The 61,100-nt window shown below is 44.2% G+C and overlaps 1 protein-coding gene and 1 pseudogene across 1 annotated transcript; both read left to right on the plus strand.

Annotated features, from left to right (window-relative positions):
• The first annotated feature begins 11,712 nt into the window (after positions 1-11,712).
• LOC114546424 (uncharacterized) lies at positions 11,713-16,451 on the plus strand (annotated as a pseudogene).
• Positions 16,452-20,071: 3,620 nt separating this feature from the next.
• Positions 20,072-38,982, plus strand: gphb5 (glycoprotein hormone subunit beta 5). The gene is made up of 3 exons (XM_028565177.1): positions 20,072-20,100; positions 22,052-22,250; positions 38,577-38,982. The coding sequence occupies exons 1-3, from the start codon at positions 20,072-20,074 to the stop codon at positions 38,766-38,768; spliced, it is 420 nt and encodes a 139-aa protein (XP_028420978.1). The 3' UTR covers positions 38,769-38,982.
• Positions 38,983-61,100: the final 22,118 nt, after the last annotated feature.

A 61,100-nucleotide genomic window follows, 5' to 3' on the forward strand; every position in this document is an offset into this window, starting at 1 on the left:
TCATTAAATGGCTTGTTGATTCTCCGGTGAGAGGATTAGTGTCCAGGATTTATGCTAAACTGATGCAAGTATTTGTAGGAGAACTCCCAATACTAAAGAAATGGGAGCGAGAGCTGAGCCTAGAGGGGAACATAATTAATTGGGAGACAGTTTGGGACAACATTTCCCATTGTTCCAAGAACTCAAATCACCAGCAGATCCACTTCAACATATGCCATAGGACATATTGGACTACTCAGAAGACGTCTCTAAAGCCATTCCTACTCCCTATTGCACGTTTTGCCAATCTGAACAAACTGGAACTTTCTTGCACATGGTCTGGGAGTGTGAACAGGTGCATGAGTTTTGGAATAAAAGAAAATCAATATCTGATGTGATAGGATGTCAAATTCCTACTGACCCAATTGTTTTGTTACTTAATAACTCTAAATTACACCTACTTGGGAGAGAAGGAAATTTGGCTAGCTGGATCAACCGCAACCAAGAAAATAGCTCAGCGCTGGCCTGGCCTCAGTACCGGTTACTTGCGTTGTCTAACGTGCAAAGCAGACGACTGGAGACTCAGGTTTTGGCACAGGACTTTCTACCAGACTTCTTGGTAATACAAACTGGTGTCTCTTTTGTTTACTTAAGGGATCTTTGGTTACCTGGTAAAGCACTACATCCAGAACCTTCAACCTCTCCCACTGCTTTGATGAGCACCAAGGCCCGTGTCCAAACCGACCTTCTCTCTCCTTGAGGGCCTCCTCTTCCGGCTGAGAAATGGCATGATCTTTGAGATGCTAGGATCCAGCTCTTGGCTTTGTCGGAAAGGAAAAGGTAGGCAACAGGTCTTGTCCTGGTGGTACAAGGTGCTGAGCCGATTGGACTAGCTGAGCTGCTCTACACTCTGTGGCAGTATCCCATCGGTTATGAGCATCAAGGAGGGCCTCCACAACTCGGTTACATGAGAATGGGCAGACTGATCTCATGAATTGGCGTATGTATGACACGCCAATTTGTATTCCGTTTTTGCGTGTTATCAAGACGCATAATCACATTTTTGCATGTATATCAACGTTAATCGGCCGCCATTGACCTACATTGCGAGTCAATTTCCGCCATAGCGAGTAGTATAAAGGAACGGGGGATTGAGTAAGGAGGTAGGTTGGGTTTTTTTTTTTTTTTTTTAATAAGCCTTACCCAATGTTTCTTTCCTAAACTCAACCATTTATTGTTTTCCTAAGTGTGTTTTTGTCGTTATTTTCCGTGTTTTTGTCACTGTTTTGTTACTAAAGCCTTTCCCTGTGTTCTTTTCCTAAACCCAACCATTTTTTTTAACAGGCGTGTGAAGTTGTTCTCGCGATAGCACGCAACGTGGCGAGGCCACGTGGTGGGTATGTTTACATCAGCTGTATACAGCGTAGGCATACACGTGGATAGCTGAAAATGCATACAATAAGCCATTTGGCTTTATGAAAGTGGCGTGTATATTTACGCAATGTTGGAATGGGAGAGGATGAGACTTATTGGCAGGCTCTTGTGTTGATCTCCATGCCTGGAGACACTGTACTTTCAGACGAAAGAGATCTTGCACTCCATCTTGCTCAAGTTCCTCTGATACGGTGAGTAGATTGTCATAACACTCTGTGATAAGCCTCTGACCAACTGTCCGAGCGAACGGGTCCCGGCTGAGAGCGTCTGCCACTATGTTCTTGCAATGTGCTTTAGATTGAAGGTGTATGGAGCGAGCTTGGTGACCCAGCGCTGTTTGCAGGCATCAAGCTTGGGCTTGGTCATTATACAGTACAGGCCAAAAATTTGGACACGCCTTCTCATTCAATGAGTTTCCTTTATTTTCATGACTATTTACATTGTAGATTCTCACTGAAGGCATCAAAACTATGAATGAACACATGTGGAATTATGTACTTAACAAAAAGTGTGAAATAACTGAAAACATGTCTTATATTCTAGTTTCTTCAACACTCTTGGCATTCTCTTGATGAGCTTCAAGAGGTAGTCATCTGAAATGGACTTGAAGGAGTTCCCAGAGATGCTTAGCACTTGTTGGCCCTTTTGCCTTCACTCTGCAGTCCAGCTCACCCCAAACCATCTCGATTGGGTTCAGGTCCGGTGACTGTGGAGGCCAGGTCATCTGGTGCAGCACTCCATCACTCTCCTTCTTGGTCAAATAGCCCTTACACAGCCTGGAGGTGTGTTTGGGGTCATTGTCCTGTTGAAAAATAAATGATGGTCCAACTAAACGCAAACCGCATGGGATGGCATGTCGCTGCTGGATGCTGTGGTAGCCATGCTGGTTCAGTATGCCTTCAATTTTGAATAAATCCCCAACAGTGTCACCAGCAAAGCACCCCCACACCATCACACCTCCTCCTCTATGCTTCACGGTGGGAACCAGGCATGTAGAATCCATCCGTTAACCTTTTCTGCGTCGCACAAAGACACGCCGGTTGGAACCAAAGATCTCAAATTTGGACTCATCAGACCAAAGCACAGATTTCCACTGGTCTAATGTCCATTCCTTGTGTTTCTTGGCCCAAACAAATCTCTTCTGCTTGTTGCCTCTCCTTAGCAGTGGTTTCCTAGCAGCTCCTTGACCATGAAGGCCTGATTCGCGCAGTCTCCTCTTAACATTTGTTCTAGAGATGTGTCTGCTGCTAGAACTTTGTGTGGCATTCATCTGGTCTCTAATCTGAGCTGCTGTTAACTTGTGATTTCAGAGGCTGGTGACTCAGATGAACGTATCCTCAGCAGCAGAGGTGACTCTTGGTTTTCCTTTCCTGGGGCTGTCCTCATGTGAACCAGTTTTGTTGTAGCGCTTGATGGTTTTTGCGACTGCACTTGGGGTCACATTCAAAGTTTTCTTGTTTCTCTTTACTTAGCTGATTGGTTCTTGCCATAATATGAATTCTAACAGTTGTCCAATAGGGCTGTCGGCTGTGTATCAACCGGAATTCTGCACAACACAACTGATGGTCCCAACCCCATTAATAAGGGAAAAAATTCCACTAATTAAGCCTGACAAGGCACACCTGTGAACTGAAATCCATTTCAGGTGACTACCTCATGAAGCTCATTGAGAGAACACTAAGGGTTTACAGCGCTATCAAGGAAGCAAAGGGTGGCTACTTTGAGGAATCTTAAATATAAGACATGTTTTCAGTTATTTCACACTTTTTTGTTAAGTACATAATTCCATATGTGTTCATTCATAGTTTTGATGCCTTCAGTGAGAATCTACAATGTAAATAGTCATGAAAATAAATAAAACTCATTGAATGAGAAGGTGTGTCCAAACTTTTGGCCTGTACTGTATATGTGAGTGGATTGTTGTCTGTCCACACTGTGAACGAGTTGCCCTTCAGCCAATGACTGAACTTTTCACACACACTCCCCTTTAACGCCAAGAACTCAAGCCTGTGTGCTGGATACCTCTTTTGTGAACCGCTCAAGGTCTTACTTGCAAAAGCAATGGGTCGTACCTTACCCTCACCAATTGGTATCTGTGATAAGACTCCTCCAAGCCCATCCAAGGAAGCATCTATTGACAGGATCAGTGGACGTGAAAAATCAGGGTGGGCAAGAACCACACAGTTCAGTAGACTATCAGACTGACAAGGGCTTCGTCACATGCTGGACTCCAGTCATCAGATTTAAGTTTCCTGTATGTCCCTGCATTTTCCTTTACTTTCACTTTTCCTCTTCTTTTCTGTCCAGCAAAGAGTGGTTTAGCGATGGAAGAGCAGTTGGGGATAAAGTGCTGATAGTAGAAGATCATCCCCAAAAAGGATTTAATCCTCTGCAACGAGGGCGTACATGCATCATTTTCCATGAGATCAGTTTTGGACATTTTGGATATGACTTTGACCTTTGCAAGATCCACAGCCACCCCAATGCCATCAATGATATGGCCTAAAAACTTGACAGACGCTTGCATCAAATGGCATCTCCAGCCTCTGTAAGGCCTCCTCTTCAGTTGGTGCGAAAACGAGCAGGTCATCCAAGTAGCATAACAAGCTGCTGAAGTTAAAATATACTTTCTGTCAGGGTTTGTCGTAGTTTCTGATACTGAGCAGGTGGAACTCTCCCATAAGGAAGGCGGAATGGACGATCATCGGTAAGTTGGATGCGATGGACAAAGCCCTTTGTCTCGCCACAGTCCAATGCATGCTTTGAGAAAACATCATTATAGCGCTCAATAAACTGCTCTAACTTTTCTGTCCCCTTGTGGTCAGTGTGACAAGATCAAGGTCAAGGTCACTGAGGCCAACATCTCGCAGTCTCTGTTCAAGTTCTGAAAGGTTGGTGGGTGTGGCATGTTCCTCAGGAGTAGTTTTCTCAACCTCATAAGAGCCTTGGAAGATCTCAAAATCCTCTATAGCCAAGCAGGGGCATACATCAGCCAGTTTACAGTTCCTTTTCAGCGTAATGGGTTTATCAGACAGATTAGTGACCTTCATGGGGACCCACCTCTCACCCCACAGCGGTGTCACTACACGGCCAACCATTATGTTACATTGACTTAGATGAGGTAGGTTCAACAATGGCTGCACTTCCTGGTGACATGGGTGCATTTTTAGGAAGCTTACCCCATACAAGATGTTGTCTGGCCAGGAGAGTGACAGCCTGCCTGAGCTTGACTGTGCAGATTTTGGTTGGTAGCTCGCCACCCCTCCAACAGGATGTATTCGCCATAAGGTCCAAAAACCGCTCACACTCCGGAGAGGAAGAGAAACTGTCATTAGTGACGAGCCGCCAATAATCGGGCAGTGGTGGCTTAAAGGATAGAGAAGCGAGCTTGTGACCAGGAGGTTGTTGGTTCAATCCCCAGACCGACAGGATAAAATCTGGGTGGGTAAAGTGAAAGAGCAGCGCTTGTCCCTCCCTCATTACCACCACTTAACCTCCAACCGCTCCAGTGGAGCTGCTCAGTGGCCAGCAGATCAGACTGTGGTTGAACTGGGCAGCTTCCAGGTATGAATGTGGAACTGTGTGAATGTGATCAGGGTGTTCCTGCAAAAGAGAGGCTGCCTCTCAGTGAACCTTCCCTGAATAAATAAAGGTTAAAAAAAATCATCAATGCTTTTAAACTGGTGCATGAGAAACTTAATCACATTTGTGTGAATGCAGGTCTGTTAGTTTAAAGGCTGCTGCTCTCGGGGTGAGTTTGTAGCCAGATGCTCTTGTCTGAAATTGTTATTCGGAGAGTTTCTCTTGATGTGACCAGGCTTGAAGCAAGACAAGCGCTCATGTCTACAGTGAGCCAGGGTGGAGTGTTCAACAGACTTGCAAACCTTTTTTGCAAAATTTTCAAAATCTGATGACACCAGTGTGACACCATCCCAAACAAACCTAGTGTGTATCCAGAATTCTACACTGCCAACCTTTACTTACAAAAAAAAATATACCAAGGTATTTTTCAAACTACAACTCCCATTAGAGACAGAACATGTTACAATGCTAGTATACTTTATAAGAACTCTTTCAGGGTGGGTGAGTGGACTCGTTTGCCTCCTGGTTTTGTGTCTGTCGTGGATAGGCGTCATTCCATTTCAGATTGGCGCCCAACAATCTGAATCATATAGGCCTACAGTAGCCTACATAATACAAATACATGAAACTGTATTTTTATGATTATCCTTATTGTATAAACCCTCACACCCAATGTGTGACCAAAGCAAAAATATTACGTAGCATACATTGTTTTCTTTTGGAATTAGGACGATAGGCTGTTTCCCATGCCCAGGACATTGCCTCAACTTTCTACCAGATGGCAAAAGGATGGATGAGATGAGTCTATTACACACGCACAAAATGTGTGAGGAGGTTCTTTAAAATGATACCAGCAATTAACTTTCCACTGAAAGTAATGGACCAGGACCACTTCAAGATTTTAAATTTACACTATTTATAATAAACTACGAAAAAAAAAGAAAAACAGTTATCAGGATTTTAAAAAAGTAATAAGAAAGCCGACCGGTTTCAGTCCTAGCTCCAACCACGATTTCAAAGCCCATACGGCATCAGTCTGTTCGGTAAGCAGGTAGCGATGCGATACCAGCACTGGAGGCACTGAGGAGGAATAAGGCTTTCTCACACACCCGGAGTGGGACTGCACTTGCTTCGATCCGTCATGGTTAGCGATCCTCCAGCCGTCTGCTCGTCTCAGTGTCCTTTGCCCTCCGATGCGCCTGCTTCTCTGCTGTACTCCCCATCCGTGTCGCTTCACTCTGTGGCCGTGTTGCTGTCCGGTCTTTCGGTGCCCCCTCCGCTCTGCAGTGGCTAGGCGCGGGACTATCCCTCGCTGTCTGACCACCTTGCCCTTCTTCCTGGTTTCTGTTCCGCTGTCGACCACACGTCTCACTGCAGAACATCCTCCTGCACGCCAATAGAGCATCTCCGCAGGTCTCGCAGTTTTCGACCGTCCTCTCGTCCAGCCTCACCTCCGGTCCTATCCTCGGTCCTATCCGCCACCAGTCCCGTGCCACCTGAGGCCCCCATTTTACCACTCCTGCCCTCGCTCCTCGCTTCCTCCCTCTTTCGCTGCTCTCTCCTTTGTGTTTTCCCTCTGTGTTCTCGTTTGTCCATTTTTCACTGCTCCCAAGACACCCGTCTTTCATCAGTTCATTACTCTAGGCATGGTTTTGCGCACCTGTCTTTGATCAGCCTATCAGTCCAGGCCGTGTATGACTGAGCTTGCATAAAATCAACTAGTGTCTTCAGTGAATAAATGTAGTTTTTTTGCACTGTGAAGAGGACAAATTCATGCTATGGCCGGCTATTTTCATAAACGGACATTTCAACGTACGTTTATATGTACCCGTGTATATATGCCGTCAATGCAGTCAAGAGCATGCCAAACCTGTAGTTGGCAGTGTAACGAGAAGCTCAAGCCCACGTTAGCCAATCAGAATCCCGACAATAGCAACAACCGCAACCAATCACGTCCTCTTTCTCTCTCTCGGCTGTCTAAACCTCTGTTTGTCTCAGTTTACATGCAAACGTGCAAACGAAGATTTCCAAAATCTCCACTTTGGCCGGAGTTTTTAGAAATAATCGTTTTCTGTGATAAAAACGGGGTTTTCGTGTAAATGAGAGGCCAAACCGCAGGAAAATATCTGCGTCTTCCCTTCGTGTAAACAGGGCCTCAGATATTCACACACTTTGTGATCAATGACAGGTTGTTTCTTCATCCTAAATAGATTTGGCATTCACAACTCAATTATAGTATAGAGGACAAGGGTTTTATACACAAAAGGGAAGACAATACCAGGGTTAACAAACAATTAAGCTGCCTGCAACAGACTTGCACCTGTTGCACTTCAGTCAAGCCGTTTTTTGTAATTGTGTGTGGTTTAATGTTATGGAGTATAACCTAGGTATCTTGACTTGAATGTAGGTATCTTGAGGCCCTGGAGTATTATCTAAAAGGCCACACTAAGGAAGCACTCCTACCCAGTACATTTATTTTTGCTGCATTGGTATTTAAACTGAACTACTTCCTCATTGGAGATTTCTTCCTACAATGTAACGGAACATCGATGGGTTGTGCTTTTGAGCCGGAATATACAAATTTATGTTTTTATTTTTACAGTTATGTTTTTAACACTAATAGAAAGACGTTCCTTCTTAAATTCTTCAAATGGCTTACATATTATATAATTTGCATTTTCCAAGTGACTAGCAATCATATATACATACATATCAAGGGGCAAGTATGGCTTCTATTGGAATTCCTCACAGTACATTCAGTACTTAAAAACCTTAATTCCCCGGAAGTGGATGCGTTATTTGTGTTGTTACTGCCAGTGATTGGAATGTGATTGATTGGTTATTTCTGCCTGCCTATCCAATGTTGAGATGTATGCTCCAATGTGAGAATATCGCTTTTGTCTGTCGGAGCCTCTTAGAGAAGGTGCTCCGCTGTTGGACCAGGTGCAGGGTGGTAAGGATTATCCATGATAGCTAACAGTTTGTTCAGTGCCCTCCTCTCCACCACAGTTTCAAATGTTGCTTCACATTAAACTTTTATTTTATATTTAGCTACAATGTAAGTTAATGTAATAATTATAAAAACTTATAATAATTGTTCAATCCTCCCAAATTATAGTCCCAGTTCACTGGAGACAACACACATTGTGTGCTAAGAATGCCAAAAACAATGCACATGGAAGAGGAACATACATGGTCCTTTGTTAATGAATACTAAACAACAACAATCAACTAAAATAATTAAAGGTGTATTTGTCCCTGACCAGTCTGCCATTGTTAGAACCACTAACACATAACACTTTATATATTGTCCTTCATCACTGACTTCATTTAAAATCAGTCTTTTCTAATTATCTTGGTAATATATTCACCAAACTTCTAACAAGCAGTTTTCATACAGCAATATAACAATAATAATGACTGTCACATGTATAATTATAAAAATAATGGTCAACTTTAAATAATAACTAAACAGCAACATGCACCTGTTGTATTTCAAAGCAGGCTGATAACAATAAGGTAAAAACCACTGCTGAGTTAACAGAAAAGGCCCCAGGATTAATACATCCTGGTTGTTAGCCTGGTCAGGCTATCTGTACAGAATAAATCTCCATAGTAACTTAGGTGCCTCTACTTTTGTGCACAAGTCTCTCTACAAGTCAAGTCTAAATTCATCCAGGATAACTGAGATATCCCGGCTTAATCCCTTATCCTGGTTTTGTGCAGCCCTCTGGACCAATTTCAAAGATTGTTGTTCCCATCAGCCACTTACACACATAAAACATAGGAAAATAGGGTCCAGGTAAAAAAAAGCAGTAGTTACCCTTTTAATTAAGTCTATCTAACTATCTATGTATAGTCTATCTATACTTGCTACAAAACATTTATTTCTCATAGTATGTACACACTAGCCAATTGCAAATATATAAGAAAAGCTTGTACAGAAAAAAGATACAACAGCTAAATAACCATATACATAATATGTGCAAGAAAGAAGAAAAAATGCTACACTCAATTGTGCCTCCCTTGCAGTGCAACAGAAAAATCTTTCGGCAGGACGCAACCATCCCCCTACAACAATCTGCTGTGATATCCTCACAACCAGCATGCATTGCACCTAGTAGACGGTAATCAACTTTTACAACAATAACATATAATTATTATGTATAATATATGTGTGACAGCTTATTGTTGGTTTGTAAAGTTTGATGGATGGTATTAAAGCTAGAATGTCCCCAGTTAAAGGCAGCAGTGGCAAAAGGTGTTAATGTTATCTTGATGAAAATAATTACATTTTATTAAATTATTAAATATTAGTTGATTATATATGCAGTATATACTATTATTATATTATAATATACACAAAAAAAGAAGAAATGACAAAAAAGAAAATGGAAGAAATGCGAAGATCCTTTGCATGTTAAATAGTGGTAGGCGACTCCCCCAGGCTTACAGAAATAGTTTAACCCTACTGCTCAGCAGCCAATGGGAACTTAGGATACTCACCCATTGACATAAATGCAGATATAAATGTAATTAAAAAAAAAAATCGATTTTCAAATATTGCACCTATAAAACGAAATATTCTGTAGCCTATTTTGCCATCAATACTGCAGACGTTGTCTTTGCTGTAATCAAATCAGTATATATTTATGTTTAACCTGAAGTATACTACTGCTTGAGTGCAGTAAATCAATGGGAAACATTGTCTGTACATGTGTGCAGACAAGGCTAGCAGCAGCAGTGCAGCGTCAAACACGTTTCTGGTGTTACATAGAAAAATCTACGCAGTCGCCACGCAGCTGACATGCAACAGAAACGCCACGCTCACGCCATGCAGCCATTGTGTAGCCGGCCTAACTTTCTGTCATATTTGCTGAAACTGACCCTATGTTCCAGTAGAACTACATAAAGCAGTTCATTTAAAAAACAAATCCAGCTCCTCTGACACCACCTCCAGCCTGTAGTGCGATTTGCAAATAATTATTAAATTATTAAATAATAATTAGTTTGGCCTCTAGCAGAAAAGGGGGGAGGGACTGAGAAGTTGTTGATGTTCAAATTCTTTGGCTAAGTCCTGGATCTTCACAATCCTACCTACAGCACCTTTAAGCTTCACACACAGGGAGAGTTCAACAATTCCCGCTTATGTCCCTTACAGGACACCGTAGCTTTCCAATTTGGCCCGTGTAGGATTCTTTTTCTAACTTCGTTTGGTGTTTCACTATGGGAATCGCCTCGGCGTGACCAACTAAGGAAGCTCCAATGACACCACGTCTGTCCATGACAGACAGGTTGAACTGTGCTAGGGCCACGCCCCCTCATATAATCACAGTCGACCGGCTCCTTGCAAATCATTCTCGCTTTCTTCCCGTGAAGAAAACTATAAGCTCCCTCAGCGCTTCTGGGCTAGCTTGGTTGGTTATCTGCTAACAGTTCACAGACGGACCGTTAAGGACTACGTCGCCGAACGCAGTTCCTGACCCAGTCTGGATTTGCTGAGTAAGTACTTCGCAAGAAGTTTTACCTTGTGGTTACACACTTGAAGCAGTGTCTGCGTCAAGGCAAACTGCTTCTTCTTTGGCTAGTCGGTATTTGTTTATCGCTAGCTAGCTGTGTAACTCATTTACCTTCTGGCTAACGCGTTACGGCGAGCCTCCCTGGGTTCTTTTGTTAGCATTTGTTTGTTAGCCGAACCCGGTACCTGGAGTGAGCTAACGTGTTACGACGAGCTAACTCTTACGGTACGCTGATAACGTTAGCTCGGGCTAAACCCCTTGTGCTAATCTTGTGGACAGGCTAACGTGTTACGACGCGCCTGCTAAGGTTGTATATTTACGCCGATCTTCTTCCTTTCCAGTACCATGTCTTCCGCAGCGACCCCCAATGTATCCCGCCTGTGCCCCACATCATGCGGGGCATCCATCTCGGGCAGGGACCCTCACCCGATGTGCATATCCTGCATGAGCATTAAACACACTCAGGCAGCGCTGGCTGACCCCCAGTCGTGCGCCCACTGCGCGTCAATGACGGAGAAGATACTGGAAAGGCGGCTGAGAGTGGCCGTGGCCAACAGTCATGACCCATGTCTGTCGGGAACCTGCCCAAAAGCCACAAGCAGTACCCATCAGCCGCGAGCTACACCTAGCTGGGCGGACATGATGGACGAGGAGTCCTCTGCCATGCCTCCACTTTTCGAGGACCTCCTTGGAGTGGAACCGGGCGGCGAGGACGCAGAGGGCGATGCCATCTCTGATATCCTCGACATGAATGGGATGGAGGACGAGGAGGAGGACTCCACATTCCCCATTCCACAGTCAAGGCCTCCTAGTGCAACCAACACTGCTCCCCCAGTGGACAGCAGCTTGTACGAGGTCTGTAAGCGGGCTGCGGCCAAATTGGGAATACAATGGCCGGCAGCCCAGGACCCCGAGGGGGCGGAGAGAGACCTTTACGACGGCAAGAGGCTCCCACCTGCCCAGCCACCTGCGAAACAGCTTCTGCCGGTGGTGCCTGCCTGCATGAAGGAAATGAGCCGGTACTGGTCCAGCCCATTTAAGAGTAGGCTCCCGACTAAGGGCTGCTCTAAGCTGGAGATCCACGGGATGGAGGCACTGGGGCTGACCGAACCCCCAGTGGTGGAGCCTTCAGTGGCTCATCACCTCCACCCAAACTGCCGCTCTCTCAGCTTCCCACAGCATTCCTCTGCCTAACAAAATGGAGCGCCTCACCGCCTCCATGTTTCAGAGGATGTACAGGTATGCAGCGCAGTCTGTGTGTTCTCTAAATGCAATGACCCTGCTGGAGATGGGCCGTCATCTGGACTCAGGGGCTCCTAACCCGGTCCTCTGGGACGAAATCTGTGTGGTCAACGACCTGGTGCTGCGCTCCTCACGGGGTGCGGTGCAGGGCTGCGGCCGTGTAATGGGGCTCGCAGTCGCAGGTGAGAGGGCCTTGTGGTTGAACCTGTCGGGCCTGAGTGACACACAGAAAGCAGAGGTTATGGACGCAACATACGACCCCACCAAAGGTCTGTTTGGCCCAGCTTTGGAGAAGATGAGAGGACAGCACCCTCAGGAAACAGGAGGGTGAAGCCTTTGACCTCTTCCTACCCCGAAAACACACACCCCGGCCCCAGCAGGGTCAGAGGGGTGGCTTTGCCGCAGCGGCAGCGAGGGCAAAGCAAGGGGCTGCAAAGCCACATAGACAAGCCGCTGGTCAACAGACTAGCCAGCAGTCTCGGTCAGACAATCCCAAGCCGTGGGGGAAACACTCCTTCGCGCCCTGTCTGTCAGGGTTACAGGCTACAGTTTGCTATGAAACCACCCAGATTCAACGGTGTGTTAGTTTCAGTGACGAAAGGGGATGCAGCACAAGTTCTAGAGGACGAAATAACATCCCTATTGAACAAACGAGCCATCAGGGCTGTGCCGAGCGAGGAATCGCATCAGGGGTTTTACTCCCGCTATTTCCTCATTCCAAAAAAAGGGGGCGCATCACTTCGCCCGATTTTAGATCTCCGTGTGTTAAACCGACACCTACGAAAATACACGTTCAGGATGTTAACACACAAAATGCTCTGTCGTTCAATCCGCCCGGGGGATTGGTTTGTGACGATAGATCTTTCAGATGCATATTTCCACATCGCCATATATCCCGCACACAGAAAATTTCTGAGGTTTGCGTATCGGGGCAGAGCCTACGAATACCAAGCCATCCCATTCGGCCTGTCGTTGGCACAGAGGGTGTTCACCAGGTGTGTGGAGGCAGCGCTGTGACCGTTAAGGAACAGCGGTATCAGAATATTTTCTTACATAGACGACTATCTGATCTGCTCCCACTCCCGGGAGCAGGCAGTCAGAGATTCCACTACGATGATAACTCATCTCACGGATTTGGGGTTCAACATAAACTGGGCAAAGAGCCGAGTAGAACCCACGCAATGTACGGAGTATTTGGGTCTAAAAATAAACTCCCTCTCCTACCGCGTCACGCTATCGGAGGGGAGATTAGCGTCCCCGGGGCACTATGGAGGAAATATTTATTCATAATTCAAATTGAAAGTCCAAAGAGAAATTGAAAGTCCAAAGGGAAAACAAAGCGAGATCAAATTAAAAATATTATTATTATTTTTTAAATTTTCCATTTGGCTTTAGCTTTTGAATTTAATATTTGGCTTTTGAATTTCAATTTATCATTGGCTTTTAATTTTCATTTAATATTTGGCTTTTGAATTTCAATTAAACATTGGATTTTAATTTGGACTTGACACATGTCAATGTAAATGAGGAGGCGTGGCCCAAAGGCTGGTGGGAGGGTCTGAAACGAATTGAGTGCAGAGGCACCTTATGAACAGCAGGGGGAGCTTACTGCTGAGGAGCACACTGTTAAGCATCTGTCTGCAGATTCACCACTAGGCTGGGTCTTGTTTCACAGGATAGAAAATGATGATGTAAGCTAAACACAAACGACATTTCATGCAACAACAGTGTAGTTTTCATGTAGTTACTATAATTGGGCCCGTGTTAGTGAGGACTAGATTAGGACTAGATTTAAAGCTGATTCTGGTTCCCAATTTCGCCCCAGGTGTGTCTGTTTAAAACACGACTCAGACAACTTCTCTCTTTTGATGTTATATTTAATTAAGCAACAGTAGAAACATGGGTGTGGGTAGCTCTGCTTACGTGTGTTTGTGTGTGGTCAGATTTCGAGGACGCGCACACACACACACAATCTCAACCGGATAGTCATCGTCCGAACGGCGACCTCTCCTTTTTCATTCCCTCACTTTTTTCTCCGGGTGGTGCGCGCGGTGTGAGGTGCGTGTCCGCGCTATTATAAAAAAGCAATCGATTCTATGGGCTATCTAGATCGGGAGTTTGCCGTATTAGCAGCAGCAAACAACTGGAAACCTTTTACAATTTTCATCTGCTATTCCACCACTAAATTCACTATTGAGACTTTTTTATGCGATAAATTAACTGTGTAGAGTTTGAATATGGGCAGTTTTACAAACGTTGACGGCCAACTGCACATTTTCTCCGATGTTGTCAGAAGCTTCAGTCTGACGGGACAGCCAGCTGGTGGCGGCCGGGATCTCCTCCCTGCTGGCCGGCCAGTGATGCTCACAGACACCGCTATTAGCTGGAAGTCTGAAAAAGTACACAGGCTGTACAAAAGGCCGTCAATCAGGAGTGATTGTTGTGAGTAGGCTACATGTTGGAGAATAGCGCGGACACGCACCTCACACCGCGCGCACCACCCGGAGAAAAAAGTGAGAGAAAGAAAAAGGAGAGGTCACAATTTCGGACCATGACTATCTGGTTGAGATTGTCTGTGTGTGCGTCCTCGAAATCTGACCACACACAAACACACGTAAGCAGAGCTACCCACACCCATGTTTCTACTGTTGCTTAATTAAATATAACATCAAAAGAGAGAAGTTGCCTGAGTCGTGTTTTAAACAGACACACCTGGGGCGAAGTTGGGAACCAGAATCAGCTTTAAATCTAGTCCTAATCTAGTCCTCACTAACACGGGCCCAATTATAGTAACTACATGAAAACTTCACGGTTGTTGCATGAAATGTCGTTTGTGTTTAGCTTACATCATCATTTTCTATCCTGTGAAACAAGACCCAGCCTAGTGGTGAATCTGCAGACAGATGCTTAACAGTGTGCTCCTCAGCAGTCTGCTCCCCCAGCTGTTCATAAGGTACCTCTGCACTCCTTTCGTTTCAGACCCTCCCACCAGCCTTTGGGCCACGCCTCCTCATTTACATTGACATGTGTCAAGTCCAAATGAAAAGGCAATGTTAAATGGAAATTCAAAAGCCAAATTTTAAATGAAAATTAGTGTGTCTCTTTTCCGGCTGAGCAAAGCCGTGCCGTTCAGACTGTGCCTACGCCTGCTCGGCCTGATGGCGTCAGTAGTGTCTGTGGTACATTTAGGGCTGTTAATGATGAGGGATTTTCAGCGTTGGGTTGCAGCTTTACATCTGTGCCCATGCAGTCATCTCAACCGGAGGGTGAAAATAACTCCGGCGTGCGTAGCAGCCCTCCGCTCATGGAGAGACACGGCGACGTTCGCATCGGGCGTCCAATGTTCTTCTCTCTGGCAGACAAAAATGCACCGCTGGGTGTGGATGCTCTAGCCCACTTGTGGCCAAACGTGCTGCTCTATGCATTTCCTCCCCTCAGTCTGATCTCCCCCACCCTGGCGAGGGTGAGAGTTCAGGGCCTGTCGCTAATACTGATAGCGCCGCGGTGGTCATCCAAGCATTGGGTGGCAGAGATAATGCAGCTCCTGGCGGGAGAACCATGGCCTCTCCCCATTCGCAGAGACCTTCTCTCCCAAGCGGGAGGGAAGATCTACCACCCTCACCCAGACCGCGTGGCGCTCTGGGGCTTGGCCCGTGAGAGGTGGAACCTGAATGCATCAGGCCTGCCAGAACGGGTCATTGATACCATTCAAAGCGCAAGAGCCGCGTCCACCCACTCTCTTTACAGCGGAAAGTGGCGGGTTTTTGAGGAGTGGTGCGAACATAGGGGTGCCATCCCTTACCAGTGTTCTGTGGTGGACCTGCTATGTTTCCTGCAGTACCTGATGGATAAAGGGAAAGCTTTCTCCACAATTAAGGTGTAATTGGCTGCGGTTTCAGCTTGCCACATAGGTTTTGGGGATAAGCCGGCAGGGCAACATCCCTTGGTTTGTCGCTTCATGAAAGGGGCACGCCGCAAGCTCCCAGTTTCCAGGCCCCTGGTTCCTCTGTGGGATTTGTCGGTCGTGTTGGACGCCCTCTCTCATCACCCGTTCGAGCCTATGGAGGCAGTGGGGATGAAGTTTGTGTCTCTTCAAACAGTTTTGCTCTTGGCTTTAACCACTGCAAAGCGAGTAAGTGACTTGCAGGCTTGGTCGGTTCAGCCTACCTGTCTACAATTTGCCCCAGGGCTCTCCAAAGTCTGTTTGCGGCCCAACCCAGCATTTGTGCCTAAGGTGGTGGAGTCAGCCTACAGGTGGAGCTCTTGGCCTTCCACCCGCCTCCTTTCTCCTCAGGAGAGGAGCAAAGACTTCACATGCTATGCCCTGTCCGGGCTCTGCACATGTATGTGAGTCGGACGGCTGGGTTCAGAAAGGCGGATCAGCTGTTCGTGTTCTGGTTTCCTCCCCACAAGGGTAAGCCATTGTCCCGCCAGAGGCTGTCCCACTGGATTGTGGAGGCCATATTGTTGGCCTATGAGTGTAAAGGTTTACAGGCCCCACAGGGTCTGAGAGCTCATTCCACAAGGGGCATGGCCACTTCATGGGCCCTTTTTAGGGGTGTGTCAGTGAAGGAAATTTGTGCAGCAGCGAGTTGGGCTACACCTCACACTTTTGTGAGGTTTTACAGGCTCTATGTTTCCGGACCGTCCTTGGCACAGGCTGTGCTGGAGGTTACGGCGCCGGGGTTAGTGTGACTCTCGGTTCAATATTATTTGGCTTCGGGAGATCTCAGGCAATCCGGGAGTGGTCTATATCTCCCATAGTGAAACACTGAACGAAGTTAGAAAAAGAACTTTAGGTTACTTACGTAACCCCGGTTCTTTGATAACAGAGTGAGGTGTTTCACCAACACGTCCTTCCTTGCATAGACACGGAAAGAAACCTATCTGGAATGATTTGCAAGGAGCCGGTCGACTGATTATATGAGCACAGTTCGACCTGTCTGTCATGGACAGACGTGGTGTCATTGGAGCTTCCTTAGTTGGTCACGCCGAGGCGATTCCCATAGTGAAACACCTCACTCTGTTATCAAAGAACCGGGGTTACATTAAGTAACCTAAAGTTCTGTACATTTTCTACATCCATGCATGTAGGTAGGTCTAACTTATTTTGGACTAAGGTTACTCCATAAGGAGAAGCAGTTTAATTGACAGGCCACTAAACTCTAAACCATCTCTGATCATAGAGCCTATTCATTACTTTCAGTAATGTATAGGTCTACATAAAAAATATGTCTATAGTTATAGTTGTTTATTCACCAACAAATAAGCTATCCACATTAAGTGTTTTCCAGGTGTTCACACTATCTGTACAATAAAAACCTAAAACAAACATAACATTTGGTTGAAGACAAAGAAACGTTCCATTAAAATTACAAAAGCAGTAATAGCAAAGTATACAAAAATATAAAAGGCATGAAAGCAAAAAATTATTAAACTGCTATAACATGAAATGCCTCTCAGGTCTCAATACTACAAGTGAGCACCAGAGGTCAGCACAGCATCATGTTACTGCTGGGCTGGTGGTTTGACGTCTGGAAAGTTGACACAACAGTTATGATCTCTTGCTTGTCAACATTCGGTTTCATTATGAGCCGTTTAGTATACCCACCATCTTCCACTGCAGCCCAGTGAGAACCTCTACTGGGGCAGTTGGGGGTGAAGTGGCTTGTCCAAGTGGCAGTACCTCAGTGGCAGTGGTTTTTCATGTATTTTTCCTAGCAAACATGGATGAGAACTATACCATGGCCTTCGGGGGAGCCCACTTTTTTTTCCACGGGGTAGTGTGCTTGCGACTTACGAAGATACATAACAGCTACAAGTGTATGCACTATACAGGATTTACCCTATTATACTATACCAACAGGAAAAGATATGTCAAACAAAGTTAAAGTTAATCAGGCTACCGAAGAATACCATAATTTCTCCGTTCAATTAGACCTTAGCAACGCACCCCAAGCTTCCATCCTTAACAAACAGCCATGTATATGGGCTCTTCCAGTCTCTCCACTGCTGGCTGTTCCAATTTAACAGGAGAGATGAGCGAGAGGGGTTAGGATCATCTTCAGCCAGACAGGACATTATTTCTTCAGCTTCTTCTTGCGTTGTAACCCCGGTGGGAGATGTGCTAACAGGGCTTGCAGCAGGTGAATTGGTCGTGCTATTAACGTCATCACTACACAATTTCTTAGTAAAACCAAAATTAATTAAACTGCCTTGTTTTCTTTTTGCCATGGCTATATGATGCTAACGCTGAATGGATTTCAACGACTTTGCGTGCCGATTAATGGCCTCCAACGTTTATATTTTTCCTGCGAATCTTTGAGTTAACAAGTACTAAACATGAGTTGAACTTGCACCGCAGCGCCGCCACGCCTTGATGCTCATGACAATAGCATGTATAGTTATCTTTATTGAAGTGAATTAGGTTTAAATCGCCGTCATGCATGAATGAATATTTTTGCAATTTTAAACATAATAATCCACGATGATCAAATTACACAAAACTGAAATTGCACGTCAAAATGACACATTGTCAGTATTTTTAGAGACCCCCAAAATTTCACAAATCACGTTTTCAGGGGCGCCCATGTCTTATTAAGGGGAGCTGAGCTCCCCCTAGCTCCCCCGTAGTTCGCACCCTGAAGTGGACCTTGAGAGGAGAGAGAGGTTTTTTTGTCCACTGCTGCCTCCATGGTCAAGAATAAATTAAAGCACATTATTGAAGCTGTTATTGTGCTTCTGAAGGACCAACATCTTACTATGACACGTGTTGTTTTTTATCCTTTAAAATCAACAAGCTCCAGGGTTCACAGTTTGGCTTTGGTTACATGCACTCTGTGTTTATTTATTTGTTGCACATTTTTGGCCTTTATTTAGACAAGACATGAAAGGGGAGAGAGAGAGGGGGGAATGACATGCAGCAAAGGGCCGCAGGTCGGAGTTGAACCCAGGCCCGCTGCGTCTAGGAGTAAACCTCTACCTGCTCTACCAACTGAGCTATCCAGGCACCCAGCATGCTCTCTGTATTTTAACAGCATGTTCTCACACTAAAATAAATGCATGTTGGCTGAAGTATTAGGAATCCTGTCATTGCCCTTATGCACTGGCCCATGAACTGGAGCTGGTTCTTTTAAAATAGCCAGGATGGGTTAAATTAAGCAGAAGAATTTCCCCAATAAACGTTAATGAAGTCTGACAAAAAAAAAAAAAAAAAACTTAAAAAGAATCTTTCATTTGAAAGCTGTGAATAATTGCACAAGAGCAGGATTGTTGAAATCCAGGCTCACTGGATTACAATTTGGATTGTAATTATCCAACTACATGCATTCTGTTATTCCACATCCTGCACATTGTTCATTAATAGCCTCCAGATGGGTAATTCTTCCTGATAGTGGAGTGTCTGAGAAGAGTGCGAACCTGTCCACGGCTCATCCTCCTCAATATTTTCTCTAATGTAACTTTAATTGCTTGGCCTCAACTTTAAACTTTACTTTTAAAAGATTAATTTCCTGAACTACTTGAGAGCAGTTTTCTGCTCGGCTGGCTCCACACGCTGCCCGCAGGGCCACTGACGATGTAATAAGTGCTTACTCACCCAAATCAATTCTTCCCCTTTCTTCACGTCTCCTTTCTCCACCTCCATTGTCTCCTGCGAGGGTTGACGCATCCTCCGGCATGCATCCTTTCTGCCTTAAGTGAAGCTTTACTACCATAACAAAAAAGACATAATGAAAAGTGTGAGACAAAGTGGCAGAATAAAGCAGCAGTGATGGAGCTCAGCGGTGAAGTCATTACAGTCGGCATGTGAGAACAGGAGCAGGCTCTGTCTATGGAGCCAGCTAATTAAGCTTGGATGACTAAGAGTAGACACAGGTAGGCACTGTGTTTGAGTGTGTTGTTACACGTCTTCCGTGTGGATGACTATGAACAAAAGGGCAGACTCTTTTCCCTAATCAAGCTAATGGAGTGGGTGAGCTAGATGGGCAGCGACAGGAAGAAGGGCCTCCAGGGGATTTAGGGAGTCAAGGAAAGCGAGAGACTGAGGTGAGGATTTAAGCCTTTGATTGGCAGGACACAGGATGATAAAAAAGCCTGGCTTGTGGTGTCAGAGCCATTAGCTCAGGTCTGAGGAGCATACAGTGACAAGTACTGCGGTTCATGTTAGCCAGTCAAAGTTACTTTAGTCAGAGCTGATACTACAGGCCTGCGTGCTACAGCTGTGAGAACATCAGCAACAACCTGCTTAAACTTTAGTCTCTCATTGTATTTTAGCACATAACCAATAGTCAACACATTTGTGAGTCACGGCCAAGATGAACCCTCATCAGAAGAAATCAAATTGGTGAGTGAATTCAGCTTTACTGTTATATATGGAGTCCTGTTCTTCCTCTGTTGTTCCCCTGTTCTTCATCAGCAGAGGGAGTTTGCCTAGTTGAAGTGGGATTTTACTGTGATGTACACATTTCCATTATATTTCTGAGAAATGTGATGTGATCAAAAGATCAGAACAGCCACTAAATGAACCTTTTGGTGAGATTGTTTTCCCAACTGCTGTTAACAATGGACCTTACATCTTTTTTTTTTTTTTTTTTTTTTTTTTTTAAATGGAAAGTTGAACATTTATTGGGCAAACTCCATCTATGAATGAAGATCCATATGTTGACAGGACCAAAAGCGCCAGAATGGCCATTGTGATGAGATTTCAGTTTACATTTGAAAACATGTTGAAGAGTCTCATCTCAGACCTGTCTCGCTGATAGATAGTGGCAGCCAAGAACTGCTGACTTCTTTTGACTTCAGTGATTACGAGCAGATCTCATAAGCCTTCGCTGCCATTGTGCGATATGGGCCGGTGGTGGAGCCCACCCAAACACTTCTGTCGGTATGGAGGGCAATGTGACGACCACTACTCACGCAATTACTTCTGTCCAAAGTGGTGTCAATACTAGTAATTTGCAGAAGCCTGTCAATCTCTGTGTGGTCTTATAAAGACTGGGTTGTCGTGAAACATACTATGTCGTAAACATAGTATTATTAACATCCACTGACTTTTTAATATTCAGCAATGGTGGAATGTAACTAAATACATTTACTCAAGTACTGTACTAATTTGAGGTACCTGTACTTTACTTGAGTTTTTTCTTTTCATGCCACTTTCTACTTCTACTCAGCTCCATTTCAGAGATAAATATAGCTTTTTACTGCACTACATTTATCTGACAGTTTTAGTTATTATTTACTTTACAAATTAAGATGTTTGCACACAAAACACATTTTATAAACTAAACTAGCCAACAATATAACGGCCTACAAGTCCAGCTGAAATGATTAGACTATTAAACACATCCTTTCCAGTTTCTAAAATGTGAGGATTTTTCTGCATTGAGTACTTTTACTTTTAATACTTTAAGTACATTGATGCAAGTATCATCAGTAAGTATCTGAGGATACTTACATACTTTTACTTAAGTAACATTTTCAATGCATGACTTTTGCTTGTAACAGACTACTTTTACAGTGTGGTATTAGTACTTTTACATAAGTAAAGGATCTGAATATTTCTTCCACCACTAATGTACACTAATGCACAGCCGTTGAGGAAAGATAAGCCCAGAAGGGAATGAATTCAACCTGAATGAGTTCATTTAACTCAAACTAACACTGACATCAGTTTAGTGGAAATTCATTTCCCAAATGTTTTATTTAGTTTGATTTGGTTTTAAATACACAATCTGTCATGCCAAGAATTATTCTTTAAAAAGCAATACACCTTTATAATTATATTTCAATAAAAGTTAAACTGGATGATTGAAATTGAATTACATTTTTACCAATTACTTTTCCTGGCCTGGAAATTTAGATTTTGAAATTCCATGACTTTCCCAGGTTTTCCATGACTGTGGGAACCATGTGTAATATAAAGCATTTATAAGGATTTTGTTAGAAGTATATGATAATTGACAGCCACAAGAAAAACTAGTTTTGTAGGACTTTCTGTGCATCTTGACTCCTTCTGGACATAACAGATCTCAGAATGCATTAGAACATTTGAACTATGTGGTTATGAAAGCCATAAAATATGAAATATTACTGATTCTTGCAAGAAAAAAAAGCTACTCCTTTTCTTTTTAGTCCCATTCCTTAAGCCAGTTGGAATTCAGTCGCTGCCCTGCTTTAGTGTCCTTGAGCAAGTCATTGACACTTTTCCAGCCTCTTCTACATCGGTTCTTTTTACCTGAAGCATTTTATATGAAGACACAATGTTGTGTTGCATCTCTTCTTCTCCCCCTCAGTGGGCCTGGCCTGGCCCTGTGCTGCTTTCTGCTCTGGATCTCTCTGCAGCCAGACTCCCTCCACCGGGTGTCAGCCGTCAACCTGCGGCGCTTCATTGGTTGTGCCGTGCGGGAGTTCACCTTCCTGGCCAGGAAGCCCGGCTGCGGGGGCCTGCACATCACCACTGACGCCTGCTGGGGGCGCTGTGAGACCTGGGAGGTGAGCAGCTGCGATGCAGCTGTCCTGTACACACAGAGAGGAGACAAGTGTAAATGTGATTACATTGAGAGGTGACGTAAGCAACGCTGACAACTTTACACAAAGGACATTAGTTGTCTGTTTCCATCAGTAGCATAGAAAGAAAGAGAAAAGAAGAAGATGGATTAGATGCAGACTCAGCCAGTCACACAGACAAATACACAGAGACAGATGAGACAGCGAGACAAGTAGATACAGAGACAAAGAGATGAGTGATCCCCATGGAGAACATTTTTTTTTCGCTTTCCCCCTCCACAGGGAGGTTAGTGCAAGGTTGGCTGTGAGTGCCGGCAGGGAGTCAACTGCAAGACAGTAGATGGACAAATATTAGAACAGAGAGATATCTATCTATCTATCTATCTATCTATCTATCTATCTATCTATCTATCTATCTATCTATCTATCCACACACAGTATAGACAGTATTTCAGATGTCTGCGAAAAATATATTTCCAATCACTGACTAAGATCTTATTTTTGTCACATAGTAATGAGCAGTGGTGGAATGTAACTAAGTACATTTACAAGTACTGTACTCAAGTAATGTAATGTACTTGTACTTTACTTGAGTGTTTTTCTTTTAATGCTACTTTCTACTAGTTACTTTACATATTAACATGTTTGCACACAAAACACATGTAGTTTATAAAAAAAATCTGTTGTTTTTTGTTTGTTTTTTTTATAGCTTTTTTTAACAGACAAATGCACAAACAATACACAAACAGCAGCGCTGTCCTCAATTGTCCATCATATTATCTATCCATTCAAGTCTAGATTATAGTCCATTCCCAAAAGTTCCAGTGGCCTCTTCCACTTACAGAGAAAAATAGAGTCCTTTTCTTGATGTAGTGTCCAAGTTTTTCCAAAGTCACAACCTCTGAAATAAGAGATTTCCACATGGAAACAGTAGAGGGTCATCACTTTCACGTCAAAGAAAAAGTAATAGACCTGGTAATTTAATGAAATACGGAAGAGAGTGTAGGAGCTCAGTTTCTTGCAAGCATAGCGACCGCTGGTCACGTACTTCCAAGGTTATTATAGTTTTGCATTTTTCATTAGTTTTTATTTTTATTTCGTTTTGACTTTGTTTTCAAATTCAGTTTAGTTTTAATTAGTTTTTAAAGCGGTTTTGCTAGTTTAGTTAAGTTTTTATTTTTTGAAAATGCTTGGTTTTAGTTTAGTTTTTATTAGTTTTAGTCTTAGTTTTAGTCTTTTTTTTCCAATATGGGTTATTTATTGGGGGCAAGATTCACAAAGGTCAGAAAAAAGTATTGTGTAATAATAACTCAACAAAAACATCATACAATTTTAGAAATATGTATTCACAATGTATTCAACAATAACACCAGTACTAAGGGTGTGACGAGATCTCGTTTTACGAGATCTCGCGAGATTAAAACGTGACGAGATTTCTCGTCGAGGTGAAAAGTTGTCTCGTGAGGCGATGTTATGTCAGCGTGATGGAGCGTGAAATTACTAGTGAAGATCCCCCTGCCACTTTTAAATCATTTGTGTGGCAACATTTTGGTTTTCCTGCGGAAATAAACGGCGAAAGAGTGACAGACAAGACAAACGCAATATGTAAACATTGTAAGAAAAAAATGCAGATACCGCTAAACACGAGCACTATGCAAAAACACTTACAGCACCACCACAGCTCTCTACTAACTACTGCACCCGCGACGAAAACATTAAAAGGGCAAACAACTCTAAAAGCCTTTGCATCTCTGCCACCGGTAAGTGCAAGAGCCACGGCAATAACGAGGGACATAGGAGTTTTCATTGCAGCTGATATGAGGCCATTTTCTGTGGTGGAAAATGTTGGATTTCGGCGACTCCTCCACACACTGGAAACGAGGTACGTCATCCCATCACGCGCGCATTTAACTCGCACTGTAGTCCCAAACCTCTACAAAGAAGCCAAGGTCAGTTGAATAAAAAAACTATTTTCCATTCATATATTTCATCATTGAGGATTTCTTTAAATTTTTTTTAAAAATCTCGTCTCGTTCTCGTGAACCCAATCTCGTGATGTGTCTCGTCTCGTGGAGTAAGTGTCTCGTCACACCCCTAACCAGTACATAAAATGTACATATGATGATGAGCACAAATACAGTATCTCACAAAAGTGAGTACACCCCTCACATTTTAGTAAATATTTCATTATATCTTTTAATGGGACAAGACTGAAGAAATTACACTGTGTACAGCTTTTATAACAGTGTTAATGTGCTGTCCTCTCAAAATAACTCAACACACAGCCATTAATGTCTAAACCGCTGGCAACAAAAGTGAGTACACATGTTAAATTAAAATAGCCCCACATCATCACATGCCCTTCACCATAGATTGGCATGGTTTTATGTCAGTTAGCCTAATAGCTGGTTTGATTTGCAGTGAGAGATGATTTTATGGAAAGTACCCCATGCACCATACACCCTCTAGGTATGGTGAAGGTATGTGATGATGTGGGGTGCTATTTTAATTCCAAAGGTCAAGGGAACTTCATCAGGATGCATAGTATCCTGGATCCATGAAATCACTGGCCTTTAAAAATAACCATCTGCCTGCCTCTATGGGAATTTAACATAGGGGTGGACTGACTTTTGTTGCCAGCGGTTTAGACATTAATGGCTGTGTGTTGAGTTATTTTGAGGGGACAGTGCATTTACACTGTTATACAAGCTGTACACTTCATACTTTATTGTAGCAAAGTGTAATTTCTTCAGTGTTGTCCCATTAAAAGATATAATGAAATATTTACAAAAATGTAAAAAACACTTTTGTGAGATACTGTATGTAAACAGTCTACACAAGACGCAGCACTAAGTGCAAAATGTGCTAGTAACTGTGTCAGGAAAAAACCTAAATAGCCAACAAACTAAAGAAGACATAAACAGGTGTTTTGAACTTTGGTTCGAGTAAAGTGGCGAACTTTTTGAAGTCAGTCGACTCCCATAGTTGTGTAGCTAGACATCCCAGTATCAACACACACATTAACCCACGCTTCCTCACGCTTTTGGTGTTTATGCATATTTACTAACCAGCAGCTATCGGGTCACCGGTGAAAGCCCTCCTGTAGTGTTCTCTGTCCTGCGGTTGTCTCCGTCATGCTGCCTGGCCCTGGCCCCATACATCCACGCCCTGTACCGGGGTTATATTAGCTTCTGTTTCGGGGGAAGGGGGCTTTGCGTTCTCCTTGTCCTGTCACTGCTTGTTAAGGTAAGCTAGGTTAGCCTCCTTGAGCGCGCTTCTCAAATGTACTTTCAAATTCGTGGGAATTGTCCACTGATTTTACCACCTTCCACTGCGAGGCACTTGCTTTTATCTTACACAGTCATAATCAGATAGGACTCTGCCGCTTTCTTCAGACTTTTGGTACCGCTATGATGCCAGGCGAAGGGCACGGACATGTTGTGTTCAATTTGACGTGGAATGTCGGAATTTCTGGGTTCCCAGTCGAAACCTATATGTATACGGCATAGACTGAATAAAACAGGTCGAAAATGTCAACTCTGAAAGATATAACGTTATTTTCTCTGTGAAAGACATTGACAAAGACGAAAACTAAAGGACATTTACTCGATAATTTTATTTCATTTTAGTTAGTTTTGCAAACAGACATTACAGTTTTAGTTTAGTTATCGTTTTTTGTAATGCCTCGTTTTTATTTTTATTTCAGTTAACAACAATGTTTTTTCCAATCTAGTTTTCGTTATTTCGTTCGTTTTCGTTAACGATTATAACCTTGCGTACTTCTCCGAGACATATCTCTTCTGAGGTGTCCAATATGTCCTATGGCATATGTTGAAGTGGATCTGCTGGTGATTTGGGTTTTTGGGACAGTGGGAAATGTTGTCCCAAACTGTCAAAATTAATTACGTTCCCCTCCGAGTTCAACTCTCGCTCCCATTTCTTTAGTATTGGGAGTTCTCCTACGCATACTTGCATCAGTTTAGCATAAATCCCGGACACTAATCCTCTCACCGGAGAATCAACAAGCCACTTAATGATTGGGTGCATCTCAAGACTGTTCCCCCACGGTACTCATACACATAACATTTTAGGGCTGATCTTAAAGGAACACGCCGACTTATTGGGACTTTAGCTTATTCACCGTAACCCCCAGAGTTAGACAAGTCCATACATACCCCAGCGGCAGTAGCCCATCACAGAACATGCAGGTGAATGGTTCCAGCAATCCTACTGCTCCGAATTGTGACAAAATTGACAAAATAACGCCAACATGTTCCTATTTACATGTTGTGATTTGTAGAGTCACAGCGTGTACAAAAAACAACGTAACATGAGACACAGCAATCTTCTAACCGTAAACAAACCGAGAACTATATTCTCAGACAGGCAGCCTGTCTGAGAATATAGTTCTCGGTTTGCAAAGCAAATCACTCCGCCCAAGTAGCAGAATGAATATAGTTCCTGGTTTGTTTACGGTTAGAAGACAGCCGTGTCTCATGTTACGTTGTTTTTTGTACACGCTGTGACTCTACAAATGTAAATAGGAACATGTTGGCGTTATTTTGTCACTTATTTGGAGCAGTAGGATTACTGGAACCATTCACCTGCATGTTGTGTCCTGGCTTGCTGCCGCTGGAGCCATCAGACAGCCTTACAGCACGCACAGAGATGAGAAGGGTATGTATGGACTTGTCTAACTCTGGGGGTTACGGTGAATAAGCTAAATTCCCAATAAGTCGGCATGTTCCTTTAAGCGAAGATAAAGGAACAAGGATGTCCTAGGGAACTCAAAGTAGGGCTGCACAATTAATTGAATTTTAATCACGATCACGGCTTCCCACGATCAAATTTGCGTGATCGAGCGATATTTAAAATGAGTCATTCCGTTCATAGAACGCTCCTTATCAAAGTTTTTGCAAAGCCAATCTAGCGCTCCATAAATCACTGTCTGATCACGTGCCTCCATGAGCCAATCAGAGTTGTTCCCTGCACCGTGTAGCTTAGTTTTTAGATGTAGACAGTCACAGAGGATAGAGTAACGTGAGGAAAATTCCACAACAGGTAGCAGTCGGTCATCATAAGCCGGTCACGATGTTTACCAATGTTGCGTTTACCAGTAAACGCAACATTTTGTCCCGTCTGTTTAGTTTTTCATACAACAGCAGTGACCCACTGGTCACTAAAATGAGCTAAAAGACACAAACTAGCACTCTAGTTTGTGTCTTTTAGCTCATAGCTTTAGCAGCAGACTGTTTGACGTCCCGCTGTTGGAATCCTGTCACACTACACCGTTTAGCTGTCAGCATTTTAGCTGTGTTTAATCCAGTTACTACTGGATTAAACACGGCTAACGTTGAACGTTCTGTTCAGGACACCCCGTCTGTTGCTAGCACTGATAACGCAGTGATCAGTGTTGATTCTTTCCGACCAGTCTGTAGTCTGCAGGTTTTTACGTCACCTTTTAGTATCGCCTCAGCTCGCTTAGAACCTCGACTGAGGTGGTACTAAAAAAAGTACCCGTTAGCAGGTACCAGGTACTTTTTTTGTAATGGAAAACAAAAAAAGGCGAGTAGAGTCGAGGTGAGTCGAGCCGGTACCATGTAATGGAAAAGCACCATAAGTAGCAGTGTAATGAGCCACCGAAATCCGCGTTGCTATTTCGTCAGGTAGATACTTTACGGCAAATGTGCATGTATGGAAAGCGGTCGCACAACAGCTGAAATGGCATACTCCTTCACAGTATCCTTCAATAAAGGAGGAATGTAGCACAATATGGGTGTAAAAGCAGTTATAATTAGCCTATGTGACAATAACATTTGTTTTGGTTAAAATCAACAAATAATTGTGATAATTAATCATGATCTCAATATTGATCAAAATAATCGTGATTATCATTTTGGTCATAATCGTGCAGCCCTAGTCGACTTATAACGTTAGAGGAACTTAAATCTGCATTAAAAACAGTTAAAAAAGGGAAAACACCGGGGTTGGATGGAATTCCATCAGAGCTTCTTCTACAGTATTTTGACATTTCGACCATTTTACAAGCTTTAACTTCAGCCATAGAGAAGGGTACTTTCCACCAACAAACCAGCACTGTGCTGATCGCCGTTATCCCAAAGAAGGGCAAATATCCTACGGATTGTTCAAATTACAGGCCCATCAGCCTTATCGGGACTGATATTAAGTTTTATTCCAAAGTCCCGGCTCTCCGCTTAGAGCGCTTTATCGAGAAGCTAGTCCACCCCGACCAATCAGGTTTTATACCCAAGCGTCATGCTGCAGACAATTTCATGTAATAGAAGAAGCCAAAAACCTCCCAACAACGGCAGAAGTTTTATCACTGGACGCGGAAAAAGCTTTTGACCGCATAGAGTGGAACTACTTGTGGCAAGTAATGGAGAGGCTTGGTTTGGGGGCCAAATTCATCGACATGGTACGTACTTTATATGCGAATCCCACGGCCATAATCTCAATTATCCATTTCCCATCGAGCGGGGCTCGCGCTGGGATGCCCGCTCTCCCCCATGTTGTTTTGCAATCTCTCTTGAACCATTAGCCCAAGCCATAAGGCAAAATAAAATATGTAATGTCCAGATTAAATCCAATAGCAGCTCAATATTATTATTTGCGGACGATATTTTGTTGTACATTTCTGATATTGAGGACTCTATTCCGAAAATTTGGCTCAATCTCTGGCTATAAAATTAATTGGAATAAATCTTAATCTTCTTTTATTGAATAACAGGCATGTGGCTTCAGCCAGTAGTGTTAGAATACCAACCCAAAATTACATATTTGGGCATCACCATACACGCATCCCTACAGCGAGTTAAACTATGAAACCTCCCCAACCTTAAAGTGTACCACAGAGCCTTTCAGCTATGGGCCCTCAGAGTGTGGATAGACCCCTCATTTACAGTCCCATGGAGAGAAATATAGAAATACCTCACTGGAAGTCTAAGACTGCAAGACCTGAGAGCTAGCTTTGACCCAGTTCTTCTGCCTCCTCTGGGTCAAGAAGAGGCAGATTTTGCTCTTTTAGAAACTCATGGCACTGTGTCGGATCTGAGTTGCAGGAGGACTCATACAACTTTGAGTAAAAGGATTGAAAAGTGACGCTGATATCCTTAAGATTTGTTGAGATACCTCGGTCTGTGCGGATGCTGTTGGTAATAGCTGTGGATTCGCTTTGTTTTAATTTCAGAGCTAGCAAGTTGCTTGATTTACAGCTGTTAAAATAGTAATTTTGCTTCACTCTGTGCATTATGAATTCAGCTCTCCTTAGCAAATCATTTAGCTCTGCTCGATTTGTGACTAGAAGAGTATGTGTAGATTTAGAAAAACACGTCTTAAGAGATTGCTCTAAGGATTTACAGCGTTCTTCCAACTCCACAATCCTTGACTCTCTTTTCCTCTTCAAGTTGACCGCGAAGGAGGACGTGAAATCCCTAATAAACCCTTTAGTTGCTTGCCATGTATATGCGGGATCAGGAACTGAGTCGGTATTAATTGATATAAATTCAGCCAGTTTAGTTCTAAATTCTGTATCAAAAGCTGTGTTCTGGAGAAAGGAATTATGAAATTGCCATCTCCTAGATCTTTCTCCTAACATATCACATAGGATTGATCGGTCAGTTTAGCCCCCTGATGTTAACTGAAAGGATTGAGCCATATTCAAAATGTACACACATACATGTCTCGAGTACCCTACCATAATTTGCTGAAAGGGTGAACTGTTAGCTCTGAGCAAGGTGTGACAAAAACATAAACTCCTCCCCCATTTGTAAGATGCGTGACCACATCACGCGCAAAACTCCAGCTCAAAACTACACCTCCTGTCTTAAGTCACAGGTCAATTGAAACAGGTCTAGTGAATTCTTATGTTAAACATGAACAATATTATAAACACCTTCAAACAATTTCTGGACTAAGCTGTGTGAAAAACAGAACAATCTAGTTGGAACAATAAGCAGACTATGAACTGAACAGACCGTATCCCTCACGTTCTTCAGTCTAGCTTTAATGTTAACAAACAGACTGCAAATTGACCGTAGTACGTTGTTCATTTTAGGACAGACTCAGGTGTCAGACTCAAACGAAACGGCCTCAGCGTCAGAAAAACCTTTGTCAGCCTCAGAAAAAAACTTTTCAGAAAGAAAGGTGTCAGAGATAACGTTGCCCAGATGAGGGAGCTGTTGACTAGCTTTCTGAATTAGCTAAAGTAGCTAGCAGCTTTTACAGTGAATACACGGCAGTTCGTGTTTATTTTAAATCAAGCTTTATTGAAAGGAGTGGATATACAGCAGGAAACAGTCTTTGTTCATAAACGAGCCAGGGGGTTACTAGAGGAAAGAAATCAAAACAAAACAAAAAACTTCATATCAATATTTTGTAAAGGTTACTGAGGTCATATGATCCTACAACTTTTATTTGTACATTCAGATATGGAAAACATATTACAACATTGGAAACCAGCTCCAAAAAGCTTGGCTTCTTTTTCAAAAACGTTGACTTATGTAAATAAAATTTGGTTAAAATAATTATTAAATGTATCACACTCTGAATAAAATCATATTGAGTGAATACAAACAATAAATTTTCCCAAAATAATGTGAATTGAGGGTAAATATGAACAGCAATAAAATGTGACAATTTGCTCCAAAGTTTCTTGGTATATACCAAGAAACTATTGGCAAGACCAAAATAAATGTACCAGTGTTTAGTTCTCCAGTTCTCTTTCTGCAGGGAATGGTTAGTTGGGTAAAATCTGTGGAGCATTTTGAAAGAGATCTCTTTAACTTTCTTGGTTAAAAAAAAAAAAAAAAAAAAAAAAAAAACTTGTGTGGCAATAGCCAAACCTTTTCCCAACAAATCTCTTCAACATATGAAGACCAGTATGATAAAGCAGCTGGTGTACTCTTAACAACTTGTTGAGTTAGAGTTATTTTGGTCTTGCCAATATATATCAAGAAACTTTGGAGCAGATTGTCACATTTTATTGCTGTTCATATTTACTCAATTCACATTACTTTACATTACTATGTATTGTTTGGATTCACTCAATATGATAGAAAGTTTTATTATGTGATACTTTTAATAATTATTTTAACCAAATTTTATTTACAAAAAGAAGCCTTTTGGAGCTAGTTTCCAATATTAAACAATACATGTTTTCCATATCTCAATGTACAAACAAAAAAGTTGTTGGATCATATGACCTCAGTAAGCTTTACAAAATACTGATATGAAGTTTTGTTTTGATTTCTTTCCTCTAGTAACCCCCTGGCTCGTTTATGAACATAGACTGTTGTTTCCTGCTGTATATCCACTCCTTTCAATAAAGCTAGATTAAAAAAAAAAAAAAAAAAAAAACGAACAGCCGTGTATCACTGTAAAAGCTGCTAGCTACTTTAGCTAATTCAGAATTTCATAAAATATATAATTACGCTGTGCACTGTTACGTCCCAGTCTAGGGGTGCCTAGGACGCAACATGGAAAGGCCCCAGGTTTAATTCCTAGACGTCTGAGGAACATCTAGACAACGCGTTTGCTATCACATTCTCTGAACCATTTTTGTGGTGAATCTGCAAGTTAAAATCTTGCAGAAGGATAGACCAGCGCATAAGCCGCTGGTTAGAGTTACGCATATGTGCGAGGAATACTAAGGGGTTGTGGTCGGTGAACACTTGTATAGGCTGGGAGCTAGACCCAAGATAAACTTCAATGTATTGCAGGGCGAGTAGAAGGGCGAGAGCTTCCTTCTCAATAGTGCTATAATTAAGCTGATGCTTGTTAAACTTCCTTAAGAAGTAACAAACAGAATGGTCAATAGCTTGATCGTCCTCCTGCAAAAGCACAGCACCTGCGCCGCACGCGCTGGCGTCAACCTCTAATTTAAAAGGTTGTATAAAGCAAGGCGCGTTACACAGTAACGCCTTGGCAGACTCGAAGGCAACCTGACAAGCGGGGGACCAAACAAAAGGTTTTAAGGGACTTACAAGACTTGTGAGAGGAGCCACCACATCAGAAAAGTTTCGACAAAAAACACGATAATATCCACACATTCCGAGAAAACGGCGCAACGCTTTCTTGGACTGCGGGACAGGGAAAGCAATTATCGCTTGCACCTTTTCAGCCAAAGGACGCACCTGCCCTTGACCTACCCGTTTACCCAAATACGTAACGGTAGCTCTACCAAAGTCACATTTAGCGAGATTTAGAGTGAGGGAGGCCTCACGGAGACGGCTGAAAATAAGGGACAAGGTATGGAGATGATCAGACCAGGTGGAGGAGTAAGCAACTACATCATCCAAGTAAGCTTCGCAATGTTCAACGCCAGATAACACGTTACGCATCAACCGCTGGAAAGTAGCGGGTGCATTACGCAACCCAAATGGCATAACCGTATACTGGAGGAATGTCTCGGGTGTGACGAAAGCGGATATCTCGGAGGCCCGTGGTGTTAAAGGAACTTGCCAGTAACCTTTTAATAGGTCCAGCTTTGTCACATATTTGGCGGAGCCCACACGATCTATGCAATCCTCCATCCTGGGGAGCGGAAATGAATCAGGTTTGGTAACTGAATTTACTTTTTGGTAATTGTTACAAAAACGAGAGGCATTGTCTGGTTTCGGAACCAAAACACAGGGTGAGCTCCACGCACTAGTACTGGGAACAGCTAATCCATGCTCAACCAGATAACTCACCTCCTGCTGCATCATAGCCCTTTTGTCAGATTTACTCTATACGCATGTTGTTTAATAGGTTTATGGCCCTCCACGTCGATGTCGTGGTACAGGACAGATGTTTGACTAGGATGGTCAGAGAAAAAGCAACAAGTTATCCTCGATCAACTTGATAATATCCGCACGGGCCGAATCAGACAGATGGGACAGAAAACCCTCCAAGTTACTCAGTACCTCTGAATTTCTCAAACGAGCGGCCGGCATCAAACCACTTTTCTCTGTCAAGCCATCATCAGCAAGACTGTAACGAGGAAGAGTAGCGGACACGGACATCACGGGCGCAACAGGAGATGGCGGGGAATCACTCACCCTGAAAAAGAAACGTTTCAACATGTTAATATGACATACTCTAGATTTTTTGAGTTTGAATGACATAGTCTGTGTCACTAATTTTACTCTCCACCGTATATGGACCCGAAAACCGAGACTGCAAACTGGACTCAAGTAACGGAAGCAGAACCAAAACTTGTTCCACTGGTTGGAAAACACGGAACACAGACTTTTTATCATAACGACGCTTCATTTTAGTTTGGCTTTGTGCCAAGTTGTCACGAATAGATAGAAGTGGGAGGCTCTCATCCCACTCTCTGTTCGACGCGAGACAATACTTACGTAACATGGACTTTAATGTTTGGTGGAACCTCTCAAGTGCGCCTTGGGACTCTGGATGGTAAGGACTTTCAGCTCCCTTATTACCTGTGCAAACATAACAGACATAAAATTTGTGCCTTGGTCACTCTGTATGGTCTTAGGCAAGCCAAAAGTTGAAAAGAATTTAGTGAGAGCTTTCACCACCGCTTTTGCTCGGAGAGTGCGCAGAGGAATGGCCTCAGGATAGCGCGTCGCAGCGCACATCACAGTCAAAATGTACTGATGTCCGGATTTAGTACTAGGTAACGGGCCTACACAATCTATTAACACACGTTCAAACAGCTCCCCTAGCACCGGGATTGGGTGAAGCGGGGCCAGAGGAACAGGTTGATTGGGCTTTCCCACAACTTGACGTGTGTGACAGGTGCGGCAATACTTCGCTACGTCAGACTTTAATCCGGGCCAAAAGAAATTACGCAAAACTCGATGGTACGTTTTTTTAACACCCAGGTGACCAGCTAAACTGGAGTCATGTGCAAGACTCAAAATTTGCGCTCAATAGTCTTTTTGCACAACCACCTGATTAACAACGCGTATCTCACTGGAGTCTGGACTCCACCGTCGCATGAAGACACCGTTGTCCAGATAAAACACACCAGGCTTGCGGTCGTCCTTGGCAGCTACAACAGAGGACAGATACAACGTTAAAGACGGATCGTTTATCTGAGCACCAATCAACATTTCTCGGGTTACATTTAAACTCAGGTCTGAGTCAGCAGGAAAGAGATCAAACTCATTGACACATTTAGTTACTTTTTCACACTCAACAGGAGACACTGAAAAGGAGGGCTCACCCTCCCCTAATGTAGCCATAAACGACTCAGACAAATCCACAACTTCACCCACTTTACGAGCCTGTGCGCGCGTAATTGCACACACGGGAAACAGATTTGACACAGACACAGCAGAAGACACAGATCCGGCCAAATCGTTACCCAAAATAAACGAAATACCACTAATCGGAAACCGTGAGAGCACAGCAACTTTCACACGTCCCGACACAAGCGCTGAATACAAGTGGATCATATGAAGTGGGGCATTAAGTTCACTCATTTTAATTCCCCACACTATCAAATCGGAGGAACACAACGTTTCATTTGAGAGAGGGAAAACACTAGCCAACATGAACGAATGATAGTAGAAAAATAGTTACCGGTACTTTATCTGAGTCTTCGCCAGTTACAGAAACAAATCCGTGAGAAACTAATGGCTGAAAACGAGGGTCAACCTCCACCTCTTTACGTAAAAGCTCAGTGTGTTTTAGAGGTGGGGACGTTGCGTTTATGACACCCACACCTGCAGGAGGTTTAGCGCTTTTGTGAGGTCCTTTTCTTCTAAGAACCGGAAAGACAGCGATCAAATGGCCTAGCTCATGGCAATAATAAGACTCGCGGCCCTCATTCTCAGGCTCAGGCATTACCTGTGTAACACGTGGTGCTGGCATAAAAAAAAATGCTTTTATGAGTCAAAATGAATTCATCAGCCAACACAGCCGCTTTTGTTACAGACGATTCTTTGTTCATTCAAATAGACAACGATTCGTTCCGGTAAACACTTTTTTAACTCCGAGTAAAATAAGCTCTCTGAGTTCCGCCAGAGTTTTAACATTACATGCTTGGCACCATTTATCAACTAAAACGCTCTTGTCACGCACAAACTCAACATACGTCTGGTTAGCAGTTTTCTCACTATTTCTAAATTTTTGTCGATATGCTTCAGGGACTAACTCATAGGCCTGCAACACAGTCTTTTTCAAGATTTTATAGTCAAGACTATCCTCAATCGATAGACTGGCACATACCTCTTGAGCTTTCCCTACTAATTTACACTGGAGGAGAAGGGACCAGAACTCTTTGGGCCAACTTAGGGCAGCAGCTATCCGCTCAAAAGCGCTAAAATATGAGTCAACCTCTGACTCACGAAATGGAGGGACTAAAGCAACATGCTTACTGATATCAAAAGCTGGAGTAGAAACAGCACTGCGGTCGGGGTGGAGATTACAGGAGCTCCTCTTTCCAGCTCGAGAGCCCTGATGCGCAGATGCATGGCTTGCACCTCTAGCTGTCTGTTTTTGGTCTCTACCTCCTTTATTTGGAGGGCTATGCGGAGATCCTCTGTGGTCATGTTACCCAGGATAGGATCCGTGACCGGCTGATGTTCAACACCAGCAGCGAACATGCCAGCAACCCCTGCTGCTTTCACCTCCGCCATCGGTGCGTCACCCGCCGCGTCATCCGCAGCAGCAACAGCCACGTCAGCAGCCGGGTCAGACAGGACGCCCTGCTCCACCAACTCTGCACACAGCAACTGTTTAAGCTCCGCTTTATTGATGCTGTAAGACACATGTACATCGTAATATTTTGCCAACACCAACAGGTCTTTTTTCTTGCATGTTTCAATCTTAACCAAAGAAGGACTAGCCACAAAATCATCCAGTGAAAACTCCATAATTCCCCCCACACACCAAAAAACTGCCAACCAGAACAAACCAACACTCACCGACCGAACAGACCTGGAAACAAAGCGCGACTAGAAGACGGAACGAGCCCCCATTCATGTTACACCCCAGTCTAGGGGTGCCTAGGACGCAACATGGAAAGGCCACATCTTCCCCGTCTCCCAAGTAGCCACAAACCCTTACGAGGTTAGATCAACAAATGAATTTATTTTACATAGAAATAGATATATATGTAACAATATATGTAACAAATGTATAAAGCTTCAGGGTGGCCTACCATAAAAGTAACAAACAAAACAATCCTAACTGAGAGATAAACAACTAACCTAACAAACAAATGGGCAAAACAAAAGACAAAAGACTTACCTCCCTAAACTAACAAAAACATGAGAAACAAGAGCAACACATCTGGAGGTCCACCCTTACTTAACAAACAAAAAACGATATCCAATCTAAACCAAAGAGTACAAAAAGAGTGGCCGGTTGGGAGAATAGGAGGATGTGGAAATGCCTGCTGCCCGCTAACGGCGGGCCATCTTGGCTCCTTATATGAGGGTAGTATCCCAGCTGCAGCCAATCACTGGGACGGGCCTGACAATTCAAAAGAGGTAGCTATTTAATGAACTTACCTCAGAAGTTACTTGACAGGCAGCAATGGAAATAAATTATGTCCAACGCCGTAGAATGGATTTTTGGAACTAAGCGAGGCTGCATACCCCGGAAGTAGGCGGCAAAAAGCATACAACTGAGTCCAATCAAGAGGGTAAGCTTCGCTTCATAACTTGAACCTCCTATGGGGCCATTTTGATGCTACAAAGCGATCACCTCCCGTTAGCATTCCACTGACTAGCATTCATTTTGACATCACTTGACAGCGAATAACTTTACATTTGAAGCGTTTAAAGACTCTATTTGTCCATTGTTTATTTCTAAAGAAACACGACAATGTATAAAAGGCTCCATTACCTTGTACCTCACGTTATGGCTCCGTAGCAGACGTTTTTGTAAAAATAGGCTAACGATTGTGTCACATAGTAGAGGAATTACCGTATAGTACAGGAGAAGCTCGCAGGCAGTTTTGACTTACATGAGCTGTTTAGGTTTAATTACTAATGCTAACTAGCATTTTAGTTAGCAATAATTAGCCATGTTATCTCCTTACATATATACCTATGCTCTCCGTCTCTGCAAGATTGGGAATGATTGAGATTTCTCTTTGCACAGCTACCAGAACACTTACAACTTTCAGACAGGTTGCTCACGTCACATTTACGTTGTCTCTCTCAGTTGGAGGCTGCGCAGTAACGCCTTCACTGGTCTCCGTCCAGAGCAACGGGATCTGTTGGTCCATTCTTATATACTGTCTATGAGTCCAATGGGAGTGTCGCCACTCTGTTTTCTCTATCACTCTGGGCCCTCCTATTGTTTCTGTTTTGTGCGTTACATGCATTTACATGAGTATGCGCATGCATGCCATGAGGGTTGTGGCTAGAAGGGATCGTAGTTTGGATTAAAACACTCCAGAGGAACGGAAACGCATTTCCTGGGTGAAAGTATTAAAATTATGTTATATTATGTTATATTCAATTTTGCGTATCTTTGAATAACTTTCAGCTCTGTATCCCTTCTAGCCACATCTGCCATGAGCATGGAGGTGAAATGATGCACATACACACAGACTGCAGAGGGTGGTAATGAGTATCGACAGTTGGTAATAAGCTGTAGAAGCCAATATAAAAGGAGGAGAAGAAGAAGACTGTAAAATATCAGAAACAATGCAGGTTTTGCTGGTTTTATGAGATAATAAATCCAATCAACATGTTTCTTAGGATACAAGTGCAACCCAATAAACTTGAGCATCACAGTAAATATTCCATTTTCAAGCATCTCACATACTGATGGAAATATTAATGATATTTATTGCTAATTTAAAACAAAAACATCAAAGACACTTTTAACTCTAACTTGAATTTGACTGAATTGGCATTATTAGCTAGGTACTTTGCAAACATGCAAATCAGAGACAAGCTTGTGGTAAAATGTAACCACCAAAAACTCAAACATTGTCAAGATGAATTACCTACCACAGCCAACAAACTGATGAAAGCGATGAAATGACCAATCTAGCTGAGAGAAAGTTAGAAGTTGAACAAGCTTGTTGCACACGAGCGGAAGTCCAATATGGCCACCAGGGAGTTTGACACCACCTGAAATCTCTCTGTAGAGATTCACACGAACAAAATGGTCACAGCCAACCTCCAAAGTAAACATCAAATGTTTTCATATTATCCTGGTGACACAGCATCGGGAGCAATTCGGGGTTCAGTGTCTTGCCCACAGACACCTCGACATGGGTCTGCAGAGCAAGGGTTGAACCACCAACCTTCTCATTGGCCCCGACTGCACTACCATCTGAACCACCTCACCCGACCTTTTGTCTGTTTATATTTCCAGAAGCCGGTCCTGGACCCTCCCTTCATTGAGTCCTACCAGCGCGTTTGTACCTACAACGAGACCCGTCTAATCTCTGTGAAACTGCCCAACTGCCTGCCAAACGTTGACTCCACCTACACCTACCCTGTGGCCCTGAGATGTGACTGTGGTGTCTGTCTTACCAGCACCACTGAATGTATAACATCTGTCTAACACAAACTCTATACTTTTTTTAAATAAACAATTTTTGTTTGTTTAATTGGAAAAACAAGGCCAAAAAAAATCTGGTTTTCTAAATATTAAGTTAAATAAGTTAAAAATGTTCATCATTTACACTGTTAAGATACCATGACATGATAGCCTGGTCATACGAGACTCTCATACATTTCATTTGTACAGAGAGTCTGGCCACTCTCCATTGACAAGTGTTAACTTCCTTGAAGGCGGGTACTCTGTTGAAGTTTAAAACTATTGGATCTGCCCAGAGCCACCATAACCAATCGCTAACATTTGGTCGTGACGTATGTCATGCGCATGTGCAACAAGAGGGTAGACCGACAACAACTTTCGGCCTATATTTAGCATTAGCATCGCTAGCATTAGCCTTAGCCAACTCTTTCACCACTAACTGACTAACTGCGAGCTGGAAAATCTAACTTTTCCCGAACCCCGTGGGGGAAGAGGGCCACAACATCATGGCCACCAACACAACTCAGCAATATTGTTTTTGCTCGGGCTTAAACTTCTGAATATTCGGCAGTGTTGCCACAACCAACCAAATGGCATTGCTTGCATCTTTCTAGCGCATGTCCTCAACGTCATCGTTCTCAGCCACTCCCTCTGTTCGCTGATTTGGCTAGAGAAAACCCAAGAATATACCGCAAACCCAGACGGTGTACTGAAGGAAAATGAAAATTGAGCGGAAGTACGTAGGAGGGCGGAGCCAGGCTAATGACATGAATGACTGATTGAATGTACTGGTCATGTATTGGATTTTTGTTTTATAATGCTGATGTTTAAGTAGAAAATAAGACATTCCCCTGTAATTGTGTTAAGGTGTAAGCAAAACAGATTTACATAAGATGATGTTATATTATACAAGCATGATATAGCTAGGTATATGATACTATGTCACATGTAATGATGTGTTTGCAATATTTGCTATAATCCGATGGGTTGGTGGCTTGAGAGGAGAACCGAAGGGAACCTAAACAACCAATCCTTTAAAGAAGTGTGAGCTTGTGAGTACTGATTGACAACTGTACTTCAGAGAGAGAGTGGTTAAATCTTTCCTATCTTTCTTTGCCAGACCCTCCTCCAAAGCGCGTTGGAGGAGAGTCAGGCTACTCCACATATTTGGGGATGGGAGGAAAACATTGGCATTTCTTTAAACCAATCACAATCGTCTTGGGTGGTGCCGCTGCAAAATAGGCTCGGAAGAAACTTGTTTTGGTGGAATGTTTACGTTTAAAAATTGTTTCAGTCATGCAACAGAAAACTCAAATTGGACAGATAGTATAGCTAGCTGTCTGGATTTACCTTGCAGAGATCTGAGAAAAAGTTAACCATAGTCCTCATAAATCCACCGGAGTTTAAAATGCAACACAAAGGACGCCCAAGGCAACGGATCGTCAAGGATATGGACTAAATATTTTCTGATTTCTGTACCTACGTAAATCATCTGCCTCTGGCATGCAATGCACATTGTATTTCTTCATTATATTAAACTTTAAACTCATCAAGTGCTTTGTGTGTTTCATTTCTGAGTGCTTATACAGTCGGACGCATAGCTGAACTTTAACAACAGTATGAACAATGCAAACAGGGACAGGTTGAGACGGTACCTAATAAGGCATTGGGCTCCTGCTAGCAGCTGAGAAATCAATCAATGCCAAGTTATCGAAAGCTGCTAGTTAGCACTGCGGGTCAAAGTTTTAAATATATATTATTCTTAATTATTCTTAATATATAATATTATTAATATTATATTATTAAACTGCCACAGAGGCAGACTACAGTTATTTGGTACTGACTGATTCAGATTGCTCTTTAAAAGCTTCTGTGACAAAAAAAAAGAAATATGCTGAAAAAAGACAAGCAGATGTGTTGTCTCATACATCTTTTCAACTAGATTAGACAGTTTTTATGTTTACTTTGACAAGTGTGATCATTCTTTATTTACCTATTAAAGATATTTTTTGGTAAATGTAATTTGGAATCCATTAACCACTGTAGAAAAGGTTCCTGCCCTGCTTATGATATAAACCAGAAACCCTTTTATGCATCAAGTTCTAGACTATATTACAGTTAATTAGGTAACTTACTTAACTTTTTGTTTCAATCAACAAAGCCGCCCAAGGTGTCATGTCTTAATTAAAATAAGGAGAACACTAATATTGTTTTGATTTACTGAATCTTTAAATAAATAATAATATAATGTAATACCTGAGTAGGATTATTTTCGTTTTACATTAAATTGAGCCAGTTTTTTTTTTAGTTTTTTTATAGACTATCTGTCCAACCTCAGTTTTCTGTTGCACGACTAAAACAACTTTTGAACAACTTGTTCCACCAAAACAAGTTCCTTCTCGAGGCTATTTTGCAGCAGCACCGTTGCTCCGTCTGGCGCTTAGTGCCGCCCATGACGATTGTGATTGGTTTAAAAAAATGGCAATAAACCAGAGCACGTTTTTCCTCTCATCCCAGAATGCTGTTTGGAGTAGCCAGACCCTCCTCCGCACCACTGTGGAGGAAGGTCTGGCAATGCGATACTAGTGTTACAGTGATTGTTGTAATTGACATAATTACCCTCTGAAAGAACGATCAGTCATTGATGGGTGCCTGTTAATGATGTGAATACTCATTAGCGCTTCACCTGAGCTCAGAAGCCAAACTGGTTAGTCATCAGTACCAGGCAGACAGAGTCCTCACAAAGTGTTACCCAAGGAGAACAGGGTTTATGTAAGCACTTAGTGCTCACATGTCACTGAGAAACTGCCGGGCTGCGTTTGAGCCCCAGCGCTCAGAGGGACCCATACTCTCTCTCACTGACTCTGTTTGGCTTTGTTATACTTTATATACTTTTGCTTTATACTTTAGCTCTGAACTGCTGCCAACATCTGATTTCATTCATATATGTACTTATCTTATTCTCTGTCTATACTTTTCACACAAAAAATAAACATCTGAGAGTTTGAGTTTATTTTGAATAATTAAAATTGAGTGACAATTTAGTAAAAATTCAGTAATAAAGTATTTAACTTTGGCACATAATAGCAGCTAATGTGTTATTTTTATGTATATTACGGAAGCTATTTCTGAGCTTTCCTCATCACAAGAATTTGTTAATAATATAATTTGTGCTAAATGTTTTCTTTTAAGATCAAATTTGTATTGTTAATATTTTTGAACATACAGAACAGAAACACAATTGAACAAAAACAACAACCCTCTCCCACCCTCCCACTCTGCGGTCTTGAGGAAAGAAAAGCAAATAAACAAAAAAATGATGTTGAGGTCATTAGGACTGATACTTGTGCTGCTGCACCTTTCCATAGGTCTATAGTCGATGACTTGGCTTTGTTAATCCTTGCTGTAGAGAGCTCAAGCATAACTATGTCCAGAAAATACGCCAACCACTGTTTTATACAAAGCGAGTGTGGGGGGGAGCCAGCGCTGAGCTATCATTTTCTTCTTCGCGGTTTATCCAGCTAGCCAAATTTTCTTCTGTCTCCCAAGTAGGTGTAATTTAGAGTCATCATTAAGTGACAAAACAATCAGGTCAGTAGGAATTTGACATCCTATCACATCAGATATTATTGATGTTGTTTTATTCCAAAGCTCAGCCATCCTAAAAATTAAAACGCATACGTGTCTCGAGTACCCTACCAGATTTTGCTGACAAATCTGTAGCAAAGGTTGAACTGAAGTGTCCCTTTAAAGCTTGGCTCCGAAACTTACATACAGTATCCTTAGGATTACCAGCCAGTATTTATCACGCACCTTCAGTCTGGTTAAGTGTCCCTTTAAAGCTTAGTTACAAAACTTACATAGTGCATCCTCAGGATTCATAATGTTCCCTTTTTTCAGCCCGATTAAGTGTCCTCAAAAATATAGATTGTAGACTGAGTAGCCAGCATTCATCATTCCTTACAGTCTGGTAAGGTGTCAAAACTTACACACAGCATCCTCCAGTCAAACTCGGTACAGTTATGGTGCTTTTCCATTACATGGTACCTACTTGCCTCGCCTCGACTCGCCTTTTTTGGTTTTCCATTACGAAAAAAAGTACCTGGTACCTGGTAACAGGTACTTTTTTTAGTACCTCCTCAGTCGAGGTTCCAAGCGAGCTGAGGCGAGCCGAGAAGGTGACGTGAAACCCTGCAGGCTGCTGATTGGTCGGAAAGAAGCGTCACTGATCACTGCATTGCTAGCGAGAGACGGCATTTTTAAATAGTTTAGCCAGCGGTGTTTTTTTGCTGCCGGAGGCGCCACGCAGAGCTTTCTCTGTAGCATACAAGTGGCCTGATGGTTATACTGGTGCGCTGGTGTGTGCATGTGTGATGTGTTTGTGTCAACTCGCTGTATGTGTGTGTGTGGGGAGCTAGTGAGCGAGGGAGAAGTGAGAGAGTGACGGCGATTATCTCCGCAGCGAGTAGCAACTCTAGAGTCATATATATGTGACCACGGTGAGAAATCTGGAGTAAACGTTAACTATCTCTTTGATATCATGTTGTTTACGGAGACGGAGAACCAGGAAATGCGTCGGGGATATGCGGGGATATGTCAATGGAAAAAGCAAGCTACTAAGCCACGCCCACGGCAGTCGCTATGACGACCAGCCACGCTGAGGCGATACTAAAATCTGCAATGGAAAACGGACGCACAGCGAGTCGAGGCGAGTAGAGTTGAGTAGAGTCGAGGCGAGTAGGTACCATGTAATGGAAAAGCACCATTATTAGTCCACAGGTGCTGAGTCCTCCAGTTGCGGTCCCAGTATGAATCAAAGCCCCACAGTCATTCTCCGGCTCCTGACGGTGCGGGTGGGTCCGCTCCATGGCTGCAGCGAAGGCGAACTCTCTCCCCCCGCAGGTCGTTCCCAGGGCGCGGCAGATGAACGAGTCAAAGTTGCGTTCAGCGTGCAGTGCCAGCTCGTGTTGTATCAGCCGAAGCCGCTGGATCTTCAGTGTGATGCAGTCAGATTGGTCCGGCCCACATATCATGCTTTCCTGCTTCTCAGGTTCTGCCCCGATGTGTTGCTGTGAGGCATTCATTTCGGCCAGCACTTCCTTCACAGATCACTGATTTAAGCACCCGGTTGATTAATTCCTCCATATTAGAGAATGTGTTCACATTAGCCACCACTCCATTAGCTGCAGACATATTAGCGAATTTCTCCAAACGAGTAGACAGCCTAGGCGACAACGACCCGCTCTTTATGGAAAGCCAAAAGGGTCACAATTCGTCACGATTCGCACGGCGTTTTGAACGGCGTTTGTGGCGCCACCTGGCGGTTAATAAACGCCACTACACATCTAATAAACACCACCTGGCGGTTAATAAACGCCACCATGCGTGCGACATCACCAAGTGTTTAATAAACGCCACCAGATGCTTATTAGACACCTGGTGGCGTTTTGATAATCAACTCGGCCCTGTGGCTTTCACAGCCAATACATTTGAACTCTAATCACCCAATCAGTAAAGAAGGAGGTCAGGCAACACTAATCAAGCACGGATCTCCTTTGCAGCTTGTTTAAGTAGCCCAAAAAAAATGCACAACTTTGTAGTATGTCACTTTTGTATTGCCAGACATCAGTAGGCACTGGGTGCTCATACTTTATTTAATTCCATCCATCCATCTTTGTCCGCTTATCCGGTGTTGGGTTGCGGGGGGAGCAGCTCCAGCAGGGGACCCCAAACTTCCCTTTCCCAAGCAACATTAACCAGCTCCGACTGGGGGATCCCGAGGCGTTCCCAGGCCAGGTTGGAGATATAATCCCTCCACCTAGTCCTGGGTCTTCCCGAGGCCTCCTCCCAGCTGGACGTACCTGGAACACCTCCCTAGGGGGCGCCCAGGGGCATCCTTACCAGATGCCCGAACCACCTCAACTGGCTCCTTTTCGGCCCGGCGAAGGAGCAGCGGCTCTCCTCCGAGCTCCTCACGGATGACTGAGCTTCTCACCCTATCTCTAAGGGAGACGCCAGCCACCCTCGTGAGGAAACCCATTTTGGCCGTTTGTACCCTGGATCTCGTTCTTTCGGTCATGACCCAGCCTTCATGACCATAGGTGAGGGTAGGAATGAAAACTGACCGGTAGATCGAGAGCTTTGCCTTCTGGCTCAGCTCTCTTTTCGTCACAACGGTGCGATAGATTGAATGTAATACCGCACCCGCTGCGCCGATTCTCCGACCAATCTCCCGCTCCATTGTCCCCTCACTCGCGAACAAAACCCCAAGGTACTTGAACTCCTTCACTTGGGGTAAGGACTCATTCCCTACCTGGAGAAGGCATTCCATCGGTTTCCTGCTGAGAACCATGGCCTCCGATTTAGAGGTGCTGATCCTCATCCCAACCGCTTCACACTCGGCTGCAAACCGATCCAGTGAGTGCTGAAGGTCACAGGCCGATGATGAGATCCCCAGCCCACCGAACTGCAACCCCTCCCCACCCCTCCCACGCCTCGATATCCTGTCCATAAATATTACAAACAGGATTGGTGACAAAGCGCAGCCCTGGCGGAGGCCAACCCTCACCTGAAACGAGTCCGACTTACTGCCGAGAACCCGGACACAGCTCTCACTTTGGTCGTACAGAGATTGGATGGCCCTGAGTAGAGACCCCCTCACCCCATACTCCCGCAGCACCTCCCACAGTATCTCCCGGGGGACCCGGTCATACGCCTTCTCCAAATCCACAAAACACATGTAGACCGGTTGGGCATACTCCCAGGCTCCCTCCAGGATCCTTGCGAGAGTGAAGAGCTGGTCCGTTGTTCCATGACCAGGACGGAATCCGCATTGTTCCTCCTCAACCTGAGGTTCGACTATCGGCCAAACCCTCCTTTCCAGCACCTTGGAGTAGACTTTACCAGGGAGGCTGAAAAGTGTGATACCCCTGTAATTGGCACACACCCTCTGGTCCCCCTTTTTAAAAAGGGGAACCACCACCCCAGTCTGCCACTCCTGTGGCACTGTTCCAGACTTCCACGCAATGTTGAAGAGTCATGTCAACCAGGACAGCCCCTCCACACCCAGAGCCTTGAGCATTTCTGGACGGATCTCATCAATCCCCGGGGCTTTGCCACTGTGGAGTTGTTTGACTACATCAGTGACTTCTGCCTGGGAAATCGATGACAATCCCCCGTTATCCTCCAGCTCTGCCTCTAACATAGAGGGCGTATTAGTCGGATTCAGTAGTTCCTCAAAGTGCTCCTTCCACCGCCCTATTACCTCCTCAGTTGAGGTCAACAGTGTCCCATCCTTACTGTACACAGCTTGGATGGTTCCCCGCTTCCCCCTCCTGAGGTGGCGAACAGTTTTCCAGAAGCACTTTGGTGCTGACCGAAAGTCCTTTTCCATGTCTTCTCCAAACTTCTCCCACACCCGCTGCTTTGCCTCTTTCACGGCAGAGGCTGCAGGCCTTCGGGCCCTTCGGTACCCTGCAACTGCCTCTGGAGTCCTCTGGGTTAACATATCCCGGAAAGACTCCTTCTTCAGTCGGACGGCTTCCCTGACCACCGGTGTCCACCACGGTGTTCGTGGGTTACCGCCCCTTGAGGCACCTAAGACCCTAAGACCACAGCTCCTCGCCGCAGCTTCAGCAATGGAAACTTTGAACATTGTCCACTCGGGTTCAATGCCCCCAGCCTACAGGGATGCACGAAAAGCTCCGCCGGAAGTGTGAGTTGAAAGTCTGTCGAACAGGGGCCTCCTCCAGACGTTCCCAATTTAACCGCACTACACGTTTGGGCTTACCAGGTCTGTCCAGAGTCTTCCCCCACCCCCTGACCCAACTCACCACCAGATGGTGATCGGTTGACAGCTCTGCCCCTCCAGTGTCCAAAACATAAGGCCTCAGATCAGATGAAACGATTATGAAATCGATCAATGACCTAGGGTGCTCTGGTACCAGGTACACTTATGAGCATCCCTATGTTCGAACATGGTGTTCGTTATAGACAATCCATGACTAGCACAGAAGTCCAACAACAACCACTCTGGTTTAGATCAGGGAGGCCATTCCTCCCAATCACGCCTCTCCAGGTGTCTCCATCATTGCCCACGTGTGGGTTGAAGTCCCCCAGCAGAACAATGGAGTCCCCCACTGGAGCCCCATGCAGGACTCCAGTCAAGGTCTCCAAGAAGGCCGAATAGTCCAAACTCCTGTTTGGTGCATATGCACAAACAACAGTCAGAGTTTTCCCCCACAACCCGCAGGCGTGGGAGGCGACCCTCTCATCCACCGGGTAAACTCCAACACAGCGGCGCCAGCCGGGGGCTTGTGAGTATCCCCACACCCGCCCGGCGCCTCACACCCTGGGCAGCTCCGGAGAAGAAAAGAGTCCAACCCCTATCCAGGAGTATGGTTCCAGAACCAAGACTGTGCGTGAGAGGTAAGCCCCACCAGATCTAACCGGTAGCGCCCACCTCCCGCACCAGTTCCGGCTCCTTCCCCACAGAGAGGTGACGTTCCCACGTCCCCAAAGCCAACGCCTGCTGCCTGGGTCTGGTCCGTCGAGGCCCCTGACCCACCCATGTGGCATCGCACCCGACCCCAGCGGTTCCTCCCACAGGTGGTGGGCCCATGGGCTGGAGAGATGGGAGCCACGTAGCTTGTTCGGGCTGTGCCCGGCCGGGCTCCGTGGCAAACCCGGCCACCAGGCGCTCGCCGACAAGCCTGCCGTCTGGGCCTGGCTCCAGACGGGGGCCCCGGGCTTCCTCCGGGCAGGGTCACTCCATCTCTACCTCTTTTATTCATTGGGGGTTTTGAACCATTCTTTGTCTGGCCCCTCACCTGAGACCAATTTGCCTTGGGAGACCCTACCAGGAGCACAAAGCTCCAGACAACACAGCCCTCAGGTTCACAGAGACACCAAACCTCTCCACCACAATAAGGTGATGGTTCCAAAGGCCAGAGCTTGCTGCAGCAGTACAGAAATACCATAGAATAACATATGGGTCCCAGAGACCCAAAGGGCAGAGCCGCGGTAGCAGAGAAATACCATTGAGTAACGTATTGGTCCCCGAGACCCAAAGGCCAGGGCCGTGGCAGTAGAGAATTACCATTGAATAACGTATGGGTCCGAGAGACCCGAAGGCCGAGGCCACGGTAGTGGAGAAATAACATTGAATAACGTATGGGTCCGAGAGACCCAAGGCCAGAGTCCGCGGTAGTAGAGAAATACGATTGAATAACGTGCGACCGGGGTCCGAGAGACCCGAAGGCCAGAGGTAGTACAGAGTAGTAGTAGAGAAATACCATTGAATAACGTATGGGTCCGAGAGACCCAAAGGCCAGAGTCGTGGCAGTAGAGAGAAATACCATTGGATAACGTGCGGGTCCGAGAGACCCGAAGGCCAGGGCCGTGGCAGTAGAGAAATACCATTGAATAACGTGCGGGTCCGAGAGACCCAAAGGCCAGCGCCGTGGCAGTAGAGAGAAATACCATTGAAGAACGTATGGGTCCCCGAGACCCAAAGGCCAGAGTCGTGGCAGTAGAGAGAAATACCATTGGATAACGTGTGGGTCCGAGAGACCCGAAGGCCAGAGCCGTGGCAGTAGAGAAATACCATTGAGAGAAATACCATTGAAGAACGTATGGGTCCCCGAGACCCAAAGGCCAGAGTCAATGGATAGTAGAGAAAGAAATACCATTGAAATAACGTTGGGTCCGGGAGAGACCCAAGGCCAGGGCCGTCACGGTAGAGAGAAATACCATTGAATAACGTGAATAGAGACCCGAAGGCCAGAGGTAGTACAGAGTAGTAGTAGAGAAATATGATTGAATACAGGACGGGTCCAAGAGACCCAAAGGCCAGAGCTGCGGCAGTAGAGAATTACCATTGAATAACGTGCGGGTCCGAGAGACCCGAAGGCTGAGGCCACGGTAGTAGAGAAATACGATTGAATAACGTATGGGTCCGAGAGACCCGAAAGCCAGAGGTAGTACAGAGTAGTAGCAGAGAATTACCACTGAACACTGGCCAGGGTCCCAGGGTCTCGAAGGCAGAGGCCGCGGTAGTAGAGAAATACCATCGAATAACGTATGGGTCCGAGAGACCCGAAGGCCGAGGCCACGGTAGTAGAGAAATACCATTGAATAACGTATGGGTCCGAGAGACCCGAAGGCCGAGGCCGCGGTAGTAGAGAAATACTATTGAATAACGTATGGGTCCGAGAGACCCGAAGGCCAGAGGCCGCGGTAGTAGAGAAATACGATTGAATAACGTATGGGTCCGAGAGACCCAAAGGCCAGGGCCGCGGTAGTAGAGAAATACCATTGAATAACGTACGGGTCCGAGAGACCCAAAGGCCGAGGCCGCGGTAGTAGAGAAATACCATTGAATAACGTATGGGTCCGAGAGACCCCCAAGGCCAGAGGCCAGTAGAGTAGTAGAGAAATACCATTGAATAACGATGGGTCCGAGAGACCCAAAGGCCAGAGGCCAGAGCAGTAGAGAGTAGAGAAATACGATTGAATAACGTAAGGGTCCGAGAGACCCAAAGGCCAGAGGCCGTAGCAGAGAAATACCAATGAATAACGTATGGGTCCGAGAGACCCCAAAGGCCAGAGCCGGTACAGAGTAGTAGAGAAAATACCATTGAATAACGATGGGTCCGAGAGACCCCCAAGGCCAGAGGCCGGCAGTAGAGAAATACCATTGAATACACAAGGGTCCCAGAGACCCAAAGGCCAGAGGCCGCGGTAGTAGAGAGAAATACCATTGAATAACGTATGGGTCCATGAGACCCAAAGGCCAGGAGAAATACCATTGAATAGTAGGTCCCGAGAAATACCATTGAAGACACAAGGGTCCAGAGACCCAAAGGCCAGAGCCACGGCAGTAGAGAAAATACCATTGAATAACGTATGGGTCCATGAGACCCAAAGGCCAAAGGCCGCGGTAGAGAGAAAATTACCATTGAATAACGTATGGGTCCGAGAGACCCAAAGGCCGAGGCCAATGAGTAGTAGAGAAAATACCATTGAATAAACGGGACGGGTCCGAGAGACCCAAAGACCGAGGCCGTGGTAGTGGAGAAATACCATTGAATAACAGATCCCAGAGACCCCAAGGCCAGGGCGACGGTAGTGGAGAAATACCATTGAATAACGTATGGGTCCGAGAGACCCAAAGGCCAGAGGCCACGGTAGTAGAGAAATACGATTGAATAACGTATGGGTCCGAGAGACCCAAAGGCAGAGGCCACGGTAGTAGAGAAATACCATTGAATAACGTATGGGTCCGAGAGACCCAAAGGCCAGGGCCGCGGTAGTAGAGAAATACCATTGAATAACGAAATAGGTCCCAGAGACCCCTTACCATTGAATAGAGAAAACCATTGAATCCGAGAGACCCCAAGACCAGAGGCCAGGTAAACAGCATCTTAGCAGAGAAATACCATTGAATAACGAAAAAGGGTCCCATGAGAGACCCAAAGGCCAGAGCCGCGGTAGTAGAGAAATACCATTGAATAACGTATGGGTCCGAGAGACCCAAAGGCCGAGGCCGCGGCGGTAGAGAAATACCATTGAATACGGGACGGGTCTCGGAGACCCAAAGACCGAGGCCGTGGTAGTGGAGACAGGATAGGTCCCAGAGACCCCAAGGCCAGGGCGACGGTAGTGGAGAAATACCATCATTGAATAAAAATGGGTCCCGAGAGACCCAAAGGCCAGAATCATGGTAGTAGTAGTAGAACAATATATTGAATGAATAACGGTCCAGGGTCCGAGAGACCCGAAGGCCGAGGCCAAGGTAGCAGAGAAATACGATTGAATAACGTATGGGTCCGAGAGACCCAAAGGCCAGAGGCCGCGGTAGCAGAGAAATACCATTGAATAACGTATGGGTCCGAGAGACCCAAAGGCCAGAGGTGGCATAGTAGAGAAAATACCATTGAATAACGTATGGGTCCGAGAGACCCAAAGGCCAGAGCCGCGGTAGTAGAGAAATACCATTGAATAACGTATGGGTCCGAGAGACCCAAAGGCCAGGACCGCGGTAGCAGAGAAATACCATTGAATAACGTATGGGTCCGAGAGACCCAAAGGCCAGAGGTTCCAGACTAGTAGAGAGAAATGAATATTGAATAACGATTGGGTCCCAGAGACCCAGAGGGAAAGTAGAGAGAATACCATTGAATAACGATGGGTCCGAGAGACCCTAAGGCCAGAGGCCAGGTAGTAGAGAAATACCATTGAATAACGATGGGTCCGAGAGACCCAAGGCCGAGGCCAGGTAGTAGAGAAATAGCATTGAATAACGGGACAGGGTCCGAGAGACCCAAAGACCGAGGCCGTGGTAGTGGAGACAGGATAGGTCCCAGAGACCCCAAGGCCAGGGCGAGGTAGTACAGAGTAGTAGTAGAGAAATACCATTGAATAAACAACGGGCCGGGTCTGAGTAGAGAAATAATGGATGGGTCCATGAGACCCAAAGGCCAAAAACACTAGAGGAGAATTGCCATTGAATAACGACATGGGTCCGAGAGACCCAAAGGCCGAGGTGGCCCTTAGAGAAAATACCATTGAATACGGGAAGGGTCTCCCCGAGACCCCAAAGCCAGAGCCACGGTAGAGAAATATACCATTGAATAACGTATGGGTCCGAGAGACCCAAAGAGCCAGAGCCAGTAGTAGTAGAAAAAATCTCCATAACGATTGAATAACGATGGGTCCGAGAGTTCCAAAGGCCCCAGGCCAGGGTAGTAGAGAAATACCATTGAATAACGATTCCCAGAGACCAAGGCCAGAGCCGCAGCAGTAGAGAAATACCATTGAATAATGTATGGGTCCAGGTCCCAAAGGCCCCAGCCTCCAGTAGAGAAGAGATTGAATAACCATTGGAATAGAATTACCCCCAAAGAACCAGGGAAGAAAGGGATCCCCAGGGACCCCCTGGCCAGAGCCCAGCCCCTCCAGAGAGAGAAATACCATTGAATAACGTATGGGTCCGAGAGACCAAAGGCCAGGGGGTCAGTAGAGAAAATACATTGAATAGCGTATCAGTCCAGAGACCCAAAGAAGAGAGACCCAAGGCCTAGAGAAAGTACAGAGAGTAGTAGAGAAATACCATTGAATAACTGGTCCGAGAGCCCCGAGAAATACCATTGAATAACGTGGGTCCATGAGACCCAAAGGCCAAAGCCAGGTAGAGAGAATACCATTGAATAACACATGGGTCCGAGAGACCCAAACCCCACCGAGGCCGTGGTAGTGGAGACAGGAATATGGACCCCCCCAGAGACCCAAGGCCAGGGCAGGGCGGTAGAGGTAGAATGGAGAAAGAACCCCATTGAATAACGTATGGGTCCGAGAGACCCAAAGGCCAGAGCTTGCTGCAGCAGTACAGAAATACCATAGAATAACATATGGGTCCCAGAGACCCAAAGGCCAGGGCCGTGGCAGTAGAGAATTACCACTGAATACCGTATGGGGTCCGAGAGACCCGAAGGCCGGGGCCACGGTAGTAGAGAAATACCATTGAATAACGTATGGGTCCGAGAGACCCGAAGGCCAGGGTCACGGTAGCAGAGAAATACCATTGAATAACGTATGGGTCCGAGAGACCCGAAGGCCAGAGGTAGTACAGAGTAGTAGTAGAGAAATACCATTGAATAACCCGTCCACACGGGGTCCGAGAGACCCAAGGGCCCCAGAGGCAAGGCCAGAGCATCAGCAGTAGAGAAATACCATTGAATAACGTATGGGTCCGAGAGACCCAAAGGCTGAGACCACGGTAGTAGAGAAATACGATTGAATAACGTATGGGTCCGAGAGACCCAAAGGCCAGGGCCAGCCATAGAGAGAAAATACCATTGAATAACGAGAAGGGTCCCCAGGAGACCCATTGCCAGAAATGGCCAGAGGCCAAGGTAGAGAGAAATACCATTGAATAACGTATGGGTCCCAGAGACCCAAAGGCCAGAGCCCGCAGTAGTAGAGAAATAATATTGAAAAACGTGCGGGTCCGAGAGACCCAAAGGCCAGTGCCGTGGCAGTAGAGAAATACCATTGAATAACGATGAAGACACAAAGGCCAGAGGCCAGAGGCAGTAGAGAAATACCATTGAATAATGTATGGGTCCATGAGACCCAAAGGCCAGAGTGCAGGTAGTAGAGAGAATTGCCATTGAATAACGTATGGGTCCCATGAGAGACCCAAGGCCAGAGGCCGCGGCAGTAGAGAAATACCATTGAATAACGTACGGGTCCGAGAGACCCAAAGGCCGAGGCCACGGGTGAGAAATAGTGGAGACAGGATAGGTCCCAGAGACCCAAAGGCCAGGGCCAGTAGGTAGTAGAGAAATACCATTGAATAACGATGGGGTCCGAGAGACCCAAAGGCCAGGCCAAGGTAGTAGAGAAATACCATTGAATAACGTGAGGGGTCCGAGAGACCCAAAGGCCAGAGGCCAGAGGTAGTAGAGAAATACCATTGAATAACGATGGGTCCGAGAGACCCAAAGGCCAGGGCGCGGGTAGCAGAGAAATACCATTGAATAACGATGGGTCCCGAGAGACCCTGAAGGCCAGAGGCCAGTGGTAGTAGAGAAAATACCATTGAATAACGATGGGTCCATGAGACCCCAAAGGCCAGAGCCATGTAGTAGAGAGAATACCATTGAATAACGATGGGTCCGAGAGACCCAAAGGCCAGAGGTCACGGTAGTAGAGAAATACCATTGAATACGGGACGGGTCTCGGAGACCCAAAGACCGAGGCCGAGGTAGTGGAGACAGGATAGGTCCCAGAGACCCCAAGGCCAGGGCGACGGTAGTGGAGAAATACCATTGAATAACGTATGGGTCCGAGAGACGCGAAGGCCGAGCACGCGGTAGTAGAGAAATACTATTGAATAACGTACAGGTCCGAGAGACCCGAAGGAAGAGGCCAAGGTAGCAGAGAAATACGATTGAATAACGTATGGGTCCGAGAGACCCAAAGGCCAGGGCCGCGGTAGCAGAGAAATACCATTGAATAACGACAGGTCCGAGAGACCCAAAGGCCAGTAGAGAAATACATTGAAGTAGCAGAGAAATACCATTGAATAACGTATGGGTCCGAGAGACCCAAAGGCCAGGCGTAGCAGTAGAGAAAATACCATTGAATAACGTATGGGTCCCAGAGACCCCAAGGCCAGGGCCGTGGTAGCAGAGAAATACCATTGAATAACGAAGGTCCGAGAGACCCCCAGAGGCCAGCCGTAGTAGCAGAGAAAATACCATTGAATAACGATGGGTCCCCGAGACCCAAAGGCCAGAGCCAGGGTAGTAGAGAAATACCATTGAATAACGATGGGTCCGAGAGACCCAAGAGACCCAAGGCCAGAGGCCATGGGCAGTAGAGAAATACCATTGAATAACGGACAGGGTCCAAGAGACCCAAAGGCCAGGCCAGTGGTAGTGAGAAATACATTGAATAAGGGGGTCCCAGAGACCCCCAGGGCCGATGGCCAGAGAAATACCATTGAATAACGTACAGAGAAGGCCAGGGCCAGTAGTAGAGAAAATACCATTGAATAACGATGGGTCCAAGAGAGACCCTGAAGGCCAAGGCCATGGGTCCATGAGACCCAAAGGCCAAAGCCATTGTAGAGGAGAATTGCCATTGAATAACGTATGGGTCCGAGAGACCCAAAGGCCAGAGGCCACGGGCAGTAGAGAAAGAAATACCATTGAATAACGGGACACCAGAGACCCAAAGGCCAGAGCCGCGGTAGTAGAGAAATACCATTGATGAACGTATGGGTCCCCGAGACCCAGGACGCGGTAGCAGAGAAATACCATTGAATAACGTATGGGTCCGAGAGACCCAAAGGCCAGGGCAGTAGAGAGAAATACCATTGAATAACGAAGGGGGTCCGAGAGACCAAAAAGCAGAGGTCAGGCAGCTTGAATAGTAGAGAGAAATACCATTGAATAATGTATGGGTCCAAAACAGCCCAAGAGACCCAAAGGCCAATTCCATGGTAGTAGAGAAATACCATTGAATAACGGAAGGGTCCGAGAGACCCAAAGGCCAGAGGTAGTAGAGAAAAATACCATTGAATAACGTATGGGTCCGAGAGACCCAAAGGCCAGAGTCACGGTAGAGAAAATACCATTGAATAACGTGCGGGTCCGAGAGACCCAAGGCCAGAGGCAGCAGAGAAATACCATTGAAAGAGTAGTCCGAGAAATACCATTGAATAACGTAATCTTGGGTCCGAGAGACCCAAAAGGCCAGAGGCCAGGGCAAAAGTAGAGAAAAACCATTGAATAACATATGGGGGTCCCAGAGACCCAAAGGCCAGGGCCGTAGCAGTAGAGAAAATACCATTGAATAACGTATGGGTCCGAGAGACCCAAAGGCCAAGGCCACTTAGTAGAGAGAATAACCATTGAATAACGAATCATGTTCAAGGGTCCGAGAGACCCAAAGGCCAGGGTCCGAGTCTTGTTTCCAGAGAAAAATACCATTGAATAACATTTCCTCCCGAGAGACCCTTAAAGGCCAGGGGTAGTACAGAATAGTAGTAGAGAAATACCATTGAATAACGTAAAAAAGGGGTCCCAGAGACCCAAAGGCTTTAGGTCATTTAGAGAGAAATACCATTGAATAAATGTTTGGGTCAGAATCATGTTCAAGAGACCCAAAACCAGGGGCCGTGGTAGAGAGAAATACCATTGAATAAAAAAGGGTCTCAGGACCCAAAGGCCAGAGCCGCGGTAGCAGAGAAATACCATTGAATAACGATGGGTCCGAGAGACCCCCTGGCCAGAGCCCCGTAGTCATAGTAGAGAATACCATTGAATAACGTAGGTCCGAGAGACCCAGAGACCCGAAATAGGCCAGGGCAGTCATTTAGCAGAAAATACAATTGAATAAGAGGAAGGGTCTCAGAACCCTAAGGCCAGGTGCTCAAACAGCTTCTTGTAGCAGAGAAAATACCATTGAAATAGCTTTTACAGTCATTTCCTTCAAGAATCCCAAGGCCAGAGAAGTTTCTATGTCAGAATCATGTTCATTGAATACAGGATGGGTCCCGGAGATCCAAAAAGAACGTTTCCATCACTAAAAAGCAGAAACAGTCATTTGAATCAAGAATCTCTTATAAAGACCTTTCTAGGCCAGAATCATGTTCAAGGTGCTCCAAATGAAATTCTTGTGGCGTGGAAAGCGAGTTTCCAAGTCCAATAAAAAAGTCAAATACAGTGAACGGGTCCCCAAGAATCCGACGGACAAGATGTTTCTATGTCAGAATCATGTTCAAGGTGCTCTAAACAGCTTCTTGCGGCGTGTAAAGCTTGTTTCCATCACTAAAATAGCTTTACAGTCATTTCCTTCAAGAATCTCTTATAATGGAAGTTTCTATGTTAGAATCATGTGTAAGGTGCTCCAAACGGCTTCTTCTTCTTGTGCTTGTTTCCATATCTGAAATAGCTTGCCAGTCATTTCCGAGCAGAAGTGCTTATCAAGATGTTTTTATGTCAGAATCATGTTCAAGGGTCTCTAAACAGCTTTTTGCGAGGTGTAAAGCTTGTTTCTATCACTAAAATAGCTTTACAGTAATATCCTTCAAGAATCTCTTATAAAGGAAGTTTCTATGTCAGAATCATGTTCAAGGTGCTCTAAACAGCTTCTTGTGGCGAGTAAAACTTGTTTCCATCACTAAAATAGCTTTACAGTAATTTCCTTCAAGAATCTCTTATAATGGAAGTTTTTGTTTCAGAATCATGTTCAAGGGTCTCTGATCAACTTCTTCCGGCGTGTAAAGGTTGTTTCCATCAATAAAATGGCTTTACAGTCATTTCCTTCAAGAATCTCCTATAAAGATGTTTCTGTTTCAGAATCATGTTCCAGGGTCTCTAAACAACTTCTTGCGGCGTGTAAAGCTTGTTTCCATCATTAAAATAGCTTTACAGTCATTTCCTTCAAGAATCTCATATAATGGAAGTTTCTATATCAGAATCATGTATAAGGTGCTCTAAACAGCTTCTTGTGGCGTGTAAAGCTTGTTTCCATCACTAAAATAGCTTTACAGTCATTTCCTTCAAGAATCTCTTATGAAGAATTTTATCTGTCAGAATCATGTGTAAGGTGCTCCAAACAGCTTCTTGTGGCGTGTATAGCTTGTTTCCATCACTAAAATAGCTTTACAATCATTTCCTTCAAGAAACTCCTATAGAGATGTTTTATGCCAGAATCTTGTTCAAGGTGCTCTAAACAGCATCTTGCGGCGTGTAAAGCTTGTTTTCATCACTAAAACAGCATTACAGTCATTTCGTACCAGCAGGGCTTATCAAGGTGTTTTTATGTCAGAATCATGTTCAAGGTGCTCTAAACAGCTTCTTGTGGCATGTAAAGCTTGTTTTCATCACTAAAATAGCATTACAGTCATTTCCTTCAAGAATCTCTTGTAAAGGAAGTTTCTATGGCAGAATCATGTGTAAGGTGCTCCAAACGTCTTCTTGTGGCGTGTAAAGCTTGTTTCCATCGCTAAAAAGCTTTACAGTCATTTTCTTCAAAAAACTCCTATAAAGATGTTTCTGTTTCAGAATCATGTTCAAGGTGCTCTAAACAGCTTCTTGTGGCGAGTAAAGCTTGTTTCCATCACTAAAATAGCTTTACAGTCATTTCCTTCAAGAATCTCTTATAAAGAATTTTCTATGTCAGAATCATGTGCAAGGTGCTCCAAACAGCTTCTTGTGGCGTGTAAAGCTTGTTTCCATCACTAAAATAGCTTTACAGTCATTTCCTTCAAGAAACTCCTATAGAAGATGTTTTATGTCAGAATCATGTTCAAGGTGCTCTAAACAGCATCTTGTGGCGTGAGCTTGTTTCCATCACTAAAAAGCATTACAGTCATTTCCTTCCAAGAATCTCTTATCAAGGTGTTTTATGTCAGAATCATGTTCAAGGTGCTCTAAACAGCTTCTTGTGGCATGTAAAGCTTGTTTCCATCACTAAAATAGCATTACAGTCATTTCCTTCAAGAATCTCTTATAAAGGAAGTTTCTATGGCAGAATCATGTGTAAGGTGCTCCAAACAGCTTCTTGTGGCGTGTAAAGCTTGTTTCCATCACTAATAAAGCTTTACAGTCATTTTCTTCAAAAAAACTCCTATAAAGATGTTTCTATTTCAGAATCATGTCCAAGGTGCTCTAAACCCCTTCTTGTGGCGAGTAAAGCTTGTTTCCATCACTAAAAAGCAGCATTACAGTCATTTCCTTCAAGAATCTCTTATAAAGATGTTTCTATGTCAGAATCATGTTAAAGGTGCTCCAAACAGCTTCTTGTGGCGTGTAAAGCTTGTTTCCATCACTAAAATAGCTACAGTCATTTCCTTCAAGAATCTCTTGTAAAGAAGTTTCTATGTCAGAATCATGTTCAAGGTGCTCTAAACAGCTTCTTGTGGCGTGTAAAGCTTGTTTCCATCACTAAAATAGCTTTACAGTCATTTCCTTCAAGAATCTCTTATAAAGAAGTTTCTATCATCAGAATCATGTTCAAGGTGCTCTAAACAGCTTCTTGCGGCATGTAAAGCTTGTTTCCATCACTAAAATAGCATTACAGTCATTTCCTTCAAGAATCTCTTATAAAGATGTTTTATGTCAGAATCATGTTCAAGGTGCTCTAAACAGCTTCTTGTGGCGAGTAAAACTTGTTTCCATCACTAAAATAGCTTTACAGTCATTTCCTTCAAGAATCTCTTATAAAGGAAGTTTTTATGTCAGAATCATGTTCAAGGTGCTCTAAACAGCTTCTTGCGGCGTGTAAAGTTTGTTTCCATCACTAAAATAGCTTTACAGTCATTTCCTTCAAGAATCTCTTATAAAGGAAGTTTCTATGTCAGAATCATGTTCAAGGTGCTCTAAACAGCTTCTTGCGGCGAGTAAAACTTGTTTCCATCACTAAAATAGCTTTACAGTAATTTCCTTCAAGAATCTCTTATAATGGAAGTTTTTGTTTCAGAATCATGTGTAAGGTGCTCTAAACAGCTTCTTGTGGCGTGTAAAGCTTGTTTCCATCACTAAAATAGCTTTACAGTCATTTCCTTCAAGAATCTCTTATAAAGGAAGTTTCTATGTCAGAATCATGTGTAAGGTGCTCTAAACAGCTTCTTGCGGCGTGTAAAACTTGTTTCCATCACTAAAATAGCTTTACAGTCATTTCCTTCAAGAATCTCTTATAAAGGAAGTTTTTGTTTCAGAATCATGTCTAAGGTGCTCCAAACAGCTTCTTGTGGCGTTTAAAAAAGCTTGTTTCCATCACTAAAATAGCTTTACAATCATTTCCTTCAAGAATCTCTTATAAAGGAAGTTTCTATGTCAGAATCATGTTCAAGGTGCTCCAAACGGCTTCTTGTGGCGTGTAAAGCTTGTTTCCATCACTAAAATAGCTTTACAGTCATTTCCTTCAAGAATCTCTTATAAAGGAAGTTTCTATGTCAGAATCATGTTTAAGGTAATCTAAAAAGCTTTTTGCAGCGAGTACAGCTTGTTGCCATCACTAAAATAGCTTTACAGTCATTTCCTTCAAGAATCTCTTATAATGGATGTTTTTATGTCAGAATCATGTTCAAGGTGCTCTAAACAGCTTCTTGTGGCGTGTATAGCTTGTTTCCATCACTAAAATAGCTTTACAATCATTTCCTTCAAGAAACTCCTATAGAGATGTTTTTATGTCAGAATCTTGTTCAAGGTGCTCTAAACAGCATCTTGCGGCGAGTAAAGCTTGTTTCCATCACTAAAATAGCTTTACAGTCATTTCCTTCAAGAATCTCTTATAAAGGAAGTTTCTATGTCAGAATCATGTTCAAGGTGCTCTAAACAGCTTCTTGCGGCATGTAAAGCTTGTTTTCATCACTAAAATAGCATTACAGTCATTTCCTTCAAGAATCTCTTATAAAGAAGTTTCTATGTCAGAATCATGTTCAAGGTGCTCCAAACAGCTTCTTGTGGCGTGTAAAGCTTGTTTCCATCACTAAAATAGCTTTACAGTCATTTCCTTCAAGAATCTCTTATAAAGATGTTTCTATTTCAGAATCATGTTCAAGGTGCTCTAAACAGCTTCTTGTGGCGTGTAAAGCTTGTTTCCATCACTAAAATAGCTTTACAGTCATTTCCTTCAAGAATCTCTTATAAAGATGTTTCTATGTCAGAATCATGTTCAAGGTGCTCTAAACAGCTTCTTGCGGCGTGTAAAGCTTGTTTCCATCACTAAAATAGCTTTACAGTCATTTCCTTCAAGAATCTCTTATAAAGGAAGTTTCTGTTTCAGAATCATGTTCAAGGTGCTGTAAACAGACTCTTGTGGCGAGTAAAGCTTGTTTCCATCACTAAAAAAGCATTACAGTCATTTCGTACCAGGAGTGCTTATCAAGATGTTTTTATGTCAGAATCATGTTCAAGGTGCTCCAAACAGCTTCTTGTGGCGTGTAAAGCTTGTTTCCATCACTAAAATAGCTTTACAGTCATTTCCTTCAAGAATCTCTTATAAAGGAAGTTTCTATGTTAGAATCATGTGTAAGGTGCTCTAAACAGCTTCTTGCGGCGTGTAAAGCTTGTTTCCATCACTAAAATAGCTTTACAGTCATTTCCTTCAAGAATCTCTTATAAAGGAAGTTTCTATGTCAGAATCATGTGTAAGGTGCTCTAAACAGCTTCTTGAGGCATGTAAAGTTGTTTCCATCTCTAAAATAGCATTAAAGTCATTTCCTTCAAGAATCTCTTATAAAGGAAGTTTCTATGTCAGAATCATGTGTAAGGTGCTCTAAACAGCTTCTTGTGGCGTGTAAAGCTTGTTTCCATCACTAAAATAGCTTTACAGTCATTTCCTTCAAGAATCTCTTATAAAGAAGTTTCTATGTCAGAATCATGTTCAAGGTGCTCTAAACAGCTTCTTGTGGCGTGTAAAGCTTGTTTCCATATCAGAAATAGCTTGTCAGTCATTTCCTAGCAGAAGTGCTTATCAAGATGTTTTTATGTCAGAATCATGTTCAAGGGTCTCTAAACAGCTTTTTGCGGCGTGTAAAGCTTGTTTCCATCACTAAAATAGCTTTACAGTCATTTCCTTCAAGAATCTCTTATAAAGGAAGTTTCTATGTCAGAATCATGTTCAAGGTGCTCCAAACAGCTTCTTGCGGCATGTAAAGCTTGTTTCCATCACTAAAATAGCTTTACAGTCATTTCCTTCAAGAATCTTTTATAGAGATGTTTCTGTTTCAGAATCATGTTCAAGGTGCTGTAAACAGATTCTTGTGGCGAGTAAAGCTTGTTTCCATCACTAAAAAAGCATTACAGTCATTTCGTACCAGGAGTGCTTATCAAGATG

Source organism: Perca flavescens, chromosome 20 (assembly GCF_004354835.1).
Source record: "Perca flavescens isolate YP-PL-M2 chromosome 20, PFLA_1.0, whole genome shotgun sequence".
NCBI classification, from domain to species: Eukaryota; Metazoa; Chordata; class Actinopteri; order Perciformes; family Percidae; genus Perca; species Perca flavescens.

Excerpts from the sequence above, each read along its gene's own strand:
- gphb5 (XM_028565177.1), top strand. The coding sequence starts at position 20,072 with ATGAACCCTCATCAGAAGAAATCAAATTG. Across the intron at positions 20,101-22,051 it reads CATCAGAAGAAATCAAATTG|TGGGCCTGGCCTGGCCCTGT; the intron begins GTGAGTGAATTC and ends TCTCCCCCTCAG. Across the intron at positions 22,251-38,576 it reads GGCGCTGTGAGACCTGGGAG|AAGCCGGTCCTGGACCCTCC; the intron begins GTGAGCAGCTGC and ends TTATATTTCCAG.